Source organism: Diadema antillarum, unplaced genomic scaffold, assembly GCF_040938485.1.
Source record: "Diadema antillarum isolate AM-2024a unplaced genomic scaffold, OU_Dant_1.0 scf00000095, whole genome shotgun sequence".
Lineage (NCBI taxonomy): Eukaryota > Metazoa > Echinodermata > Echinoidea > Diadematoida > Diadematidae > Diadema > Diadema antillarum.
The window spans coordinates 2,455,404-2,512,757 of record NW_027270984.1 but is presented as its reverse complement, the minus strand read 5'-3'; the positions used below and the strand labels follow the sequence as shown (position 1 = coordinate 2,512,757).

At 37.7% G+C, this 57,354-nt stretch overlaps 3 protein-coding genes across 3 annotated transcripts in view; 1 reads left to right on the top strand and 2 right to left on the bottom strand.

Moving 5' to 3' along the window:
• Nucleotides 1-558: 558 nt before the first annotated feature.
• On the bottom strand, nt 559-12,715 carry LOC139718518 (glycine N-methyltransferase-like). Its single transcript, XM_071629990.1, has 5 exons — nt 12,696-12,715; nt 8,252-8,370; nt 7,033-7,283; nt 4,138-4,221; nt 559-756 (listed from the first exon to the last, which is right to left on the bottom strand). The coding sequence occupies exons 1-5, from the start codon at nt 12,713-12,715 to the stop codon at nt 559-561; spliced, it is 672 nt and encodes a 223-aa protein (XP_071486091.1).
• A 6,451-nt stretch (nt 12,716-19,166) lies between these two features.
• On the bottom strand, nt 19,167-43,880 carry LOC139718517 (glycine N-methyltransferase-like). Its single transcript, XM_071629989.1, has 6 exons — nt 43,875-43,880; nt 42,479-42,627; nt 40,566-40,693; nt 38,871-39,103; nt 22,713-22,849; nt 19,167-19,326 (listed from the first exon to the last, which is right to left on the bottom strand). Exons 1-6 carry the CDS (start codon nt 43,878-43,880, stop codon nt 19,167-19,169), a joined length of 813 nt encoding a protein of 270 aa, XP_071486090.1.
• Nucleotides 43,881-54,522: 10,642 nt separating this feature from the next.
• Nucleotides 54,523-57,354, top strand: part of LOC139718515 (lactadherin-like) — a 4,103-nt gene continuing 1,271 nt past the window's right edge. The window contains exons 1-3 of the mRNA XM_071629988.1: nt 54,523-54,568; nt 56,106-56,210; nt 56,529-56,858. Of these exons, the coding sequence (XP_071486089.1) occupies nt 54,523-54,568; nt 56,106-56,210; nt 56,529-56,858 (481 nt within the window). The remainder of the gene's footprint in view (nt 54,569-56,105; nt 56,211-56,528; nt 56,859-57,354) is intronic.

The following is a 57,354-nucleotide window of genomic DNA, read 5'->3' as shown; positions in this document are numbered from 1 at the left end:
AACAGCAAAAAAGTTTATTGATACTTGGGGTATAGAAGATTCCATGGGATAAGGAAAAACGAGGATGGATTTTGTTTAACTTATATTTAAATGCATCTTTGAACATGTTGAATGATTTCTAATACCCCTTCATCTATGAATACAACTGTCAGTATCATGTTCAGCGCTGACAGGTTCATGGTTGTCACATATACGATGGAAGTTAAACTAATTTTCAGTCACCTCCGTATGATAGCCTTTGATCTATCTGTGTGGTAATTCAGTTCAGTTCAGTTCAGTTTTTATTTCTGCATTTCAAAATCAATACAAATCAACAAATCAACAAAATACTTACATAGTCATTTACACAGCTAATATTCGTAACGTTTGGATCTTACATACATTTTCTTTTTTTCAAGAACGAATATCATATATGAAAGGAAGCAATAGGAAATGATAAAAATGAAATGCCCTCTTCACTATAAAATGGTCTACCAAGTCTACCAACAGATAAATTCAACCTCGGGAGAGGAAAAAAAAATAACTTCTTTGAACATAATATGTTGATTAAATCTCACATCAAATGTTTTCCACGGAATGCTGAAAGTATGCTATTTCCGTTTCTCCGTCAAAAGGCCGTAGGTCGCCATAGAGAGAATATTTGCACTTTTCTCCAAAGACATCTTTCAACAGGTCCCCGAATTTGTGCACCCGTAGTGGTGTCAGTGGCATTGTAACCCTGTGGATCAGGAGAAGAGGGAGGAAATTCGTGCTAATCTTGTATACCACTGAATGTGAGTACACGTTACGAGCTAAACACCCACGACTCTTACAGCCCAAGACTTACACAGCGCAAGAGTCACACAGCCCAAATGCCCATCACAACTTCAATTCAATTCAATTCAATTCAATTCAATTCAAATTTAAAAAAAAAATTCCGTATAAAGTAATACAAACTAACATATATAACGATTACATGAGTACATAGTATTCAAAGGAACTTTGAATCACGTGCGTTTTCAACAAAACATGAATACAATTTTTAAAATGATATCAACTTTGGTTTGGATAACAAGTAAGCAATTCAATCTTAATTTATAGCTCTACATGGAAAAGAGGAACTCACAAGAAAAGTATAGCTAATTGTAAAATTTGTGAATTACTCTGGAAGGTGCGGGCATCTCAAGATCCGTCAAGGACTCCATGTATAAATGTTGATATTCCGATGTCAGGGGAAATAATCAGAAAATAAAAAAGGGACTATGACAAGGACAAGAACGAAAGCAGGGACGGAACAGGCAGAAAATAGAGCTAGGGATAGGCATGACAAAGAAAGGGAGTGAAACAAAACAAGATAATTTCTATATTCAGTTATCTGGAAAGATCACCAAGGCATGAGGAAGAACTTAAAGATTATACAAATGTGGCTTAAAACCCAAACTCTTGATAAATTTAAAGAATACTTATCATTAATCTATTTGTTCCATTTCATGAAAATAACCACACACACACACACACAAAAAAACGTTTCTTTAATCTATTTGTTTGTTTTCATGAGGATGACAAAAGCTTCTTCTTTTTTAATTTTGATTGAAAGGAAGGAAAAGTCAGAGCATCTTTTAGAGTATTATTATCAAGGCTGTCTCAGAACCTCGGACCAGTGAAAAAGAATGCATTTTGGGCGAGAATTGTACGTAGTAATGGTAAATGATATTCATTGGAACGTCGAGTAGGATAATTGAAGACCTGAATATAAAAACGACCCAAGTCCAATTTTTGGCCAAATTCAGTTTGACATGGGAAATTGTAGCTTATGCATGGACTCATCTTGTGTATAAATGATAAATCCCAATTACCCCCGGAAGTGCCTGAAATGAACGAGTTAAATCTTATATCAATGTTAGAATGAAGGACTTGGGTCATTCTTACATTCATATTATAGCGCCCTCTATCATCCTTCTCTTATCTCTATAGCAGAATATCATGTATAAGAATCAAGGAACGACCCGAGTCCATATGATTCAAAGAACGACCCAAGTCCATCACACAAAATGGCCTCTCCACAATTAATGTAAATGTTAATTGTCATAATAATGTATGTTCTAATTTGTATATACAATGTTGCCTTCCCATCACAGTTAAACAGAACATTTTTGGAGAAAAAAATATGATTTTTTTTTTAAAGTTTACTCGAAATGGTCTTCCATGGACTTGGGTCGTTCTTACATTCATGTACTCGATTGTGTACCGCATCATTGCGACGAAAGATTTGATCAAATATTTGTGTTAAACTTTTATTATTATATTTGAACATAAATTGACCCAATTGAAATGAATATAAATCATTTATCTTGCATAATTTATTATCACAAAACAAATTATTAGAATGAGCACGCGGATTTAAGTTAGAGATTACTGTCAACGACTTTTTTTTTTGCAATAAACATTTTTTTGCCAAAAGGAATTGATACGTGTTGCCCTACACTAAAATTCCATAATTCAAATACGGTAAAATAAAACTGGAGTAAAGCACAGTTTATGTGGAAGATAGTAATGAAATATTTCAGTCCATTTATCATACCTATATATATTTCGTAAAATTGTTTTACAGAGAATATTGACATAATCTCTCCGTGTAAGTTTAGGATTGTCAACACAAATACCAAGACATTTTATACTATTGACTTGTTCAAGAGGAATATTTTCGATAAATATGTCCCCAGGCAGTATTTCTGTTGAATTACTAAAAATCATAAACTTGGATTTAGCAATATTAAGGGAAAGTTCATTAGCCTCAATCCAATGTGAAACTTCTATTAATTCTGAATTCAGAGTATGCAGAAGAGTATGAGGATCTGGGTAGGCGAAAAAAAAATTAGAATTATCTGCAAACAGGATAAACGATCATAATTTCGAATATCTGTGCAAATCATTAATGTAAATCATAAAGAGCAGCGGGCCTCATAAACTACCTTGTGGAACACCACACCTTATAATAGATTATCTAACATCTGAGAGTTAATGTTATTAAAAACCACAAATTGTTTTCTGTTAGATAGGTAGCTCCTGAACCACTCCAAGGCCTTCCCACTAATTCCATAATGATATGATTTGCTGAGTAGTATTTCATGATTGATAGTGTCGAAGGCCTCGGAGAAGTCCAGGAAGATACCTACCATATGACAAAAACCTATCTACACAGTCATGATCTAATGCTTGTGTCGGCATCATGCAGAATATAAATTACGCCTGGAGCTGTACGGTCCACGAGCTATACGGTAGACAATAGGCCTTAACTCTCAGAGTATCTACCTTGTGTAACCGTTTTTTATACATAGTGTCTAGCACGTGGGCTTTATTGTGACTCGTTGGTGCATGACTCATGAACTTTTATTTTTCCAATGTTCAGCTCTGGAACCGTATGACTTGAGAGACCCCATTCAAATTTGCCGCTGAAGGTTGATTATTTTGCAAAGTATACTACCTTCACTCCCTCCAATTTTCGCCAATTTGTACATAATTGTTTCAACTTTGACACTCGATGCCAGCCTATTGAGGGGTAATCTATCACTTGGTCTACACCCACTTCGTCTAATAGCCTTTAGTCTCATCCCGCATGGTCTAATCCCGTTTCGTCTACAACCAGTTCGTCAAATGACTATTTAGTCCAGTAGCCACTTAGCCTCATTACCACTTGGTTAACTTCAGATGAGCTATGCCCATTTCGTCTACTACCCACAGTGTATTAGACCAGATGGGCTATGCCAATTTCGTCTAATACCCACAGTGTATAAAACAAAGTGGAAAAATCCAAGGAGTCAAAATTGCAATTAGACCATCTAGTCATTAGACATACTGATAATTAGCCAAACTGGACATTAGACCAAGTGATGATTAGACCAAACGGACGTCAGACGAAATTGACAGTAGACCAAATGACTTTAGCTGTCGTGGTGTTTGACGAACTAGGAAGTAGACCATCTGATATCAGACTAAGTGGCAATAAACCTATTCCAAACCTTTTGAGGTAGACCCTATGCCTGGTACACAACCCAACTTTATATCCTACTTTGTAAATGAGACTAAATGAAGTTGATGAACTTACTGTACTTCTTGCTCATCCTTGCTATTTGTCGTGGAACCTCCAGTGTTGTCAACGATCATGTCATAAGTCATTTCGACTAAGGCGGGTGAGCCATCCTTTTCTATTATGTTTGTTGATATGCTCTTTACCGTGTCAATCTGTATTGTATGAGAAACATACTTGAAGTTCATTCTCAGTTCATGAAAAGAATACTTTTTTTTTCGTTGTTTGTGCTCTTTCGCAAATCATTTTGTTATAACATGTGCCTTTTATATTCCAATGGGTTAAAAAGACTTGCTCTTCTCTTTAACAGATGATGGTCTGGTACAGTGTGTAGAACATAATATTTAGTGTGTAGAACATAATATTTAGATCTGCTCATATGTTTCCCTTATCACTATCAAAGGAACAAAAATAATGAATGGTGCGTATACCAAGTGATTAAATCCCGTAACTGGGACAATTCTTTCAAAGTCATTTGACTTCACATGGTGGATGATTTTCTTTTCAACTTTCTTATCAAATTCAAATGGATTCAAATAGTAGTTCCTTTTTGAGATTTTGAGACGACAGATGTATTGATTCAGATATAGATTAACAGCCTTTGTTGGCCACATACGTGATAGTTTATAGTGTTGGTTGTCTGTACCCAGTACTATACACTCTAAAATGAAATGGTAAATCTATTTTTTTGTTTATGTTGTCACTCCTTCAACCTTTGGGTAAATGTCACACAATGTTAGATTGAACATTCCAAAATAATCGACTTGTCATTTAAAGAGGTTCGAGGAGCGACAACATTTAAAGTATCGGATTTATCATTTGATTTTAGAGTGTATGCATTACAATATAATTCCGCAAACTAATAATGATGGAAACACAGACAACAGTAACGTATTAGCGGTGAAACATGAAAAATTGAACTACAATAACTCGTACCGGTACAGTGTAGCAATAGAGAGAAAATACTAACATCTATACTTAATACTACATACTTTTATCAAAGAGCGTAATACGGATTTCAAACGTTGTATCTTTTTGTTCAACCTAGCCTCAAAGACAAACGTTTATGAATTATGTCTACAGGATATTCAATGAGTGGAACTTCGTTTCTTCGTTTAGATAGTGTACATCGATTAAAAGATAACCGCATTAAGACAAAACAGAAAAAACAGTTCATATCTAGAGAATGTACAGTGTGTACTGTGTCATGATGATGTTCGTTATTCCGAAGTTTCCTTATTCCTAAATAGAAATTAGGTACCTCATTCCGACGGCTCATCATTCGGAACTACACAAGTTCCGAATACCTATGAAATCCTAGTTGTAATCCGAAAATGAAATGGGGCGTTTATCAGAGCATTTGTGGCATTATTAACAAGTTTCGTTGAAATGAAATGAGGTTTGTTATTCCGAACGTACGGATGGACGCTCTCTAGGAGGATAGGCCTTAATATTACATCCTTTACTTCCTGAAATAGCTGATATTTGTTTGTTGTAAAGTGCCTTTGCAATAAACCTTCGGATGTTCGGATTAACGAACTTTTGGAAAAACAAACTTTCGCCAACATGAACTATATAATATAAGAGTGGGTTCAGGAATATAGCCAATCACATGAATGTAGCCAATCAGAAGGACTGGAATGAATTACATTCATGTGCGCTCGTTACTTTCTTACCAATATGACAGGCGTTTAAATGTGTGCAGCAAGAAAGCATTTTGATAACTGCACGCTCACTGAAGTCGGTACCTATACATTCCACAGAAGCGACATGTACGAGCTCGTGCTCAATCATTTCTTTACCGTAGTTCATGTTCAATGTGTTCGGAACCTTGCGTTTGAGAAAGTATTCTACATGAAGCTGACTGGTATTCATAGATAGAGTTAAATGAAAAAAAAAAGGTTCATAGACCCCTTTCATAACGCAAGTAATGCACAGGTCTACATGTAAGATCGTGACATGAAAGTGGAGATGCAGCTCACTCTCGGGTATTCACAACGTCGTGCAACATGCACTCAGTTGCTCCTCGTGCATGTTGCACGTTGCACCATTGTAACGATTAATACAAGTTTGTACCGCTTTATTATTTCTTATTTGCATAATATTACAAATGGAGGACACAACCATCAGACAGCTTACGCATGAGCAGCCACGTATGAACATTTCTTTATTGTCTGGGAAGCTGTCCTTGACTCTCTGAAATATTAGTTAGCATTTCGTTCGTTGCAAAGTGCGAGAATCGACCTCAGTTATTTTGATTGTAACAATCTGTACATCCAACGGTTCGTGGTCTTTCAGATCTACCCTTTTGTTCGTTTGTTTTGTTCACAAAAGCACTGGTTGTGCATTGCCTTCATGAAGTCAATGTGCATATCTGTATAGAAGCAGCTGTTGAGAGCACACTTTACAACGCCCTTGTAAAGTAGTGATAATTAGGTGCCTTGTATAGGGACGTTATGTGCATATTGGTGTTGAAACAAAAGCGTATGGGGGATTCGTGAGACAACATTTGCTTATATTATGAGATTAAGAAGAATGGATGGTAACGCGCAATATGGCGGAAGCAGCTGTCATTAAAACTGATCGTACCGACTGAGATTTTACTTGGTATGCAAGTGTTCACATTGTTTGACATAACCAATTGGTTCGTTCTTTTCTCGTTGATGATTAATCATTTTGCCATATTAATAGTAAGCATGTGAATAACCAATAACGAATTTTGTTTATACTGAATAGAGTGGAAGAACATAAAGTCAGTTCAAGATTCATGCAAACATTGTTAAGCCACGTGGTAAATACGTATAGAAGCATCTTGTGATGGGAATACAATGCATATACATACATACTGTATAAGACTACATACATGTGTATATATAGGCACTTTGTCATATAGTTTACACGTATGCGACCATTAATTCACAAGAGAGAGAGAGGGGGAGGGATAGAGGGATTATGGGTGTTGTTACCTCGTGATAAACATTTTTGTTCACTGCAAAACCACGATCAAGTATCGAATCCATGTTCCTATGATCAATCAGGAGAAGTCCGCCTGGCTTCAAGAAGTGCTTGAAATTTGTCAGACACTGACGATACAAGGGTAGCTCGGGAAGAGAATCAATCTGATGGAAAATGGAGCTTCCAAGACAGAGCACAGCGTCAAAGTCACGGTAACCCGGAAGATCTTCTTGCAAGGTCAGCCAGTTGGCACGTATTATGTCTGTGAAGAAAGTCCTGGCCGATTAGTCATGATTGCAGTCGTTGTTCGTTGACTGAGCAGTATGAAGTCTTAAATCGAACGTCAAAGTCCGACACATCCAAGTATCCTACCTTAATTCTGAATAATTTGAACACTTTTAAACTCTGGCAAAGCACTGTGATACAACAACTCCTATAGAAGGGTGTCGTGAAATAAATAGGCACGAATATTTAATTCAGAAACTGAAATGAAAATGTTAAAGGAAAGTTTGTACATAGAACAAAAAACAACAAACAATCCTATAAAACGTCAATATTCTTGATATCAAGTTGTGACTTTATACACTTATCAAATACATACATTCGTTATCTACCGCTTTATGCCTGCGTGAACTGACTTGGGCCTAAAACATCAGAGAAGAGAAATGATAATGGCGCGTTTTTTCGGAAATTCAGAGACAGTGTATATTTTTCACATTTACATTAGCTGAGAGCATTGCTTGATAGTTCTCTCATTCTATTGATAGCTCATGCAAAAAAAAAATGATAATAATAATCTTCAAATCAGTTTATGGCTGTTAATCACAACAAAATATTCAGATAGCAAATCATTTAGATTCATCCAAAAGTTCTGATTAGAGCTATATTTATTTCCCTATCAAAAAAAATCACACATTTATGTAATGTGACTACCGTTCGTATCAAGAGTTTGCAGAAATGTACATAAATATACATATATGTATACATACGTATACATAATGTATGTTGCGTGTTTGTGCGTGTGGTGTACGAAAATATCACACGTCTATCTTTGTATAAAGAAAGTGATCAACGCGAACTCTTCAATGATTATTTTCTTTTAGTCCTTCTTGAAGTCCATACATTTCAGATAAAGATATGTCCTCTCCTTCGATAATCCCGATCGATAAAATATGAGCTGCTAAGAATTACATCTCTGAAACTATCATCAAAACAATAATCATTACTGACCCCAGCTGGTAACATTTTTCATGCGAGTTCGTTCCTTCCTGGCATGGTAGAGCATCGCCTCAGCGTCGTCACAGCTCACTACTTCCATTTTGTTGTTGAGGAGAGTAATAGAATCCTTCCTATCAAAATTTGTATGACAAAATTATGTGGAGATAGTTTTAACATTTTTTTTTTTGTTAGCACTTAACGGTCATGAACACGAGAGCAACACATATCTTAAACTGTACACATAAAGATAGTAAACATGGATGATATTTCATAAAATGACAAAAACATGGATGATATTTCATAATATGACAAAAAGATTTAAGCCAGCCCCAGTTATAACAATTGAAAAGAATCTTGGAAATGGTAATTTCCTCCATCATCCTCAATGAGCAGTCAATATTTGTATAACATGTTCAGGGCCCCGTTTTATCAAAAGATAAAAAATCGATCTTAAAATTCCTTACCAGATAGGCTCCCATAGACTTGGAGTTTAAATCAGCTATATAATCAATTTTAACTTCATAAAACAGGTCCCTGGGATGGTATTCTGAAATCCTTCCTTGGAAGAAATTTCTTCCTATATATCAGGATTTTTTCCTAAGTGGCTTCCTAAGTTTCTTTCGAAGGCTTTTCCTGAGTTTTTTTTCCCCTATATGTAGGAAAGAACTTTGAAGGGGGCGGGAGTACGCATATTTCTGACTTTATAGGACGAAGTTGGTATTCTAAAATGCACTTAGGAAAGAATTTTAGGAAATATTTAGGAAAGCCCCACCACTGTCCTAAGTACGTTGTTAAGAAGAGCAAGCTACAAAACACCGTGATAGGCGCGCTTGTCATTCATGCGCGCAACAAGTACCAAAGATAGTAGAGATAAGTTAAGCGTCTTTGCAAGTACTTTGATGATGGGCGTGAGAAAAGGGACATGCAGCGCACACGTGTATTTAACCCACCCTATGCGATTGTCATTGGTTGATACGGCATTTCGTATTGGCTTAAGAAAGGACGTGGGCGGGGAAAAGGATGGCCTAATTTGCATAGATAAGTTCCTAGGAAGAAATTGCAGAATACCAATTCTGTCTTTCCTGGGTACTTTCTAAGTTTCTGACTTTACTAGGAAGAAACTTAAAAAGATTTTCAGAAAACCACCCCTCGTAATCATCCTTGCTAACAGAACTCTTTTGTTCACGTCATCAGCTTGCAGCTACGCGGCGCCTCGCCTGAGCAGAGCTTTAAGAGCAGCTTGAACTCTCAAGTCATTTACCCTACCCTCAAAGAGATAAAAATTCCTTCAAAAATCCATTAAAAATCTCCGATCACTGCTAAAATTCCCTGTTGTACGCGCGCCGCGTTCCATGAGCTGGACTGTGTATACAGGGATGTAGCGCGCAATGTGGTGTGAAGCTCTAGCTGGCGCCGAGTGGAAAATTGTTGCCGTGAATTGGAAAGTTGCACAAAGTTTACATTGTTATGATTTAATTTACTCCTCAAGATGCCTGAAATGGGTAATAATAATGATAATATGTATCATGGACTGTCTACTTTCGGGGGATACGACATTAATTGCCCTCGTCTTCGTTTCGGGCACTTTGATTCTATTTCAGGTAATAAATGTTGTATCCCCTCAAGGCCAAACTTAAATTCACAGCAATGTATATGATATTCGCTAATAGCTATGACACGTCGTCTGCTGCTGTTAGATTGGCCCATTGGTATGCATTTCTGTTTGCTCTTGTTGCATTCTTCATTGTGGAACGAGAAAAAAAAAATTGTCATTTCCAAGATTCTATCATAAACACAAACATATAGTGTGTGCGAAAATGTAATGTTCTTTGAATTTCCACTGTAGAAAAAGAAAAAAAAATCCTGTATTGGCAAGTAAATTAAATATTCAATGTAGTAACGGAACAACGCTTTATAGACGATGATGATATCAAAGATTAGGTAAAGCATAAAGATGTGGATAATGGTGGCATGCAGCCACAAAAAAGGATATCAATAATGTAGGGCCTCTGAGAATGACAGTGTTTAGCCACTGACAGAGCTACCCTACTGAAACAAAACAAACAAATAAAAAATAAATAGATGAATAAATACATAAATAAATGAATAAATAAAAAATAAATAAATGAATAACGGCCAGTACACCTCAAATTCCCAACTCTTGCTCACAGGCGCAGGAGGGGTGATACACTGTCGAAGTTTTTGAATATTCAACCAAAAGTTAAAAGCCCAATCCTCATCTCCACCAATACTATACCATCCCTTTGACATGTTATCTTGACATCCATGTGTAAATATATGAGACAATACTGGTCTAAAAACCACGATCTTGTATGCACTAGTATAGACTGCATAATTTTCTCAGATAATGTATTTTCCCACACACTTAACTATAGAGAGAAGTTCCTAGATAAATGTTGAATATTGAGATGGATGCTTTGATCAATGAAGATGAATTGTTCGATATCATCTTTATACTTTTTCTACGTAAAGTATAGAGTAAGTGAAGCAAAAGCAGGCTAGCTAGGGTATGATCGCAGCAGCTTGCGAATCTAGTCTAGACAGCTAGACTGGCCTAGGTGGTGTGCTTGCATCCCCCATCATACTTTGCGCTATAAGGCTATTTAATACCCCTATATAATAGGAATGTTGCGATATATTGATCGTGATGGTTGTCGGGTATTTTCTGCCCCTTTGCATGTTATGATATCCATACTCAGAGTCTGTGGTGGTGACAATGTATGGGTTCAAGGAGGTAATGGTTACCAAACTTCTAACCTGAAAACCAATTAAATACTTTTCACATATTTCCATAACATGAAGAAGACAATAGAAAATAGTTATGATATTGATGAATACATGTACCTCATATTCTTCACGCAAACTTAAATAACTTACAATACACGCGCGCATGTACCGCACACTTACTCACTTTTTTTTTTCAATGATATTTTATTGATTTCATTCAAATCAATCATAAATCAACCCATTCTGGGTGTAACATGAACATAAAAACGGTACAAATGCCATTCAAAAGATAAATCCATTACCAACTTATACTGCCCATCATCCCCCTTCAAACATAACAACTCGATTATAAATCAATCCTACTGACCATTTCTTCACGAGAAAGTATTGACATGTACAAAAAAAATGTATATATATCTTTGACTATGGTATACTTATACTGCCAATCATCTCTCTTCAACATAACAACTCGATTATAAATCGAGTATGTAAGGGTATATATATACAAGGGTATATACATAAAAAAGCAACAAAAATACGTTATACAAAACTAGAATGAAATCATTTCATCGAAATCAAATCCCCATCCCCCACAACCCCGATGCACTCAAACCTATCCCACACCCCCACCACAACCCCAAACACATACATCCACAACCACCACACACATACACCCCAAACACCAACACACATACACACCAACACCAAAAACGCACATACACACATACACCCCACACACAAAACACACCCGAAGCGATACCACCTTCCTTCCTAATGAAAACGACTTCTGATATATAGTTTTTGAAATATCAAGAATCAAAAGTGGGATTTTTTTTTTTAACACTTAGTACCTCTGGTTCCTTAAACCAATCCGTTGGGCCTCATTTACCTCAACTGCAATTTGTGATTTTTTTAGAGTACTTTCAAAATATTGATGATTTTTTTTTGAAGATCCAAACAAACAAAAAAAGAAAAAAAAATCATCATTGACTTTAGAGAGCAAGAGGTACATGCGTTTATTCCATAAAGTGTGTCAAATTTGTTATTTCCTGCTTATCATTTACTTTATTGCAGATGTTAAATACATTTGCATCGTCAGGCCTCAATCAGTCACGCGCAAGATGCGTATTGCAGTATCGCACAGCAGGATATAATGACATCCCCATGACCTCAGCAGCCGGAGTTCTTTTGCGGAGGCGATAATTTCATAAACGATCCATGGTTGTATACAGATAAAACTAGCTATACAATGTGTCCATCTATACAATGGTAAACTACATGATAATTTTAGTGCAATTTTGAAAAACGTGAATGCAGGAGACATTCGAAAGTAAGAATTAGGCACCTTATTTTCAGTATGATCCAATTTTGCCGGAATGTGGAACTACCCAAACTCGAGTCCCAAGCGAAATTCTAAGAGCAGACTATCTAATTTGCATAAAAAAAGACTCCATCCAAGAACATCTCTTTTGTGAAGCTCATAAAGTGACGTAAAGTTCATGATAGCACAATACAATAATTTGACGTTAGTTCTGGCTATCACAAACTCACGATATTGGTAAATATGTGTATTCATATATTTAAAAAAAATGTATTTCATTTGCAATTCAACTTGAAGTGTACGACGGCATATTTAAAGCCTTTAACACCGTACAAAAGCTTTTGTCAGAAAAGTTTGGAAGTGTAATTCTTCACTTGTGATACCTACCTCGCATTTCTATCTGTCATGTTTGTGCCAAAAGTTTAATTCAAAGAAAATATACCGTACAGATTAGATTTTCCGCAACCGCTCCGCATATAGCACGCAAAATTATATTACGTCAAACCCAATTCACTTTACTTTCAAAATGTACTTCTCAAAAGTTCACGGTAACTGAAATTTCATGATAACCAGATCAAGGGAAATGGTGAATTTACACCAGTATAACTGATTAGGGGACACTCTCACTGAATTGCCATTACCCAGCACATTGTCACTGCAACCTTGCTATCATCCAGCCAATTGTCACTGCAGCCTTTCCCGGTCTATTGTTGAAAAAAAAAAAAAAAACTTGAAGAGACAGATTGATGCAACAGGATACAACCACAGCCTTTTTCCTTCTAGCCTAATTTGTTTGTTTGTTTGTTTGTTGTTGTTTTTTGTTCTCTCGGCAATATTTACAGACAGGGATAGATTCGTACAACGGGTTAAAACCAGATAGGTTCTCCTTAAGTTTTATTTTGTTTCTCTCTCTCAGCATCAACAGAGTTTATCAAAATTCCTTTTGTAATCATGAAGGATAATTCAGGTTCTGAAGTGAGCATTGAACCTCCATGAAAAAAAAAAATCTGCTTTAGAAAGGTATCTTTTCATTTTCCGGCTTAAAGTAGCATAACACTCGTTACCATTGCAATAACAATTGTATATTTTATCGCATAGGGACTTAGACACCATGAATTTCGTTCTACAAAGATGCTGATTCTTTTCATTTTTCTTTTCATAATCATTAAATAAAGAAAAATGAAGATACATTGTCATACAGTAAACCATATAAATAATGCCATAATAGGCTTTAATAGTATCCCTACCTCCATTCCAGGGGCTTATAAGGTGTGTGGTTTTCACTGTTGAACTAAACCAAATTCAGTGGTAAAAGCCAGCTGCCTCCCCCTTTCAAGTTACTTCTTCACACTATCGAAACGTTGCCTGCACGACTGCTGTCCGAACAAAAGTCTCGGAAAGGAAATCCTGAATTGATCATCACTGTATCTTGTATGACAAATACGTTGATATGATCGAGAACCGCACTTGCCAACCAGCACAACGCCGTGTGTCCATGAACTTACTATGGTACGTCATTAATTGTCACGAGCCATCCATAGTACAGTCAAGGTCGAAACAAACAATTAGCCTTTGGTCAAGGCCCTCTTGCTGTAACGGGCGAGTGAAGCGAGCCCAGCCGCGCGCCCGGCTGGGCTCTCATCACCATACTGCGAGAGGGCTTTGACAAAAGGCTAATGAAGAACGCCATTCAGAGTATCGATAATGGATTTCGATATAAGCGGTTATTTTTTTTTCTATCATAACGAGAGCTATATTGCACTATCATTGCAAACTGAGGTAAGGTCTCATCTTTTGAATGCCATTAAGTTTTAATGTTCATATATATTTACATTTGCGGTTGTCTAATTGTAATACAGTCAAACCAGGAAAGATTGTCATGAAGACGCGTAAGCTTCGTGACATATTTGGAGGCATTTCGCTGTGGCATTACAAATTCATTACAAATCATTGTTTCTTGCCCCATCTTCTGATATAGCCGAATTAGTAGAAGAGTACGAGGATTTTCTTATGTGTTCTGCTGAACAAGCATTCACCTGAGATACTAACAATTACTGCTCGTCCACATCCACCTTGGTATGATTCTATTCGTGCGACAAAGAAGGAACTTCGGAGATGATGGGAACGTCTTAAAAATTGTCAGAATCTTGAAGTGTACCAACAAGTTTTTCGAGATCGGCGAGCTAGATTTAAGCCTTCGTTAGAAGAAAACAAACAAGATGTGGAATACCACAAGAAATCCTTCGAGGATTGCAACACTCGGCAAATGTTTCAAAAGTTCACCAAACTCTCCTCGTCACCGTCTGACAGGGTTCTGCCATCCAAGTATGGTGGGTATTCTCACTTGGTAAACCAGTTTGTGCAGTTCTTCTCTGAGAAAATTCAAAACATAAAGAATGAATCGGCAAATTTATCAAACAACCAGTCATCACTTTCACTTCCTTGCACGTCACCACGGCCAAACCTTTGCAGAATTTCAACCCGTCACCGGGACAGCGGTAAGGAAGCTAATGTTGACTTCACCATCTTCGTCCTGCAACCAGGGTCCAATACCCACATGACTGTTGAAGAAATATGTTAATGAGCTGACTCCGGTATACTCACACGCATTATCAACCTTTCTCTGGTGAGCGGCTGTTTTCCAGATTCCTTCAAACATGCACAAGTTGATCCTCTTAGGAAGCCATAGTGTAGATTCAAAATTATTGGGAATTATAAACCAATAGCAAGGCTTAAATTTGTTGCAAAGTTGGTAGAGCCAGCATGTGCCAATCAGATACAATCATATCTGGAATCAAATAAGATGAATGGCAGAACACAATCAGCACACAGGAGAAATCACAGTGTTGAGACAGGTATGATATACGTGTTTTAATGACCTACTTCTCGCAGCAGACAGGGGCCAGGAGACACTGTTGGTGGTGCTAGATTACTCGTCTGCATTTGACACTATTGACTATAATTATCATCATGCTCCATCGTCTATCATCAACTTATGAATTGTTGGTACTGTATTTGATTGATTTCAGTATTATTTTAAGCAACCGTTACAGACGGTTCGGTTGTGAATAATTAGCACATGATCATGAGCTTGCCTGACCATGCAGCTAACTACAGAGCAAAGGGTGTTCATCAGCGGAATGTTTAGGAGGGTGGGGTGGGAGAAACGGACCGAAAAAAAACACCTTCCGAGCCCCCCCCCCCCGAAAAAAGACGACTTTCTGCCCTGCACTTGCACCTTTGAAATGTTAGAAGCGCAAGTTCAGTGATAAATAAAGTGATGTACCCTTCTCTTTCTGCTTCACCTCCCCCTTCAAAAACTTCAAAACTCTGTCAGTGATGAAGGACCAACCACGCGTGAGGGAAATGTAGAGAGGAATGAAAACAGTGAAATAAGTTTGAGGTACAAAATCATCAAAATGTGTATCATTGTTGTAATATTGTTTCCCATAGCCATTGGACTGCGTGCAGCCTGAGCATACTCACGATATTAGTCTTCAATAATTTTGGTTATGTCTCATAGCTTATAAATGACATTAAAATGTGGATTATATTATAATAACTCTGGTACATTATATACTTTTTTGATAATAGAAATTAATATCAAAAAGCTTACATTTGTGTTTCTCCTTAGGAATGCATTATAACAACGTATGTAATGCGGTAGTATACATTTCAATAACTTTTCGGTAATTCTATTTTTGTCTCTTAACAATGTCACCAACCCCATTAGTATTTTGATAGTTGCCATTGGCACGCAATTCGTCAAAAACACAAACAAACAAACAAACAAACACACAATCTGATATGTCGATGAATTGAAGGTAAAGAGCACAGTGCTTCAGTCTCACACTATCCGCACGTCGGATCTGATAAAAGAACGGCGCCCGTTTGCAGATGGGAGATTTATTGTGCAGAACCCACCTATTCACAGCATAAAAGTCATGCACTGTAGATATGAATCCATGACAATAACTATTTTGATAACGATGAGTCCATACAAAATAGCGAGTACGTTTAGTAATTCAAAAAAACAACCTCAGTAAACAACAAAGAATCAGCATGGGTTTAGCAGTACGTGCATACAAGACCAGCATCACTAACGTTGTGTATGGGTGTGTGTGTGTTTTGTTCAGATATTCTCATTCGCACAATTAGTTATGAAATTCAGTTCCATGTTGCATATGCATCCCAACTCACTCAAACAGGAGCAAGTCACAGATTTTTAAATGGTTTTCCTCTCTCATTCATTACTGACCCAACCTTTGAAATCTTTGCGACATTTCTCCTCATAAACAGTTGACTGTTATGTTGTAGAGTTAAAACAATCACAAAGTTACTTTCAACGGAGTTCACAAGTGGAATGTGAATGTTTATAGATATTTGTTATGGCACTATGGTGATAATGCATCCATTGGAAGTTTCGTGCATTATCGAAGCGACACTGCCGTAACGTGCTCTGACGAATTGAATCAACACTAAAACAACTCGGTTTATTTGATGTGCTTCCTTCCGAAAAGGCTTTGGAATTCCACATCCCATTTTTATCTCTGAGAAAGAGGAGCAATTCGCGAAGAAAACTGACACTTCTTTTTTTATCGATTTTGAACATTGTTATATATTCCATTTACTCCATGAAAAAGGCAATAACTTCCATTAAAACGTAATACATTTGTGGTTACGTTGTATCTTGTAGTCGTATAATTATGCATCTCAAGCACTGTGCAAAAGACAGGCCAGTGCCGAGTACGAACGTTCATACAAAGAATATCTACTCGACCATATTCGACCATAGTATGGTGGTATTGAATCAGACTGGATGACAACAGGGTGAATACTACAGACTCACTGAATAACTTATCAACTGAAATCAATGAGTACAGTTGATACCTCTAAATGAGTACCAAATGGATTAAATGAAGAATGATTTAAATTTGTTTGCATTAATCATGTAAAGGCCGTCACACCTTTCCGGGCAAGCCTTGCGTGTGACTTGCGGAGAGTAATTTCTGCTACCCGGAGATCCCCGCAGATGACACGCACATGATAGTACCTAGCACGTATCTCGCCCGCAGTTGCCCGGAGGTGCGCACACAAATCGTATTTACCCGCAGCCACTATGTTTAGGCCCTGTCACACCTTTCCGGGCAAGCTACGCTTGTTGCGTGTGGGGATTTCTCCAGGATACGGGACAATTTTTGCGGGCGGACAAGGATTTGGCATGTCTCTTACCTACTGGACGCGTGCTACTTAAGTTTTACTTGCGGGTATTCTGTGTGACCTGCGTGTCAGGCGCGTGGGGCTTGACAACTCAGTGAAGGAATCCCTGTGAAGGACTATTGATTTGGCAGAGGTTCCACAGATTGTCATTATCTTGGTCGCAGCCGACTCTCAACTAAGCAGCAGCAAGGCTATAACTGACCCTATGAATAATTATGCATCCACGCAATGATTATTTACTCGTGTCTCGTTCCACGCCCGCAGAACTGCCCAGCTACACGAGCGTTGGTAGCATCGACACCATTCCTTGCCGGTAAAACACCCGTATTATGCTCGTAGAATGCCCGCAGATTAAACGTGTATCTGACGCATATAGGCATAGATCCAAGAGCAACCTTCGTACTTCAAGTATGTTTACTGCCTGTGACTTGCGGCAGCTGTACGGGCCTCGCAGAGATGCCAATTTCAAAAAAAAAAAATTATGAGTGAGACTTTCATGACTGGGCGTCTCGGCGCTCACTCGCATGCGCGCGCGAGGGAGCGAAGCGACCGAGCAGGGGGAAGGGTGGAGTCCCCCCTCCAGCGGTAGGGACTTTTTTCAATTTTTAGCTCTTAATGGTGCGATTTGGTGCATACTTGAGTGACTATTTTTTTATTATTTTGAAAGACGAAAGGGAAATACCTTCAATTGCAACTATCACTTCAATCCTTTGAGCTATGTCCCGATGCGTGAGAAAAATGGGTACCATGCGTGAGATCGTGAGACGGACCCTAAATTCGTGAGTCTCACGCAGAATGCGTGAGACTTGGTAGCTCTGGCCTCGATCCTACTGGTGTTCCGCGTGGACCTCTGCTGGCAACTCCCGCGAATCACCCGGAATTAGTTTTGAGATGCTCAAACTTGGCTGCGGCTGAATAGGACATGCATGCACACCTCCGGGCAACTACGGGCGAGATACGTGCTAGGTACTGTCAGGTGCAGACCCTCTGCGGGGACCTCCGGGTAGCAAAAGTAACTGTTCCCCTCAAGTCACAAGCAAGGCTTGCCCGCAAAGGTGTGAGAGCAGGCCCTTGAGCATGCTCAAAACCTGTTCCAGGTGATTCGCGGGGATTGTCTGCAGAGGTCCACGCAGAAAACTAATAGGAGGTCCGCAGCGGCAGTATTTAGCAGCAACTCCCACGCAACTTGCCCGTACATTGTAACTAGAACGTTAGTAGAACGTATTGTAGCACAAGTCCAGCAGGTAAGACGCACGCGAAACTCGCCCAATCTTTGTCCGCCCGCAAAAAAAAAAAAAAAATAATAATAATAATAATGAATAAAAAATTATGCTGGAAAATTCAAACACGCAACAAGCCCGAATAGCTTGCCCGGAAAAATGTGACAGGGCCTGTAGAGTTGCAGAAACATATACTACACTACAATGCAGTGTGCATGTTTAGTAAAGTGAGTAATGGTATGGACAGCAAGAAGAGTGCGTCATTAGTGATGATCAATAACATTCACAAAAATGACAAAATGAAAGCTAAAAGAAAAGGACAGAAGTCCTTGAGGAAAGTTCGACCAACAGATAAATTCAACCTCGAGAGAGGAAAACATTTTAACTTCTTTGAACACATGTCGATCCGAATCTCACATCAAATGTTTTCCACGGAATGTTGAAAGTATGCTATTTCCTTTTCTCCGTCAAAAGGCCGTAGGTCGCCATAGAGAGAATATTCGCACTTTTCTCCGAAGACTTCTTTCAGCAGGTCCCCGAACTTGTGCACGCGGAGCGGTGTCAGTGGCATTGTAACCCTGTGGATCAGGAGAACAGGAAGAAATTCTTGTATACCCCTGAATGTGAGTGCACGTCACGAGCTAGACACCCACTACTCCTACAACCCACGACTTACACAGCGCAAGAGTCACACAGCCCAAATGCCCATCATGACTTCGGCATCATGCACCATGTTCGTAGCCGGGCAATTACCCCCAGAGGGCAATTACCCCCGGCTAAATATTGTTAGTGGTAAGGTTAGAGTTAAGATTAGGGTTAGGGTTAGGTTTAGGGATAGCAGTTTGGGTTAGGGTCAGGTTCAGGATTAGAATTAGGATTAGGGCCAGGGGAAGGGTCTGGGGTACTTGCCCAGGGGGTAATTGCCCTAGACCCCAATGTTAATTACGCCTGGAGCTGTACGGTCCACGTGCTGTGATACGGTAGACAATAGGCGCCTTAATGTCTTCAAGTATCTACCTGATGGTGTAACCGTTTTTCATACACGGTGTCTAGCACGTTGGCTTTCTCTGACTCGTTAGTGTATTGATGACTCATGAACTTTTATTTTTCCAATGTCCAGCTCTGTGACCGTACGACTTGGGAGACCCCATTCAAATTTGCTGAAGGTATTTTGCAAAGTATACTACCTTCACTCCTTCCAATTTTCGCCAATTTGTGCATAACTGTTTCAACTTTGACACTCGATGCCGGGCTATTAATTGAAAGATGGCATATCACTTGGTGTATACATCCACTTCGTCTTATAGCCTTTAGTCTCATCCCGCATGGTCTAATCCCGTTTCGTCTACAACCAGTTCGTCTAATGACTATTTAGTTTTGTAGCCACTTAGCCTCATTACCAGTTGGAGTCAAAAGGGGCCTGAGCTTTCGATCCTAGCAGAATCTTCGTCCGAGGCAAATGACAAACAGGCAGGGAAAGCAATCACATTAGGACTTCTCACAACAAGAACAGTCAGGGACAGGCTAGGGACACAATTAAAGAAAACAAAAGGAGAGGGTAGGAGGTCATGGGCAAGGAGCCCAACAGGTAAAGAGAGGGGGATTAGAGCGGGAGGGTGGACAGACAAAAGGTGGAATAAAGCATCAGTAATGACCCTGCATGAAGACCATGGGGGCAACCATTGAAGGAAAAGGATGAATAGGGAGGCAACATCAAACAAGATAAGGAACAACAGAGGGATAAAGAAAGGAGAAGAGTGAAATAGCAACAGCAAGGGGAAGGGGGGGGGGGGGGGGGTGTCTGAACAAACAGCAATCACCATATCCTCACACCTCTGATCGTCTTTTACAGGCCGTTCCAGATACTCCCATCCTGGCATACCGACGCCCCCACAACCTCAAGGATCTCATCGTTCGTACTGAAGTACCCTCCCTCACTGACAATTCTTCTCCTTTATAGCATGGCACATTCAAATGTTGAGGCAGTAGGTGCATCATTTGTAATATACACATCCATGAGAGTGACTCTTTCACCAGCAACTCTACCGGCCTCTCTCACCACACCAAAGGCAACATGACTTGTACTACCACTAATGTCGTGTATCTCATCACTTGCAGAGTTTGTGTAAGGATCCAGTATATTGGGGAAACCAAGACAACACTCAAAAGACGCTTCTATGGACAGAGATCTACTGTCAACACAGCCAAGCTCGATACTCCAGTGGGCTACCATTTCAATCCTGCCAATCATTCCATCACTGATATATAATGACTATACAGGGCATTGAATCTTTTAGGCACTCGTCCAGACACAGTCCGAACCAGCAGAGAGAAGCTCTGGATGAAACGACTTCACACCATCCAACCCCATGGCCTCAATATCCAGGAGAGAAATTATTTAATATCTATATATATATATATATATATATATATATATATATATATATATATATCGAAAACTTTGCTCAAAGTTTTCGGTATTTATTATTACAATTGTTTCTGGTCAGTTTTTCCTTCCTTGTTTCAATATATATATATATATATATATATATATATATATATATATATATATACATATATACATATATATATATATATATATATATAACTTTTTTCGTTATTTTCTTTTCTTTTCTATTTTTAGGTGGGGTTTTTTTTTTGTTCTTCCTCTGCGCCTTTTCCAATTGCAGACCCTTCTATTCCCGATTGATTCCTTCCTCTTATTAGAGTCTCTTTTATACAGCCTGTTTTTTTCACCTACACATACACACACTTGTTTTGATTTGTGTTTATACATATTTGTGCTCACCATGCCCACTTATGCTTGCTTATCAACATATACATTTTTCTCTCCCTTGGATTTGTGTCCTCTGCCTTTTTCATATGTGCTTTATTTATTATTAGTTTTTTAATTTCTTTTACCAATATCCTTATCATTATTGCTACTACTATTATTATTATGATTATTGTGTGTATATATACTTTGATATGTTTGATTACTTGCATTTGTTGGTTGACTCTCACTTTCATTTTGCCTCCTCTTGGAACACCTTTTTAGGGCTTGCTGTTTGCTCAGACCCCCCCCCCCCCTTCCCCTTGCTGTTGATATTTCACTCTTTTCCTTTCTTTATCCCTCTGTTGTTCCTTATCTTGTTTGATGTTGCCTCCCTATTCATCCTTTTCCTTCAATGGTTGCCCCCATGGTCTTCATGCAGGGTCATTACTGATGCTTTATTCCACCTTTTGTCTGTCCACCCTCCCGCTCTAATCCCCCTCTCTTTACCTGTTGGGCTCCTTGCCCATGACCTCCTACCCTCTCCTTTTGTTTGCTTATATTGTTCTGTGTCCCTAGCCTGTCCCTGACTGGTCTTGTTGTGTGAAGTCCTTATATGTAATTGCTTTCCCTGCTTGTTTATCATTTTGCCTCTGACGAAGATTCTGCTAGGATCGAAAGCTCAGTCCCCTTTTGACTCCATTTTACTCCATTGGCTCGCTACTATTGCATAAGCAGTTTTCAGCTTCTTTTTTTGCTGCACTCATTACCAGTTGGTTAACTTCCTGATGGGCTATGCCCATTTCGTCTACTACCCACAGAGTATTAGACCGGATGGGCTATGCCCATTTCGTCTAATACCCATAGTGTATAAAACAAAATGGAAAAAATCAAAGGAGTCTAAATGGCAATTAGACCATCTGGTTATTAGACATAATGATAATTAGCCAAACTGGACATTAGACCAAGTGATGATTAGACCAAACGGACGTCAGACGAAATTGATAGTCTACTGGTAGACCAAATGAGTTTAGCCGTAGTGGTGTTGACGAACTGGGAAGTAGACCATCTGATATTAGACCAAGGGGCAATACGCATATTCCGAACCTATTGAGGTACCAGATACACAACTCAACTTGGCACATTATATTCCACTTTGTAAATGAAACTAAATGAAGTTAATGAACTTACGGTACTTCTTGCTCATCCTTGCGATTTGTCGTGGACCCTCCAGTGTTGTCTACGATCATGTCATAAGTTATTTCGACTAAGGCGGGTGAGCCATCCTTTTCTTTGATGTTTGTTGATATGCTCTTTACCGTGTCAATCTGTATTGTATGAGAAATATACTTGAAGTTCATTCTCAGTTCATGAAAAGAATACTGTTTTTTCCGTTGTTTATGCTCCTTCGCAAATCATTTTGTCATAACATGTGCCTTTTATATTCCGATGTGCTAAAAAGACTTGCTCTTCTCTTTAACAGATGATGGTCTGTTACAGTGTGTAGATAACATGTTTAGATTTGCTCATGTCTTTCCCTTATCACTATCAAAGGAACAAAAATAATGGATGGTGCGGATACCAGGTGATTAAATTCCGTAACTGGGACAATTCTTTCAAAATCATTTGACTATGGTGGATGCATTTTTTTTAACTCTCTTATCAAATTCAAATGTATTCAAAAAGTAATTCCTTTTTGAGATTTTGTGACTAAAGACGTAATGATTCAGATTCAGATTAACAGCCTTTGTTGGGGACATACGTGATAGTTTACAGTGTTGGTTGCCTGTACCCAGTACTAAACACTCTAAAATGAAATGGTAAATCTCATTTTTTTTTTATGTTGTCACTCCTTCAACCTTTGGTAGGTATAAAACAATTTTAGACTGAACACTCTAAAATGTTCGACTTAACATTTATAAGAGGTTCGAGGAGTGACAACATTTAGAATATTGGATTTATCGTTTGATTTTAGAGTGTATGCATTACAATACAATGCCGCAAACTGATAATGATGGAAAACACAGACAAGAGTAACGTATTAGCGGTGAAACATAAAAAATTGAATTACAATAACTCGTACCGGTAGCAATATAAGGCATGAGAGAAAATACTAAATATCTATAATTAATACTAAATACTTTTATCAAAGAACGTAATACGTACTTCAAACATTGTACCTTTTTGTTCAACCTAGCCTCAAAGACAAACGTTTACAAATTATGCCTACAGGATATTTAATGAGTGGAAGATCGTTTCTTCGTTTAGATGATAGTGTACATCGATTAAAAGATAACCGCATTAAGAAAAAACAAGAAAAACAGTTCATATCTAGAGAATGTATACTGTGTAATGATGATATTCGTTATTCCGAAGTTTCATTATTCCTAAATTGAAAGTAGGTACCTCATTCCGACGGCTCATCCTTCGGAACTACACAAGTTCCGAACACCTATGAAATCCTAGTTGTAATCCAAAAATGAAATGAGGCGTTTATCAGAGCATTTGGGCGTTATTAAGATGTTTCGTTGAAATGAAATGAGGTTTGTTATTCCGAATGATGAGCGTTCTCTAGAAGGATAGGCCTTAATAACATATCCTTTACTTTCTGAAATAGCTGATATTTGTTTGTTGTAAAGTGCCTTTATACATTAAACCCTCTTAATAACAAATCTTCGGATCAACGAACTTTTGGAAAAAACAAACCCTCGGCAAAATGAACAATACGATATTATAATAAGAATGGGTTCAAGAATATAGCCAATCACAAGAATGTAGCCAGTCAGAAGGACTGGAATGAATTACATTCATGTTCGCTCGCTACTTTCTTACCAATATGACAGGTTTTTAAAATGTGTGCAGCAAGAAAGCATTTTGGTATTAAACTGCACGCTCACTGAAGTCGGTACCTATACATTCTTCAGAAGCGGCATACAAACAACCAGTTGTACGAGCTCGTGCTCAATCACTTCTTTACTGTAGAAAAATCTAAGTTCACGTTCAATGTGTTTGGAACCTTGCGTATGAGAATGTATTCTACATGAAGCTGACTGGTATTCATAGATAGAGTTAAATGAAAAGAAATGTTGAAAAAACAGTTCATAGACCCCTTTCATAACACAAGTAATGCACAGGTCTGCATGTAATATCGTGACATGAAAGTGGAGATACAGCTCACTCTCGGGTATTCACAACGTCGAGCAACATGCACTCAGCTGCTCCTCGTGCATGTTGCACGTTGCACCATTGTAACGATTAATTCAAGTTTATACCGCTTTATCATTTCTTATTTGCATAATATTACAAATGTGACCGTGCATCACAAAACAAACAAAAAGTCGCACCCCTTGATTTTACGTGAGGACTCAAGAAAGGTGAAACGTGTCAACAAAGTCAATTTTTAGTTTTTCTTATTTTCTTAAAGAGCTATTCTTCTTCTACATTATTCTTGAGTTTGGAATCATAAACTGAATGGGAAGGTGGGTTTTCAACAGTTTTTCTACAACCCTTTTTCGGTAGAGTAGTGTGATCAGGGTTTTTCTTTAGAGGCCCCTTTTCATTTCTTGAAAATCCTTTGTGCACACTTCACTTTCAACTCTAATAACTTTCTAAAAGATGGTGCTACTGCTTTGAGAATTGAAATCTATCATGCACAGAATGTGTTAATAGAGCATGCTCAATAATAGTTTGATTTGATAATTCCTTCATTGTTGTTGCTACAGTGGTTTACATCATTTTTTGTCCCATTCACGGCACAGGTAGCACGGCTTAGTAAAGGTTAAGTACTTGAATAAACCCTGTACTTCAGAGCTTCTTTTCTCAGTTCAAACTTTTCCAGAGTGTGGGCTTTCTTTCCAATATTTATATGAGTTAGGAGAATCCATTTTGAGTTGAATTATACATCATTTTAAAGCTTAGAGTGTGCTCTTTCAGAATCTGCCCTTAACTAAAAATCCATATCTGGCGACTTTTTGTTCGTTTTGTGGTGCAGGGTCACAACTGGAGGACACAACCATCACACAGCTTACGCATGAGCAGCCACGTATGAACATTTCTTTATTGCCTGGGAAGTTGTCTTTGACTCTCTGAAATATTAGTTAGCATTTCGTTCGTTGTAAAGTGCGAGAATCGACTTCAATTATTTTGATTGTACCACTCTGTACATCCAACGGTTCGTGGTCTTTCAGATCTACCCTTTTGTTCGTTGGTTTGTTCACAAAAGCACTGGTTGTGCGCTGCCTTCATGAAGTCGATGTGCATATCTGTAGTCAGAAGCAGCTGTTGATAGCACACTTTACAACGCCCTTGTAAAAGAAGTGATAATTAGGTGCAAGGAAAAAATGAGCAGCCTTGTATAAGGACGTTATGTGCATATTGAAACAAAAGCGCATGGGGGATTCGTGAGACATTTGTTCATAATGAGATTAAGAAGAATGGATGGTAATGCGCAATATGCGGAAGCAGCTGTCATTAAAACTGATTTTACCGATTGAGATTTTGCTTGGTATGCAAGTGTTCACATTGGGTGACATAACCAATTTGGTTCGTTCTTTTCTCGTTGATGATTAATCATTTTGCCATATTAATGGTAAGCATGGGAATAACCAACAACAAATTTTGTGTATACTGAGTAGAGTGGAAGAACATAAAATTAGTGTTAGACCCCGTTTACAGTGCGAGGCTCGGCCTCGGCCGATCAGCACACCTTCATTTCAGTGTAAACGCGCAAAAGGCCAAATGCGAGGCAAAAATTGGCCTCGCATTTGGCCACGCTCTGGAGGTGGTCTCGGCCACGGCTCGCCCGGCCTTTTCTCAGTGTAAACGCAAACTGGGCCAAATGCGCGGCCAATTTTAGTCTGGCTTCCAAACCCTCTGCCTGTACTATTTCGCTATTCAGGATATTAACCCCTCAACGTCGAAAACTACTATAATTTAAGGTGGTTTTGTCCTGCAAAGGATTTTTTCCTTCGGCAAAGGCCTTTGCCCGAACGGCGACTTTGTCGCCACGGAATTCAGTAGGCAAAGGGTCTGAAAACCAGACAATACCAAACTGCGTTTGTTTACAAGCAGAGCGCCACTACGACAAAATATTGAAAGGTTTGAATCAAAAGCGCGGCCGAGCCTAGTCTAGCGGGCGACGTAATTTTAGCCTAAATCAGTGATTGGCAGTCAATAGAGGGCGCGACGATGTGGAAGTCAAGTTGGCTAAAAATCCGTCTAGTAAGAAACCTCCGAATAGAGGCGTGGAACCGGGTGTGGCAAGACATTTGTCAGTCGTCAACTCTCGAAGTTTTATTGGCTGAGCATCGGATGTCAATCAAAACACGTCGCAGAGCCCGAAGAAATGCTAGTCTACTCTCCTAGGTATACTACAGATAATCTTTCAATAAAAATACAGTTTGCCTGTCTCTTTCAGCTTACTACAGTATTTTTTCACTCTTCTCTATTCTTTTTAAGGTGTATTACATCTTACCTTACTTCAAATAGAAAAGAATTATGGTAATCAGTGCAACTGACATCAGTTGTAAATCTATGAGGGTTTTACACGTGGAAACTACTCCCAAATTACTGCCGAATGCAAACCTTCAATTATTGGAGTAAAGTCTACTTGATATTTACTTCAATTGTACGTTTCGGAAATGTATATGATATCACCACTCCCCTTTGTTATTTTTAACTTTGAGTTAACATATATTTTTGTATTAAACTTTGAATGATATTTGCTTAACATGAATAAAGCTGCCGTCAATACATCAACCCCTATATCGGAGCACCGTAGACTTTAGACAGGCATTTTCTGTCGTGTTCACGCGTGATTACACTGTCACGGGTAAGAACTCGTCCGCGGTATATGGGCGTCCAAAGAGGAAACAAAGAGGAGCTGCGACACAAAAAGATTCCTGCAAAGCCAAAAGCCCAGGGGAAATATGATGCATTCTTTGCAATCACGAAATTGCGAGATGCCATCTATGTGGTCCTGGCAACAAGTAATGATAAACCAATTCTGATTCACATTTCATTACAAATGCATATGAGGACATCTTTGTGGCCATTCTGTATGCATATGTATGGCTAAATTGAGTATCATCAACAAGCGAACAACTGTGGCAAAATACACATACAAACACGCACGCACACACACACCAACACACACACACACACACACACACACACACACACACACACACACACACAAGACGTATTACGCAACTGAGGCACAACATGCAAGAGTTGTGTCCATGTCCAAATCGCTAGAAGTGACACGTGTGGCTCTGCTAAATAGTCTTGTACCATTGTGGTTGTTAAAATAACATTCACTTGATTCGACCTGTCAGAAATGAATTACACTCGTATTTTCTGACAAGATTTCATAAATGATTATATTCCTTCATGTCCTTTCTGGGATTCATCGCCCAAGGATCGTTAATCTGATAATAGAATCAGGTTCGTTATTCCGAAAACGAAATATTCTTCTTTTAGTTACAAAATACGTCGATGTGACAGCAATGATAAAAAGGTTGAATATTATGCAGTAAAAATTGAATTAAAACACGCACACGTATTCATGCCTACACACGTGCATACACACGCATTGACACACACAAAGACAAGTATAATGACAAACATACACAAACTAAAAAGGTCAAAAATAAAGCACTCGTATATGATTGTGCTGATAATCCCCTTTGAAATACGGCCCAAATCATAGATCAGCCCCTTCCCACTCCCATAACTCAAATGCATCAGACATGCAGTTGTAAACCAAGGATGACAGAAAAAGGCAGCAACGGTGACGAAATTAAATCAGCCCACAATGTGCTTAGCTAATACCTCAACTTATTTTCCACTTTGCTTAGAGTAGCACGCTTCTGAATGTGGTTTATCAAGACGTTTTGTCCAAGACACACTTGCTTTGGATTGCAGGGGTCAAATACCTCAGACAGTTGTAAATAAGGGGTGACGAAAGAAGGCGGCAACGGTAACGAAATCGATTCAGCCACAATATTCTTAAATAATCCATCAACTCGTAATTCAACATTGCTGAGAGTTGCATGCTTCTCAACGAGCCAAATCAAGACATTTCATCCAAGAGACGTGCCCTTTGGATTAGAGGCTCAAATACTTGAAGACGTTGTAAATACAGGATGACGAAATATGGCAGCAGGGTGACAAAATTGATTCAGCCAACAATATGCTTAGCGAAGACATCAAATCATTCTGCAACTTTGATTAGAATTGTATGCTTCTCAATGTGCTGTATCAAGAATATCTCTCCAAGTGGCATGAGCTTTGAATTAGAGGGCTGAAATGCATCAGACAAATATACAGAAAGGGTGACGAAAAAAGGCAGCAACGGTGACAAAATCGAATCAACCTACAATGTGCTATGGTAATACAGTATCATACCAATTTGCTAAGGGTTACATGCCTCTCAATGTACTATATCAAAAATATTCTTTTTTTTCAGGATACATGTGGTTTCGATTAGAGGGCTAATATACTGTACATGAGGAGGTTGTAAATAAAGGGCGAAGAAAAGGAGAACGCTGACGAAATCGATTCAGGCAACAATACGCTTGAATAATACATCACATCGTTTTACGACTATGATCGGAGTTGCATGCTTCTCAGTGTGCTTTACAGTGCATCAAGAAGTTTTCCCCCAGTGACGTGTGCTTTGCATTCTAGGGCTCAAATACATGTACATGAAACTAATTGTACATGAAGGGTGGTGAAATAAGGCAGCAACGGTGTCTAAATCGATTCAGTCCACGATATGATTAGCTAATACGTCGAATTGTTCATTTTGTTCAGAGTTGCATGTATCCCAATGAGCTTTTGCTATGGGGGCTCAAATGCATCAGAAAGTTGTACATAAAGGATGAAGATAAAGGCAGCAACTGTGAGAAAATTTAACTAATCCGAAATGTGGTTAGGTAATATATCAACTCGTCATACCACTTTGTTGGGAGTTGCATGGTTCTCATTGTGCTACAGCAAGACGTTTTCTCCAAGAGGTATGTGCTTTAGATTAGAGGGCTCAATTGTATCAGGAAGATGAAAATAAAGAGTGACGAAAACAGACAGCAACGGTGACGACATCGATTTGGACCAAAATTTACTCTAGTACTACTCTTTATACCTTTCTACAGAGAGCCGAATGGTTCGTATCATGCTTTATCAAGGCGTTTTTATCCAAGACGAATGTACTTTGGATTACAGGGCTGCATGCTTCTCAATGTGCTATATCAAGAAATTTATAAAAGAGACGTGTTTATATTAGAGGGGTCGAAAATACATGATGAGGTTGTAAATAAAGGGTGACGAAAAAGGCAATCAGGGTGACGGAAGCAAACAATGTGTCTAAATGATGCTTCAAATTGTTATACCAAATTACTTAGTGTTCCATTCTTCTCAATGTGCTACATCAAGACATTTTCTCCCAGAGACATGATCTTTGCATTCGAGGTCTTGAATACATGATGCCGTTGTACACGAAGGGTTACGAAAAAGGCGACAACGGCGACGAAATCGATTTAGTCCTGGATATGATTAGCTAATTCATCAAATTGTTATACCATTTTTTTACAGTTGTATATCACAATGTACTTTATCAATATTTTTTTCAAGTGGCATGAGCTTTGGATTAGACAACTGAAATGCATCAGAAAGTTGTACGTAAAGGTTGACGAAAAATTCACCAACTTTGACGAAATCAAATGAGATCAAAATGTGGTTACGTGATATATCAGCTCGTCACGCCACTTGCTTGGGAGTTGCATGGCTCTCAGTTTGCTAAATCAATACGTTTTATCCAAGAGACGTATGCTTTGGATTAGAGGGCTTAAATGTATAAGACAGTTGTAAATAAATAGTGACAAAAACAGGCAGCAACAGTGACGAAATCGAATCAGCCCACATTTTGCTCAAGCAATAAGTCAACTCGTCGTATCACTTTATTGAGATATGCATGCTTCTCAATGTGCTTTGTCGAGATGTTATATCCAAGAGATGTATCCTTTGGATTAGAGGGATCAAATGCATCAGCCATTTGTAGATAAATGGTGACGGAAACAGGCAACAGCGGTGACGGAATCGAATCAGCCCTCATTTTGCTCAAGTAATAAATCAACTCGTCATATCACTTTACTGAGAGCTGTGTGCTTCTTATTGTGCTTTATGAAGACATTTTATTCAAGGCATGTGGGCTTGGATTAGAGGGTTCAAACGCATCAGATAGTTGTAAATAACGAGTGACGAAAACAGGCAGCAGCGGTGACGGAATCGAATCAGCCAACAATATTCTTTATTACTTGTACATCAACTCGTTATGCCGCTTTACTGAGACTTGTATACTTCTCAACGTGCGATATCAAGACGTTATATCAAAGAGAAAAGTGTTTTGGAATATATGGCTCAAGTATATCAAAGAGTTGACAGACAGGGGAAAACCCCACAACGAAGAGCTGTAAGGTTCATATGCAGTGACTACATTTTCCGCGATCCAGACTGTACAACGTGCATGAGGGAGAAACTGAACTTGCCAACTCTTACCTTGGGATGCCAGATCCGGAGATTAAAATCATTCTTCAAAGTGGTAGAGGGGTTGGTCCCAGCCCTACATTCTGAAACTGTTTTCACTAAAGTAAGACCCAAGCGAACTATTACAGCAAAGAAATATAAAGAATGTAACGTAAGAAAAAAATGTCGAAAATTACGTTATAAATCAAACTAAATGTTACACAGTAAGGCACTGTAACACATCAGTATACCGACCGAGTTTCACTCTTTTTTTCTTTTGTGAAACCGATACTGGTTTGGAATTAACTTCCAGCTGAAGTCGTTAACAGTATAGGAGGTTTTCAAAGCAAAGATGGAGTAAGTCTTCTTCTTCACTTTGACTACCAACGCTCCCAACGTGCCCTCTCTCACCCGGTGCCTTATAACGCAAGGTCCTGCACCGTACTACATCCAGAACCAGACAGGATGACGAAAAAAGGCAGTAACGGTGATGAAATTTAATCAAGCCCCGAAGTGTAGGTAATGCATCAACTCGTAATATCACTTTGCTGAGAGTTGCAGGCTTCCAAATGCTCTAAATCAATGTTTTTTCCAAGAGACAAGTGTTCTAGATTATAGGCTCAAATACATGATGACGAAGTGAATAAAGGGTGACGAAAAAGGGCAACAGCGGTGACGAAATGGATTAAACCAACAATATGCTAAAATATTACATCAAATCGTTACACCAAGTCGTTTAGACAGACATGATTCTCAATGAACTATTTCAAAACGTTTTTGTCGCAGAGATATATGCTTTGCATTCGAGTTCTTCAAGGACAAGTTCACCTTACTAGACATGTGGATTGAGTGAATGCATTTATATTTATGCATAATATTATTTAAGCATATTGTTGCCTCAGTCGATTTTGTTACCTCTGCTGCTTATTTTCGTCACGCTTTACTTGCACCTCATCATGTAGTATAGCCTCTAATCCACAGCACATGTCTCTTGGAGAAAACGTCTTGATATAGCGTATTGGAAACCAGGCACCTCTCAGCAAAATGATACAACGATTTGATGTATTACCCAACCTCATTGATTCATTGATAAACACTGCAATTTTGTCACTGTTGCCTCTCATTTTCGTCACCCTATAGGTCTATGTACAACTGTTTCATGTATCTAAAGGACAAGATCACCGTCATAGACATGAGGGATCAGTGAATGCAACAATATTAGTAGAACACATCAGAGAACATTTGAGGAAAACTTGACAATCCGTTTAAAAGTTATGAATTTGTAAATTATCTGCACAATCACTGCTACATGAGGAGACTATGATGTCATATGCATAGAACCATAATTATGACGAAAATAATTAGAGAATTTCATAAAACTTCGCTTCTTGAATAAAGTGCATATTTTCTGGACTTGTTACTGACGTATGTTATATGAGTAACACTATCCCCCTCGCCTCTGAAATAGAGAAGTCGATTGTTCTTTTGTTATGCGAGAAAAGTGGAAATATGTTTGATTTTCTTCATACTTTTTTGTATTGTTGTACACATGTGACATCACAAGCCATAGTAGTCTTGTCATCCAGCCATGACTGAGCAATAACTTCAAAAATTCATAACTTTTGAACGGATTGTCCGGTTTTCCTCAAATTATCACTAATGTGCTCTGCTAATATTGCTGCATTCACTTAACCCACATGTCTATGAAGGTGAACTTGTCCTTTAAATACATGAGACAGTTGTACATATAGGGTGACGAAAATGAGAGGCAACAGTGACAAAATCGATTCAGCCCACAATATGCTTAAATGATCCACTAAATCGTTATGTATAAAAGTTTTCTCCAAATTACAAATGCTTTGGATTTGAAGGACACGCATGAGATAGTTGTAAATGAAGGATGGCCAAAAAGGCGGCACGGTGACGGAATTGATTCAGCCAACATTATGCAAAAACTAAGCATCAAATCACTATGTAACTTTTTGGAGAGCTACATGCTTCTCAATGTGCTACAAGAAGCTTTCTCCCAGAGATATATATTATGCTTTGCATTCGAGAGATCCAAAACATGAGAAAGTTGTATATAAAGGGTGACGAAAGAGGCAACTACCGTGAAGAAATCGATTCAGCAAACGATATGCTTACATGTATCGAATTATTATATCACAGTATTTAGAGGTGCATGGATCTCAGTGAGCGTGTCAAGAATTATTCTCAAAGTGACATGTGCTTTAGATAAGACGACTCAAGGGCATAGGACCGTTGTACATAAAAGGTTACGAAAAACGCAGCAACAGTGACGAAATTGCAGTGTTTATCAATGAATCAATGAGGTTGGGTAATACATCAAACCGTTGTACTGTATCACTTTGCTGAGAGGTGCCTGGTTTCCAATACGCTATATCAAGACTTTTTCTGCAAGAGACATGTGCTGTGGATTAGAGGCTATACTACATGATGAGGTGCAAGTAAAGGGTGACGAAAATAAGCAGCAGAGGTGACGAAATCGATTGAGGCAACAATATGCTTAAATGATAAATCAAATCGTTATACCACTTTGCTTAAAGTAGCATGCTCCTTAGTGTGCTTTAGCAGAAAGTTTTCTCCCAGAGACATGTACTTTACATTTGAGTTCTCAAATTTATCAGTCAGTTGTAAATAAAATACATGGTGACGAAAAAAAAAGCATCAACGTTGACAAAATCTATTCGGCCCACAATCTGCTGAAGTTATACGTCAACTCTTCGTACCACTTTGCTGAGTGCTGCATACTTCTTACAATGCTTAATCAAGACGTTTTCTCAAAGAGATAGGTGCTTTAATCGGATTAGACGGTTCAAATACATGCTGAGGTTGTCAATAAAGAATGAAGAGAAAAGACAGCCACGATGACGAAATCGATTCAGTCAACAATATGCCTAAATAACAAATTAAATCGTTAAATACCACTTTTTCAAGAGTTACATCCGTCTCAATTTGTTACATCAAGAAGGTTTCTCCGAGAGACATGTGCTTGCATTTGAGGGCTCAAATACACCATACAGAGGTAAATAAAACATCCTCAACCCTTTTGGAGACATATTTCATTGAAACGTCAGGACAGAACCAGCATCCCCATTCAAACAAATAGGAAGACCGAATTCATGACAGCAAAACTAAGGCTCAGATGTTACTTAAAGAGTTCAAGTCCTTGTTCACGAGAGTGTCTTATCTGATACCAGACATAGTTACTCTACCCTCCATGAACAGCGCACCGCTACACAGTCAACGGTGTGGAAACCCTGTTCGGGAGAATAGAGGTTTCGAAGCCACAGGTCCCGACCCATTACCTAACACAGTGCAAAAAGAATGTGCAAAGGAGCTGGCTCCAGTGCTGGGGAGTATCTTTCTCTTCAGTTGTCAGTAGATACAGGCAACTTGTTATCTAACTGGAGGTCTGCTCATGTCACACCATTGTTGAGGAAAGGAGATACACATCAACCAGGAAATTACAGACCTGTCTCCCTGACATCCGTGATGTGTTAAAAACATGAGCAGATGATATGTAAGCATTCTTGCAACATTTGGAGAATCACAACATCCCGTCGCCCTTTAATTATGGTTTTAGAATAGTGATTGAACAATTGCCCAGCTCCTCACAACAATGTATGATCTTTTTCTTGCCCAGGGCAAGAAGATCCAGACTGACACCATCTTTTTGGATGTCTTCAAAGCTTTCGATACGTTACCGAACAGTTCTCAGGCGGTTACTATGTTTGTGTTGAATAAACGACCTACCAAATACCTTCAAGTCCCAACTCATTACGCCTTTTGGTAGATAACTACCAATTTAAACAAAAGTCAAGTCTCAGCGCGATTATCTCAAGTTACAAGATTTATTTCAACTGAAAAAAAAAATGGGCATCCGACTGGGGAATGAGGCTCAATGGTGGCAAATGCCAAGTTATGAGCACTGACGACAAATCCTCATACTTGCCCCAGGCCATCATAGACAAAATTATCACTGAATGCAATGTACATATGACCAAGAATGAATTTCTCAGGAGGTATCACTTTTCATGTGCTGATATAGCGAAGTATACATGGACACTTCATTACACTTCTCTTGGAAGAAGTGAAACTGAGCCTTTATCAACAGAGTACATTGAACTTGATGATCTCATGTCTGAAGATGGCTCAGATGTTTGGCCTATGAACGAGTATGCTGATGCACAAGAAGGGAATAGTGACAGTGATGATGACTAGATACGGGAGTAGATCAAGTTCAAGAAACTTTACTGAATTAAAGGCATTACTTACCATGTCCAGATGAAACAAAAACCCAGCTTAAGTGCTTCAAAATAGCCCTAAAATTTGAATTAAGGATAGAAACGACAAATGTAAAAATTAAGTACTATGTATTGTTGAATATACAAATTGGGTACAATAGTTATGATAAAAAATTTAGCTAGACTAAACCGTGTTAAGTTATAGTTTATTGAGAAAGGCTTTATTAGTTGGGGCTTTTTTATACAACGCATCAAAATTGACATGATAATTCGAACATTTTTAAATCACTACTCTCAATGGTAAACAATGCCTTTGATAATCTACATTGCCTCGTTAAATGTTTTTTACTGTTACTAATAAGTATTTCGTCTTGTGCACAACATCCATCTCTTTGTCTTGGATACACAGCATTTCGATAACATTTTCTATAATTTTAAGGACTCCTTTCAAATCATCTGCTCTTATCGTCAAGGTTCGCTCGCATCTTAATAAAAACCGTGTTTAATTGGTCTTCTTGTTTTTGAAGGGAATATAAGCAACATTATTATGAATTATGATCACAATGCACTTCAATACTCAAGGCCAGCGCACTGGAGCAAACTGCAACCCACTGGTAGAATTAAAACTAACTAATCACACTGTTATGTGTAGTATGACTGAACTGCAAACCGAATTTAGTTCACGTGAGTGAACATGTTTTACACAATATAGGCCTATTTGAAAATGTAGGCCTATTGGCATAAATTTCCACTTTAGAAAATATGAGCAAAAATAGCAAGATTGAACAACCTTATTGCTTTTCTCAAAGCCAACATAACTTTGATCCCCTTTGCTTTCTAATATAAATGCTATCTCGACTATATCATGGCCACTTGAGATGAAATATTTGTTGTATGGATAATTAGACTGTAGTCCTGTTATTATTATACTGACCCGTTCGCCTTGCACGTTATGGTGGTAAAAGCACTTGTCACAGGCAACCTTATTTTCTCAAAAGAAGGGCAATACAGAAAGCATTTCAGCGCCTCTGTCACAAATTTCCATCATTTATCCATAAATTACAAATATATTCATCTCCCAAATTGATATGTTATAATGATTCTCATAGACTTAAGTCATTTTCACCATGATCATAATATAAATCGTTGATGCTATTTCTCCATAGTCATTAAACGACTCTTGGCGTTTTATGACAGCATGTTTTACAGTAGTCGTTGAGATAAGTTGTCGGTCTATTTGCACACATATAGAATGCAAGGTTTCACTTCATATCTATTACTCGATAAGTTATTACTCTATTGAGGCAATTCCATCATGACTGGTGATGTATGTGTCGCTGGACAGAATCTATAGCTTTAGAGAGGATCGCATTTCCATGTTTCGCTATTCGAACAAAGTCACTTTCTTTGTCAGCTGAATTGGACATTGTGAAAAGTGTCTTTTTTTCAGGCAAACGTACATCAAAGCAATAAAAATTCTGGCTTTCGTGCGCTGACCACTAACGCAAGTTATTTATACAGATATTTGGTTGAATAGATGCAGAAAATCATGGTGGATAAAGCTTGATAAGAAAACTATAACAGTTATTGTGCTGATAAAAGAGATAAGAGGGTCTTTCACGAAGCGTAAAAGCGGTATCGTGTTTAACATCTACGGAGTGAGAATGGTGAATCTCCACATGCAAGCGAAGTTTCTATCTGAAATCGTTCGTCACTGCATTCAGAGCAACAATTTTGAAAATTCCAATTCAGATGTCCTCATGCTCACTCGAGGTGCATCCATATTTAAAGAGTATGTTTTACCCATTTACGCCTATGCTTCCTAGTCATATTTCACACTTTCAACAAAAATTAAAAAAAAATACCGCTGGCGCTCGCGCATTTCCAAACATTTACCTAATGTCTATACTTTGTGATACCACGTTGACCTGCTGTACACCTGGAAATAATACTTTAACTTTTCAACCAATGTATAACGTCCCTCGAAGCACTTTCTGAGACTATGAAAACCTGGAAAATAAGGTATAGGAATTACCATGAGCTACCAACTATATAAGCATGTATAAAAATTATTCGTGGATGTTTGATTTGACAACCGTGAACTTGGATCAAAAATTACCATCACTTGTCTTTTCCGGCGCTTTGGCCATGGTCACATATCGTGCGTGTTATGCTTCAGTTTCGTAAAGTGGGTCGTGCTTTCTTTTTCTTCCTTTGCGTGTGTGTGTATATGCATCAACCACATTGATTAGCTTAATTTGCTGCATTGGCATGCATTCGAAATGGTCAGAAAGATGTCATCATTTGCATTTGTAAAGAAATGTGAAGCAGATTGAATCGGTTTCTCCTTACTTGTTGCCAGGACCACATAGATGGCATCTCGTAATTTCATGATTGCAAAGAATGCACCATATTCCACCTGTGCCTTTGGCTTTGCAGGAATCTTTTTGTGTCGCAGCTGCTCTTTGTTTTCTCCTTGGACGCCCATATACCGCGGACGAGTTCTTCCGTGACAGTGTGATCACGCGTGAACACGACAGAAAATGCCTGTTTAAAGTCTACGGTGCTCCGATATAGATATTGATGTCTTGACGGCAGCTTTATTCATGTTAAACAAATATTATACAAAGTTTAATACAAAAATATATGATAACTCAAGGTTAAAAATAACAAAGGAGAGTAGTGATGTCAAATACATTTCCGAAACGTACAATTAAAGTAAATATCAAGTAGACTTTATTCCAATAATTGAAGGTTTGCACTCGGCAGTAATTTGGGTGTAGTTTCCACATGCAAAACCCTTATAGATTTACAACTGAAGTCAGTTGCACTGATTACCATAATTCTTTTCTATTTGAAGTAAGGTAAGATGTAATACACCTTAAAAAGAATGGAGAAGAGTGAAAAAATACTGTAGTAAGCTGAAAGAGACAGGCAAACTGTATTTTTATTGAAAGATTATCTGTAGTATACCTAGGAGAGTAGACTAGCATTTCGTCGGGCTCTGCGACGTGTTTTGATTGACATCCGATGCTCAGCCAATAAAACTTCGAGAGTTGACGACTGACAACTGTCTTGCCACACCCGGTTCCACGCCTCTATTCGGAGGTTTCTTACTAGACGGATTTTTAGCCAACTTGACTTCCACGTCGTCGCGCCCTCTATTGACTGCCAATCACTGATTTAGGCTATAAATACGTCGCCCGCTAGACTAGGCCGAGCCCGGCAGTGTAAACGGACAAAATTGCGGGGCCCGGCCTCGCAATAATTGAGGCTGGGCTCGGCCGCGGCTCGGCCGCGGCTGGGCCCAGCCCCGCACTGTAAACGGGGTCTAAGATTCATGCAAATATTGTTGAGCCACGTGGTAAATACGTATAGAAGCTTCTTGTGATGGGAATACAATGCATATACATACATACTGTATAAGACTACATATACATGTATATCTAAATAGGCACCTTGTGATATAGTTTACACGTATGTGAACATTAATTCACAAATCAGAAAGAGAGAGAGAGAGAGAGAGAGAGATAGAGGGATTGTATATGCGTGTTGTTACCTCGTGATAAACATTTTTGTTCACTGCAAAACCACGATCAAGTATCGAATCCATGTTCCTATGATCAATCAGGAGAAGTCCGCCTGGCTTCAAGAAGTGCTTGAAATTTGTCAGACACTGACGATACAAAGGTAGTTCGGGAAGAGAATCAATCAGATGGAAAATTGAGCTTCCAAAGTCACGGTAACCCGGAAGGTCTTCTTGCAAGGTCAGCCAGTTGGCACGTATTATGTCTGTGAAGAAAGTCGTGGCCGATTAGTCATGATTGCAGTCGTTGTTCGTTGACTGAGCCGTGTGATGCTTTACATCAAACGTCAAAGTCCGACACATCCAAGTATATCCTACCTCAATTCTGAATAATTTAAACACATTTAAACTCTAGCAAAGCACTGTGATACAACAACTCGTATAAAAGGGTGTGAAATAAATAGGCACGAACATTTATTTCAGAAACTAAAATAGAAATGTTGTAGGAAAGTTTGTATGGAACAAAAAGCAACAAACAGTGCTATGAAACATCAATATTCTTGATACCAAGTTGTGACTTCATACACTTATCAAATACATGGGTGCTGTTCGTTATTCCGAAGGTTCGCTATTCCGAGGTTCGTTATTCCGAAGGTTCGTTAATCCGAAACACACAAATTCCCTATACCTAGATGTTCGTTAATCCTAAAATGAAAAAGGGTTTGTTAGCCCGAACATTTGTGGCATTATTCCGAAGGTTCGTTATTCCGAAGATTTGTTGATCCGAAAATGAAATTCGGAATAACGAACCTTCGGAATAACGAATCTTCGGACTGAAGAGCCTTCAGAATAACGAACCTTCGGAATAACGAGCTGTAACCAAATACATACATTCATACATTATCTACCCCATGCCTGCGTAAACTGACTTGGGCCTAAAACATCAGAGAACAGAAATGATAACTGCGCATTTTTCCAGAAATTCAGAGACAGAGGATATTTTTCACATTTGAATTAGCTGAGATCATTGCTTGATAATTTTCTCATTCCAGCTTATGCAAAAAAAAAACCCACAATAATCTTCAAATCAGTTTATTGCTGTTCATCACTACAAAATATTCAGATAGCAAATAATTCTTTATATAGATTCATCGAAATGTGATTTTTTTTTTTGTTCTGATTGGAGCTATATTTGTTTCCCTATCAAAAAAAAATATATATATCACACATTTATATAATGTGACTACTGGTATTATCAAGAGCTTATATAATATAAATTGTTATAGATACGTGTGTATTGTACTATCATTTCTGGGCACTTAATTGTTCCGCGGAGGAATATGTAAATAAAGAGTTCGACAAGATGACCGACATCGACCAAACACCTTGTTTGAGAGTCTGGGTATTTTTGGTGGTTATGATGGTTCGTTGGGCCAAGTTAACCTCCGTAACAATATATATATATATATATATATATATATATATATATATATGTGTGTGTGTTTGTGTGTGTGTGTGTGTCTGTGTGTACGAAAATATCACACATCCAATTTGCAAAGCAAGTAATCAACGCGAACTCTTCAATAATTATTTTCTTTTAGTCCCTCTTGAAGTCAACACGTTTCAGATAAAAATATGTCTTCTCCTTCGATAATCCCAATCGATAAGATATGAGCTGCTAAGAATTACATCCCTGAAACTATCGTCAAAATAATAATCATTACTTACCCCAGCTAATATCATGTGATTCATTTTTCATGCGGGGTCGTTCCTTCCTGGCATGGCAGAGCATCGCCTCAGCGTCATCACAGCTCACTACTTCCATGTTGTTGTTGAGGAGAGTAATAGAATCCACCCTATCAAAATAAGAGCGACACATATCTTAAACTGTACATTCAAAGATAGTAAACATGGATGACATTTCTTGAAATTGCAAATAGATTTTAAGCCAGCCCCATGCAGTTATTACAATTCCCCAAATAGATTTGTGCAAGATACATGTAGAGCCAGAAGAATACCATTGTCCTTTCCATTTCGAAAACTTAATTATTTGATGTCAACGAATGGACTCAGCAAGCAAAAGCAGACTACAATTTCCTATAGAGGTGATAGACACTCACGCACAAATTCTAAGGTGTAATTGTTTTCCTAGATGAGCCTTGTATCGATATCTAGCCGAGATAAATGTTATTGTTTACCGATGAAAAGTGAAGGTAACGCTTTTCCGTGTCATTTGAATGATCTACTTAAAAAAAAAACCATCAAGTCAACAGTAACGGCAATCTATCAAACTAGAAAAACACTCGTACAGAGCGCAGACCGACGCCGAGCGGCTCTTTTCCACCCATTATACATGCATGCTGAAAATCGCCCGATTTCCCAATAGCCCGGGCTCTTTGACTTCTCAAATCTCATTTTCCCTGCTCTGGAAGGTGAGCACGCCCACCTCCTCCGCTTGGTCGAATTGCTCCCTTGCCTTGACTGTACCGCTTCCTCAAAAGGAGCGGCATGCACGCAGTGAGTGCACACATACACATATACCTGTACGTGCAAAACTATAGGTTGGATTTATAAGTTTGATTTCAGATTTTTTTTTAAAGAAGTTTATGAATACAGACTGCCTAATAATCAAGGGGAAATTGATCCACATCTTTGATGCAGAAACCGTTGAGGTCCTGTCAAAAAATGGTAATACGTGTCATTGGGTATAGCGGAATTGACAGTTGTCATTTGAGAATCTGAGATTTCTGCGTTCTGTTGATAACTATTTTCATTTTCCTTTGATTTTGTAAGCTCTCTGATCTCCTGGGAAGAGCATTCTCAACATTTCATTTTCATTTCATTGGTTTTTTTTTTAATTGTCTTGTATTGGATTATATCATATTTCTTTTATTGCTTGATGGAATCCCATTCCTTTGCTCAATTTTCCAATAATGATTTATATTCATTTCTTGTCAGTTTTCCTCTGTTTACGTTTGTTATATTTTTATTTACAAATACAAATTATTTATCTTATGACTCAGTGCTTGTTTGCGTTGGGAACAAACAAAAGAATATTTAGCAATTAAAACGAGGAGTACATGTATAAAAATTGGTGATCGTTACACCTACACTGCAAAAAGTCCGGTGATAAATATGAAACAACGAGCTGGTGTTAAATTTTCGGTGCTCATTTATGGTGTTAAATTAACACCTCCGGGTGTCATTTCAAAATATAAAAATGTTTTTTGAAGAGTTTTTTAGTAACTGCACTTCTTGTTGATTTTGATCTTAAACAAGCCCATCAAGAAGTTTCCAATAAAGTACTAGATTTTTGAAAAAATGTGTAAACGCATTTACACCACAGTACCACCAGCTGATGTGGTCTCCTATAGCTGGACGGGTGTTTAACCATTGATATTAACACCAGCAATATTAAATCAACATCATAAGGTGTCATTATTGAATTAACACACAGTACAGTGTCAAAATATCACCAGGTATATTGTCAAATTAACATCACGAAGTGCCAGGTGAACACTTTTCAACACCCTCACAATGCATTTTCTACACCTGTGGGTGTGGTCCTCTATTAACACTTGATCGGTGTTAAATTTAACACCCATGGTGTTAAATCTAACACCGATGTTTTTACAGTGTACCCTGTTCCGCAGGCTACATCAAGAACCTTCGTGCATCCCCTGGATTTGAGCTGATGCAGCAGCCACTCTTCGTACTCGGAAGATCGTCTGGCCAGTGCTCCCAAATGAGAAACCGCTTCTGAGTCATCGAACGGGTTTCCTGTCCAGTTCTGTCGCAAAGGACAGTGTATATTTAGCCGAAACAGAGCGGAAGAGTGGCGAGGGGTAATTCATTGTGACGTATTCTTCTAGAATATCATGATTACGGTCGTCACTATATAGAGTGTGACTAATTTTGTTGTGGTTTAACGTTATGAATGTATATCTCACTCATAACCATCAACGGCAGTTACAGGATAATCAGGGATAGAAACCGAAAAACAGACTGAAATCATTCAAAGCAAATAAGAGCATGAACCATAAGTTGGTTCCTTTCGTCCTCGATTCAGAACTATCAAAATATTATTCGATACTGGCTCGGGCAATCGTCGGGGATGTAAACAATTAGGAGAAAGATGTCTTGCGAGAAACGAATGCTTGTCTTTGTTTCTAAGCTGTTGCAAAGCGGGATACGTGACTTTTATTAAGTATTATAAGATGTGATTTCAGCTTATTTCAATTCAGTTCGTTTCATAGTTACCAGTGTACTTAAACATGGGTTATAAAATTATGGGGTCGTCATGGGTCGAAACAGTGTCAGCGACTTATAAGTCCGATTTATAATTCGTCATACACCTGCTGGATTTAGGGGTAGTTTCCACGAATATGTATGGATTGAGTGATTATTCACCATGGTGTTAATAGTTTTAAAATCGATGAAGTTTGAGGAAAATTTCAAAATCACGAATTGTTGGTGTTTTAGTGCGCCAAGAAGACTACAACAGTCCATGACGCCTCTGCAGAATAACGACCGAAAATATAAATAAAATTTCACCAAATAAATCTGTGTGTGTGTGTGTGTGAAAATCACACTTTTGACTTGGACATTTATGACACTGTTATATGTTAACTCGAATTTAGTTCAATCCCCTTTGTTTCTAAAATTGCTATTTTATCATTTGGGAAAAAAATGTGTTGAATTCTCTTTATTTTTATTTTCTATACTTCTCATGGTGGCATATAAACTTGACAAACTCCTAACTATTGAATGGATTGTTTGATATTTTTCTCAAATTTCACTGAAGTATTCTACTGATGTTGCTGCATTCACTCAATCCACTTTTTTTTTTTGGGGGGGGGGGGTGAAAGTTGCCAATTTCAGAAAAACCATGCAAACGACAAATGTTATCAACAATAATGAATGACAACTCGGGAATATACCTATAAGAAGAAATTTAATACAGATCCTTAAAACGTATAATCTTAATTACGAATGCTTACAGTACATACATGCAGTACGTCGGTTAAATCACTTTACCTCCATATTGCCGAGCTTCAATGCGTGTCCTTCGATACCGTTGACTTTTCACTAAAAAGATGAAGAGTCAGACCGCTACGACCCCGTTCGAGTTGATTGCATACGTGCATGCACGCTGGCAGTAGAACGACAGACGAAGTCACTCTTTCGTCATTGCGTTGAAAACTCAAAAAACAAGCATACATTTACAACTGTGATCACAATAAGACCTGAATTGCACTTAATGCATTGATAACGAGAGTTGTGATTGGTCAAATTGGTAATTCATTGCCGTATGTTGATGCTTTCGTAGTTCAAGTTCATGATTTCCAAAATAAATGCATGATTACACCGCGTGCATTGTATTTCACCTGTATTTTCCCACTTGCTGAAAGAAAAATCGCACTTTGGCTCGAAAAGTGCATTTAAGAAGATGAACTGTTCATTGTTTGTTTGTTTGTTTGTTTTTTGTACACACACTTCTAAACTTAGTAGGTATACTGTATCTGTGTACAGTCATGTACGAGTCTTCTCACCCGTTTATTCTTTTAAAAAAGGAAGACTTTTTTTCTTATTGCAAAGTTGACTAGAATACGTAGTAGTTGGCATATGCTTTTTGAAGTATTGCACAATTATTTGTTTGCGTGTTGTTGTTGTTTCTTGTTCACCTTCAGAGCTCTTCCCACGTAAACTTAGTAGGTATACTGTATCTGTGTACAGTCATGTACGAGTCTTCTCACTCGTTTATTCTTTTAAAAAAGGAAAACTTTTTCTTCTTGCAAAGTTGACTAGAATACGTAGTAGTTGGCATATGCTTTTTGAAGTATTGCACAATTATTTGTTTGCGTGTTGTTGTTGTTTCTTGTTCACCTTCAGAGCTCTTCCCACGTAGTGTCAAATAATTTTGTAAATGCAGTAAGCATGGTAAGTGCACATTTTTATTAGTTTTTTAGTTAACCAATAATGCATGTATTGTGTATGTGTGAATGGGTGTGTGTGCGTGTATGTGTGTGTGAGCGATTGTGCGTAAGTGTGTGTATGTGTGTGTAAACAAAATAGAACATAAGTACTAGATGTTTCAAAAAAAATTTCACACTTTTGATCATTAATAGTTCAAAAAGTATTTATCCGATAAAACTGTCATTGATATGAATAATAGCTGAATAGTGTACAATTTTGTTGGAGGTGATTTGAATGTGAAAGCATAAATCAGTTTCATTTAAAATCTAAGATTGATTTTGAAGTAAGGTTTCAGATTTTGGTCAAATTTTAAACCTCCGTACAAAAATTGAACTTTGCACAGGAACCAATGATGTGTAAGTGAGTGTGTGCTGACGGTGGCCCTGAACAATGGACATGCCTGAACCACCTGTTGACGAGGCGTCAGTCTCGCGCTCCCAGGCACATGAATGCTTAATCAATAATTCAAGTGGATTGCCCTGGCTAATCTGGATTCATGCACGGTAAAGGGTAAAATGCATGCACATGGAAAAAGTAAGCACATGTTTCCATGTGCTTGGAAACACTACATTTCATTTCAGCTGGCAATCATTTTCAAATTTTACCTCACATATCACTAAATTTGGGATTTGAATAAGCATTTTTTTTGTCGCTTTTTCAATAAAAAGAGATCATTTTTGGTAAAGAGTTCAGCAGCATTTTTCATCGGGACGATTTGTTTCACAGTAGATTTATTTAAGGCTCCATGTACACAAGTGTGTACTCTAATTGATTCTCATTGCTTCCTGTCACCACGTTTACGACAAAACAGAAGGTATTAATTGTAATTTCGTTTTTCAGAAGTAGGGAGAGCACTGTCGTGACTCAACGACAGTATCGGCAGGCGTTTGACTTTACGCAGATACTGCCAGAGGCTAAATAAAGACTAGTTGTGATAGTGGAATTTCTCATGGATAAATAAGCATTCAAACCCTGACCATCGTTCAAGACCATTGTCAGGATGTTAACCACACACTCCCATACACACCCATTAGGCGTTTTCACATCAGCCCGATAAAAATCCAAGCTCGAGATATTTTTCGCAGAAAATAGTCAGCAAAATAGCGCGCTATTTCGAAATATCGGGCTGATGTGAAAACGCCTATTGACCCCTGTGCTAAGTGAAAGTTTTGTACAGAGGGTTGAAAATAGAGCAAAATCTGAAACCTAACTGTGAAATTAATCATGGATGTCATGAAACTGATTAATGCTTTCATATTTAAACCACCTCCAACAATATTGTACACCATTCAGCTATCTTTCATATCAATGAAAATGTTATTCGATATATAGTTTTTGAATTATTAAGAATCGAAAGTGGGAAATGTTTGTGGAAAAACCTTGTAGTTGTGTAATGAATTGGGGCCCTCCATGTATAGGGCGTAAAATTCGTCAACGTGATCCACTTTCACCTCATTCGTTTTTAATCGTTTTTAATTCGTTTGTGTTCGTTCGTTCGTTTGTATTCGTTTGTAATTCGTTTGTTTTGTTATTGAAATTTTAGCACATGTTTTGAGAAGAGAGATAATTTTGCAAGGAATCAGTCGATTCTGACGTATAACAGATATTATATACTGGTGAAATGACTTTTTGGAGAGACAAAATCTCAATAAGGATGTTGAGATTCTTATTTCAAGCTTTCTTTGAAGTAAGTGGTTTAAAGGTTGAAATACGTAAAATAAAGATTTTGTTGATCGGAAAGACTATGGAGAGTATAGGAGAATTTGAATTCGGAGGTGCAGTTGAAGAAATAAATATTTTAGAGATTATCATTTTTTTAGACATCAGCAAAAGGGCTGAATTTCATTATGATGAAATATCGAGTAAAATTAAAGATTAGTGGGATGGTGAAAGCAAAGAGACCTTACTATGGGTAAAATACCTTTACGTAAAGCATAAGCATTATCTAAATTGAATTAGGTAGTTTCGGCATTTGTAGTTCCAAAATGGCTTTTTGCTGAAAATCAAAAGCTTTGTTTTGATTTTGTTTGGAAAGGAAATGATCGGTTAAAAGAGTTATAATGTATCAGGTTTATAAAGATGATGGTTTGAAGATGGTGAATTTTGAATTGCTTGTAAAAATCAGAGAGTAATGTGGTTGAAAAAAAATATGTATGGAGAACAAAATATGAGTTTAGAAAGTATATTTTGATTATATTTTTAGGTAAGTAGGGGTACAAAACATTTTGCTTTGCAGTTACAAAACTAAAATAAATATCAATTAAGACATTTCTGTTTTATCAAGAAATGTTACAGGCTTCGCAGGATCTGCACAATTGCCAATATTTTTGAAGATTGGAAAAAATAACCCAATTATATTTCATAATAAAGGAGAATTTCAATTCGGAGGTGCAGTTGAAGAAATAGAGATTTTAGAGATTATCATTTTTTTAGACATCAACAAAAGGGCTGAATTTCATTATGATGAAATATCGAGTAAAATTAAAGATTAGTGGGATGGTGAGAGCAAAGAGACCTTACTATGGGTAAAATACCTTTACGTAAAACATACGCATTATCTACATTGAATTAGGTAGTTTCGGCATTTGTAGTTCCAAAATAGCTTTTCGCTGAAAATCAAAAGCTTTGTTTTGATTTTGTTTGGAAAGGAAATGATCGGTTAAAAGAGTTATAATGTATCAGGTTTATAGAGATGATGGTTTGAAGATGGTGAATTTTGAATTGTTTGTAAAAATCAGAGAGTAATTTGGTTGAAAAAATATGTATGGAGAACAAAATATGAGTTTAGAAAGTATATTTTGATTATATTTTTAGGTAAGTAGGGGTACAAGCATTTTGCTTTGCAGTTATAAAACTAAAATAAATATCAATTAAGACATTCCTGTTTTATCAAGAAATGTTACAGGCTTCGCAGGATCTGCACAATTGCCGATATTTTTGAAGATTGGAAAAAATGACCCAATTATATTTCATAATAAAGTATTTTATTAAAGAGGAAAGTGTCATTTGATGCAGATTTATACAGGCGAAAACGTAAACTGAAACATTTGTGTGACAAAAATTGTATGATACCGATAGCTTATTTTCAAAGTTTGGGTTGAACCAGTACGGAATTTGTGTAAGTCTATCTTAATAAGTGGAAAATATGATGGTACTTTACGTAGTTGGTATGAAGTAGATATGTGTGATTACAGTAACATGTTCTGTTTTGTTTTAGATTTGTGGGCAAATTATTACGCTGAAAGACGTGCATTCAAGAAAAACTTATGAACATTTTGTGTCTGGCTTACAAATCTATGATTATTGCTTCGAAATTATATATATTACATATACATATTGCTGATGCACTTACTCATATATTCAACCTCTCCATATTGCCTGTAAAATGTCCAAATTCTTAAAAAATTGCAAAGGTAAATCCAGTCTTCAAGAAGGCTGATCCTTGTCAAATTAGTAACTATAGACCAATTTCCATTCTTCTTAGTATTTCCAAAATTCTTGAAAAAATGATATATGATAGGTTTATTAATTTTTGCATAATTGTACAGTTTTGAATTTACATCGATATGGCTACCGAAAGACTTATTCTACAGATTTGGCTTTGGTCCAATTGCGTGATCTAATTACAAACACAATGGCAAAAAAAAAAATGTAGTAGGAGTTTTTATGGATTTATCTAAGGCGTTTGATACGTTACAACATGATATTTTACTTAAAAAGTTACAGTTTTATGGTGTTCGCGGTGTTGCACTCTCGTAGTTTAGGGATTATTTATCATGCAGACAACAATATGTTGTACATAATGATATGTCGTCAATTTTTTTTTTACAGATAAAATGTGGTGTGCCCCAGGGCTCAATATTAAGTCCCCTTCTCCTTTTTGTTATATATCAATGACATCGTTAATTCGTTGTCTGTGTTATCATTTATAATCATTATTATATGCCGATGATACCAATATCTTTTATTCCCATGATAATATAGAAACGTTAGGGTCCACACTTAATGCAGAGTTATCAAATGTATCAAACTCGTTTAAGAAATAAATTATCACTTAACCCGTTCCTTCCGCAATTCTCTGAGTGCCTTTAATGCCCCCAAACGAGAGGGGCACACAAGTTGGTAATCCAGCTGTGTGAAGGCAGTCAAGCGGTTCATTGTGTCCCCCTTTCTACGGTCAACTACATGTGCCCGTGAACAATGGAAATATCGATCGGGTGCGAGGTATGAATAGAGCGTGCGCTGATGAGCTCTCAGAATCTTTTGTTCTACACAAAACCAGGTACCTGAATGAGGTGACTGGGGTCAGCGAACCCGCATTTCTAACTGATCTCAGCCTTGATCATTATGTACATGTTCGTACGAGTTTACAGCAGAACAAGCAAAAAACTAAATCAGGAAAAGGTACATAATACTGTAAAACCCTTCTTTTTTTAAACAGCAGGAGAACAAATCCTGATAAAATAAACTCTGATCTTTTTATCAAACCCACTTTTCTGAGCATTTTAACACAAAGAAACATGAATTTAGGCCACTGAAGCAGGCACCCTTGACTTCATTTTGGGAACCTGGTAAACCAGGTTCCCGTATATCAGTTGCTCCCACGGGAACCTGGTTAACCAGGTTCCCGTAAGGAACGGGTTAATATTGATAAAACTAATTATATCTATTTTAAGCCCATGAAAACTCACACAAATGATTTTGTAAATAATATGAGGATTGATAATGTAGGCCTACTTCTTGAACGTGAAAGGTCTATTACATTTTTAGGCATTTTCATTGATGAAAACTTAATTTGGAACGATCACACACGCTATGTTACAACCTGTATTTATAGAAATATAGGTATTCTTTCAAAGATGAAAAGTTATCTACCTGAACATACTCCTTTTATGCTTTACAATTCTTTGATCCTGCCATATATCATGTATTGTAATCTAGAGTGGGCTAGAAGTGCAAAGACTAAACTCAACTCTATTTATCTATTACAAAATAAAGCCATTCGCACAAGGGCGCCGGAAGCGGGAGGGGGGGGGGGGGGGGGGGGGGCAGGGGTGGCACTTGCCCCACCCCAATAGTTGTTTTTTTTGGGAGGGGGGCAAAACGAGTTTTTGCCCCCCCCCCCTCCCCCAGTGCCCCCTGTAACAAATGATTAATCAATTATACAGATTATAAAAAATTAAATTCATTAATAATATACATTATAAAATCTATACACTAATATTTACTTATGAGTAAATTTAGTGTATAGATGGTAGCCTCGCGTCCTCGAGTGTACCCCCTGAAACACACCTGGCTTTAGTAAACCTTACATTTTCCCTTTCTTCTATGCTTTTTAGCAATATAAGACAATTCTTATTGCTCGAACAATGCGATCACACTGTTTTTACAAAAAAGTCCCTACCGTGATACCCCCCTCCAACACCCTCGCCGAGGATCTCACACAGTCACATAATGTTCCCCCGTATGTTATAATCATAGTCCTTCACACTAATTTTTTTTCGCCATGTTCAATTCCCTAGAAATTTGCTTTTGAATGCTCTATAAACGCGACTTTTGTACTCTGTTTTTACAAAAAGTCCCTACCCTATTGCAAACCCTCTTTCCTTTTTTTTTTCCAGATTAAGAAACCTTCTGAATAACGAACTCTATTACATTCTCTGAATTCGAACAATAGGAACAACGAGGAGCAATGATTGTCGCAGGAGCAAATGCCAAGCTACCGATCAAATAAACATCCCCTATCACTTTTCCTGTCTGTTTTATCTGTTCAGTATTCAGCCACGTGCATACATGTATTCCTGTGTTGAATATTCACCTTGATATCAATATCAAAAGTCAGAGTCATAAAACAAAAGCAATTTCATTTTCCAGGAGCTGCGCATGTTGAAATTTAACTGTATGTGTTATGTGTACTATCAAAACAAGCGGTATCTTATAGACAAACCATGACCTTTGGCATGTTTGGCCGCGTTTATAAGATTTTGCGTGCCTAGAATCACTGTTTTGAAACAATGATTCGGAACACTGATTTGAAACATGGTTTTGTCAGGAAAGCGTTTATAAGATTTGACTGTGCCATTGCTCAACTCATTCTCCGCAGTTTGTTCCTCAGCAAAAGGTCAAGCAGGGCGCGCGCAAGGCATTGTGACGTCATTTAAACAGTGTTTGAGATCGCGGTTGCGTTTATAAGATTTTTGAATCACTGTTTCTACAGAAACACTGTTTTGAAACGCACTATTTTGTGCGTTTCCAAACAGTGTTTCAAACCACTGTTTCAAATCACGGCTAGCGTTTATAAGATTTTTTTTTTTCTTGCTAGAAACACTAGTTGGCCAGAAACAGTGTTTCAAAACACTATTTCTGGCCAGAAGAGCGATAAGTCAATTTAGTTCTGAAGCCTTTATGATCGTGTCGGTTATACACCACGGCAGTGTCGGAATTTACATGGTCGGAAAGTGTAAAGAAACAATCACACTCAGTAGGATCTGAAATACGTTTGTGTTGTCCTTTTTTTCACCATCTCACAAGATTTCCAGTAGCAGCTCAATCTTGAGGGAAATCAAACCAGTTTTAGTGGACAAGTAATACACACAGTTGTTACCTTCGTTGGCCATCATCTCAAAATAAAATAATCTTTGGGACGTAGTAGCCCATAAGTTTATCAGCACGTATAAAATATATTTTCGCTTTGAAATGTAAAAACAAACTTTTTTTCTGATTTTTTAAAAGTCCTGGACAGAAAGCCCATTATAAGAAATCACGAGCAAACTTGCCTGACGAGAAAAGATTGGATCATTAGATAGAGTGCAATAAAAAGAAAAAATGCCCTCGAAAAATGCGTGTGGTATTAAGGTTCACTGGTCAATGCTGGTATAGTTGGAACGTCGACGATACTCTACAGTATTTTAATTATCGTTCACGTTACAACTGAATGACGACCATTGTGTCTTTTCTGTGTTGAACGTAATAATGCCTCCATCCTCGTCTACGTTTATTGTGCAACGGATGAATAGCGGTTGATATGTGCATGGCTTACACTGCGTAAAAGTCACTAGTCCCTGAGCGTTCAGGATATCAAGGTTGAGTTCATACAAACGTGGTCAGTGCAAACTTGTTGTGAAAAGAGTGACTTTATGAACAGATTTTGTAGGCTTTTGTTTCGTGGAGAAATAAATGCCGTGGGGGGGGGGGGGGGGGGGGCGAAGGGATATCTTGGAAGGCCAAAATAACATGAAAACTAGAGAAGCACTCTGAGGGTGGTATTATGAAATCCTTCCGAGGAAGGAATTTCTTCCTTTTAGCCAGGATTTTTCCCTATAATTCTGCTCTTCCTGGGTTTGTTTATTACTTTTTTCCTAGACGTAGGAAATTATGCAAACGAGGATGAATTTTAGTTTTGAAGCTTATCACGCATATATATATATATATATATATACATGTATATGAAGAGTTTGTTTGCAAAAACCGAAAAGTCCATATTTCCCAAATGGAGATATTTGCGATTAAAGGTCAAGAAAAATAAAGAGAATAATAAGAACAGTTTTGCTTCTTTTGACCATAACTTCAAAAATATACATTTATATGTAGTGACCAATATATCATTTGAAAAGTGTTATTTTGTACGTTATGACAGAGATCGTACTTCAAAATCTTCAAAAATGGACTTATCGGTTTTTGCAAACAAACCCTTCATATGTTACACACCACTGCAGTGGTGGAATTTACATGTCAGAATATGGAAAGATACGAACAAACCGACTCGGGTTGGACAAGGTCTATCTAGTAAATACAAAAACCTTTCAATAGCAGCTACCCGTCTCTGGATGAAAAGTCATGTCGGTTGAGTTGGAAAATACATGTAAATGGTACAAAACAGCTATAAAAAAGGTTTCTCCTATGAACATATATCTTATAAAAGGTATTTGCGTATTGGGAAAAAAATAAACACGTATAGGGAAAGAGTTTTGGTAACATTTCGTATAGTCAAATAAAAAATAATTATGAAGGCAGAAATATAGAAGATATTAAACAGGAAACATACACTGTAAAAACATCGGTGTTAGATCTAACACCACGGGTGTTAAATCTAACACCGATCAAACTTCAATAAAGGACCACACCCACACGTGTTAAAAATGCACTGTGATGCTGTTGAGAAGTGTTCACCTGACACTTCGTGGTGTTAATTTGACACTGTACCTGGTGTTATTTTGACACTGTACCGGTGTTAATTCAAAAATGACATCACATGGTGTTGATTTGATATTTGTTGGTGTTAATATCAATGGTTTAACACCCGTCCAGCTTCAATAAGAGACCACACCAGCTGGTGTTACTTTGGTGTAAATTTATTTTCACATTTTTTCAAAAATCTAGTATTTTAATGTAAAATTCTTGATCGTCTTGTTTAAATTAAAAATCAACAAGAAGTGCAGTTACTAAGAAACTCTTCAAAAAACAGTTTAAAATTTGGAAATGACACCCGGAGGTGTTAATTTAATACCATAAATAAGCACCGAAAATTTAACACCAGCTCGGTGTTCACTATTTAACACCGGACTTTTTGCAGTGTAGAAAGAGAAAAAAAAAAACCTTCTGTGTAGAATAATAACCCAATGCTACATAAAGTAGTAACTAAACGTGTGAGAAGGATTCTTTTTTGGAGGCCGCAGTGAGTGGCTGTGCACCACATTAGAAAGCAGACAAGCAAACATACAAACAGATAGACGATATATCTAGACAGATAAACTCTCACACATACACACACACACACACGTGATATTTATATACTAAAGGACGTTTTATATATATGTGTGTATATATATATACATATATATATCATGGTTCCATGACATTTGCTCCTGCAGTGCGAAAATTGCTCCCATGCAATATATGCACTCTAAGTCAAACATAAAACATACCCACAAACATACCCCTAGCCCTAATCCTAATCCTCAGATTAAACTAAACCAAAAACCCTATATACGTCCTTGGAGAAAATAAGACGAGAGCAATTGTCGCAGGAGATGTCTTGTCACCACATACGTGTACTAGTGTTACATATAACATCGATGTCGACCGCTGCTATCTAGTAGGCAAAATGACAGATTGAATGATTAGTTAATTACATGTGGTATTATTTTAGTTTTCAGGTTACAAGTTACTGCATTTGACGAGAATGTAAAGTTTTCCCTAAATCTTGCAAACATAAATTTAATCGAATGCGATATCTTCATCGCAAAAATCGAATGGCCAAGCTATGGAATGCACTACAAACCACTCTTCTACCACCATAAAAGACGGAAAGACACGTTTATGAAAATAAATCAGCGAATAGCCCCTAGTCATTTGCCTTCACCCAGCACAATCGCTGTTTCAACGTCTTCCCCTTCCCCCAGTTTTTGGCCCGGGATAATGTGCAGTGTATATATAACTCTCTTGCAACGTACCGCATTTAAGTTAAAGAATATGTTAAAGCAACATTTTTGAGCTGTGATGATTCTTACAAATTCTTTGCTGATAATTCAGGTCAATGTTTGTTCTATTTCATCTTCTTCTTTTTTCAGCACAATACAGTCCGGCAGTGTGCCCCCACCTCACCAAAGTCCCATGCCCTTCTGTACTGTCAGATAATGGCGCCGTTATTCAGTACATACCTAAACCCGTGAAGTCGCACGCTTACACTTTACCGCAGCTGCCACCAGGAATGAAACTTCCCGAAAACCCGACTGGATACATCTGCACGAGACCAGGTATAGTCCTTTAAGGGGTGACATACATATAGTTTTGGTTAAGGTGAGATGTCAGCCCTTAACTTTTTACTATACAGACCGCTTTATGAAATGTTAGAGACCCTGCGATTGTTAAAGGAATTCAAAATGTATTTGATGAAAATTGGTTTCAGAATGGTTGAGACATCCCCAAGCAGTGTAAAACAAAGCGTTCCTAATAGACGGTGGGTCTCGTTTTTTTTTTATTAGAATCGTTTTGTTTGCTTTGTTATCTTAGATATTTCGAAACCAATTTTCAACAAATAAACCTTGAATTCCGTCATGTCCTCTGAGGATTTTATTATGCTCTTACATATTTCACCACAGGTTTTTCTTTGTCTCAAAGAAATTAAGATATCATCAAAAACTTAGAAAAACCTGAAGCTGTAATTATCTCAACCGAAAATGTACCAGTCCTTTAATCTGAAGTAGGATTTTTACATACTATCAGTGACTATGGTGTGCTAAGTGTCGATCACTGTTCCAATGTGCAGCTTGGTACGATACCATATTAACAAGCTGTTTCTCTGTACTCTTTGGTATTTATCCAACAGCTCAAGATGATGTGATTGATGTGAAGTCAAATTATTTGTTTCCTCATAACTCATCGCATAGCTGTTGCTGAAGTTGTTGAGGAGGAAGAGTTTATATTAGAATAACATAATTTCACTTAAAAGACTAATGTACCGTTGTACTGACATACAACGTAAATGATGCATCTGCATAGGTACCTATACAATTCAAGCTGTGCTTGTATAGGTTGCTCGCATTTCATGTTTGTGAAATTGTCTTTTCTCTTCAATGATTACGACTTTAAGCCTTTTTTTTTACCAAAAACTTCCATTTTATTGTAGTCAGTGGTGTTGAATATTTTTCTTTTTTTTAAAGCACCAACTCACTGTTTTGTCATTGTTTTTTTCTGTGTTTTCTTGAGGAAAACGTGTTTGGTATACATAGTTAAGATTAAGAGTTTTATGTGTAGGTTTATTGGTGTTGTATCATATTCGTATTTATAAGGTAGGGCCTCATCCACGTCAAGGTCTGCTTATGATGACGAGCCCATGTATTGATTTCGTCTTTGTTCACATATAAATATAGAATGTCCTAACCTGCTGCTTTGTAATGTTATTACAGACTGCTGTTGTTATGAAATTGATTACTGTTATGTTGATTAAAATGTTATACGTTCCCTGTTTTGTGTAATCTATATCACTTTGTTTTCATTTGTTATTGTGCTTGGAGAGAGAAAATGCAGCTATAGAACAAAACCAAGACAAAAATATCTTGTCTGATGTTCTATGGATTGTATTGTTATGTTGTTTTGTATCTGTATACTGTATCATCAAAATATTTGTGCTTGGGAGTTGGAACAATAAAAGCAAATAAAAAACAAAGTCAACTGCAAGACAATCAAGTAAAGAAATTTTAAAACGAAGTTGCCTTTGTAAAAATAATCAGAGGAAAAATATATACTGTACATGTTTAAACATGTATCTTTTATACATTCTTGTGAAAACAGCCTGCCTGTCTGACCCGTGTCTTCATCAGTCCCAGTGTACTGAGACGGACGACGGTTTCAACTGCACGTGTCTCGATGGTTGGCAAGGCAAACGATGTGAAAAAGGTGGGAAACAGAATTTCTTTTGTGGTAAATTTAGTTAGTTATCTTCTTGTTAAATAACTTTATGCAGAAGATTACCTCATGTGGTAGATTCCGTTATATTGATATTTTGATTCTGATCTTTTGTTTTAATCATAAAACGTGTGACAGAAAGGGGTATCATATTTATTTTATGTTCCGTTAGTTTTGTTGTAATCATATACTAGTTTTAAATTGTAACCTACATAATAACATGGTCGAGGATTTCTTTCTGTAGTTTTCATATCTATGTATATTTCATTTGAGATATTCTTTTGTGGGACTTCTGATCACTCCTCTCAGCTACTTTCATCGAAACTGTGAGGATCCTTGGAGGAAACAGGAATGAAGGGAGAATCGTCTTTGCACCTCGTTACAGCCCAGACAAGTTTAGACTTATACACCAAAATGGGTGGACGGCTCATGCATCTCGTCTGGTCTGCCAGTACCTTGGATTCCAAGGAGCTTACGGAACAATAAATGGGAACCTCTACGGCGAATCGTCACAGGATGTGTACGCAAAATTGGGTGTGGTCAGTTGCCCAACAAATGCCGCGAATATCACCGACTGTTGGGTAGACGAAGAGACAGATGATGACGTGAATGCTACCATCGGCATTGTGTGTTGTTCAGGTGAGAGGTTTCATATTTACGTATGACTTTTATGTTTGCGTGTTTGTTTGTATGTTCTCAGTTTCCATTTGAAAATATGTCTAGATAACCCCATATGCAGCTATCATATTTGGGTTTACATCGTGTCCATGCAGTTGTATGTACTTGAGGAGGACCGTATGTCCTATGTGTTAGTATACATACAGGTTAATGTCTATAGGATGAAATACTATTAAAGTTATTGAAAATATATCCACACACGCACACATACCAATTGCATCTGGAATCTCTTTCTCTCTTTCTCTCTCTCTCTCTCTCTCTCCATATACACTATTCAATTCAATTCAATCATAGTTTATTTCCAATCACCGAAGATCAGAAACATAATAGAAAGTATACATATCATGAAATGATATTGTCCAAACATTTACAAAAAATTCATGTAGTATATGAAATAAATTACAACAACATATGTACAATAATTACGAGGAACAATGCATGTATACTTCGTGAGCGT

Bases quoted from the DNA above. Each gene is read 5' to 3' on its own strand.
- LOC139718518 (XM_071629990.1), bottom strand. From the start codon at position 12,715: ATGACAGATAGAAATGCGAG. The intron at 8,371-12,695 runs GTAGGTATCACA...AAATTTTGATAG, and splicing joins ATGACAGATAGAAATGCGAG to GAAGGATTCTATTACTCTCC. The intron at 757-4,137 runs GTTGACAACACT...GTGGTATACAAG, and splicing joins AAATGACTTATGACATGATC to ATTAGCACGAATTTCCTCCC.
- LOC139718517 (XM_071629989.1), bottom strand. The intron at 22,850-38,870 runs GTAACAACACGC...CATACAATACAG, and splicing joins ACAAAAATGTTTATCACGAG to ATTGACACGGTAAAGAGCAT. The intron at 19,327-22,712 runs GTAAGTTCATTA...CCTGATCCACAG, and splicing joins AAGGATGAGCAAGAAGTACC to GGTTACAATGCCACTGACAC.